The sequence below is a fragment of the Heterocephalus glaber genome, unplaced genomic scaffold (genome assembly GCF_053883595.1).
Source record: "Heterocephalus glaber isolate CG9 unplaced genomic scaffold, H.glaber_assembly_v1.0 deba00000281, whole genome shotgun sequence".
NCBI classification, from domain to species: domain Eukaryota; kingdom Metazoa; phylum Chordata; class Mammalia; order Rodentia; family Bathyergidae; genus Heterocephalus; species Heterocephalus glaber.
In genome coordinates this window covers 32,622,418-32,694,506 of record NW_028258139.1, presented here as the reverse complement: position 1 = coordinate 32,694,506, position 72,089 = coordinate 32,622,418, and the positions used below count along the sequence as shown (strand labels likewise).

Sequence of the window (72,089 nt, the reverse complement as noted above, 5' to 3'; positions counted from 1 at the left end):
CCAGGATGGGCTAAAATTTTCAACCCTCTAGACTCAGTCTCCCAGAGTAAATTTTCTTTTTTATACAAAATTTTTATTCAGTTCTTCAATAACTTTTTAAAAAAGTTAACCTTTTCTGTCAATGAAAGCACTTTAGATTATAGACCTTTTTCCAAAGAAAGCTCATCATTTGTATTCTTAAATCAGGAAGAAAAGGGGAAAATGAGAAGAGATATCCATAGAAATGTGTGTGTATGTTTGTTTCTTTGTTTGTTTGTTTTTTTCTTTTCAGCATTATCAGGACAGAGTACCATATAGGGCCACAGTTAAAACACTGAAGTTCCTATAGATTTGGGCCTACTTCTTGGCTTTCCAGAGACCCTGAGGTCCAAGAATGATGTCCCCTCCCTCTGCACAGGAACTCTGAACATGCCCTGCTCTCCTCTGCTGTGCCACCTGCATGAGTCTGTTCTTCCAGGCAGGCAGGCTCCTGGGAGGTGATCAAGTCCTACTGACCCTTGCTCTGGGAGTATGCCCTGCCTGCCGGTCAGACCAGGGCAAGTGCTCTCCTCTGCATCCACCATGACAGCCTGCCCTGTGAGCTCCGCACTCACTTGAGAGGGAAAGAGGGACACAGTCCACATGCCTGAGATGCAGTTTCACCCTGACAGTCTGGTCCTTGCCAGGGCAACACCCCAGAAATGCTCACTGGATCTCTAATAGCCCCACAGAGCTCCTGACATGTGAGCCACATTCAGTGCCTTACTGACTCTTCTGAGTGTTATCGGTTGAATCATTTTTAATCTGGTAATGTCCTGCATGTTGTCATAAGTAAGGGAGGAGTTAGTGAAATCTATGAGGCAAGAGTCAGTCAGTCACCTGAGAACTGAGCTGAATCTGGGATGTTATTGAACCACTTTACATTTCTCCTCTGTTCAAAGAGCAGAATGGTCCTTCCATCATAAAGCTCACTTTGGGAGAGCATGCAAATGAATATGTGATATACCCATGAAATGTATTCTATATTAAAGCCACGTACTATACATTACAGAAACCTTGCATTGTTTACTCTTTACTCGCAAACTCATTATGACCACTAAGTGCCACCATTATTTTCTCCCTTCTATTGGAATTCATGTCTACCACAGTAATGGGTCAGTGAAAGACTATGTGGGATGCTTGGAAAGCCATGATATGTGCTGTACGTGCTGAATGTTCCCCTGTGTGGAGCCCCATTCTCAGCATGCTCACTTTCATGCGCTAGCAATATGAATCCATCTGCACCAATCTCCACCCTTTCGCATATGCTCCAGCCCTTTAAAGGACCTCTCTCTGTTCCTGGGACAAAGCCCCAGACTTCAACTTTCCTACAAGCCTTTGGACTATCTGGCCAGAGACCTGTTTGTCACCTGTACCTTGCTCCTCCTTTTCCCGAATTGCTCTTTTGGGGCAAATTCCCTTCACCCCTGCCATGTGGCGTTGCACAGGAGTGATCCTCTGCCTGGATTATAGGTGTCTGCTATCTATCTATCCCTCAAGTTCTCTCCTTGTTCTCTCATACAAAGCTGGCCCTAAACTGACAACACAATTCAAGCTTCCTGTTAGTGCACTCCCCTAAGCAACTTCATAACCCTAAACACTTCTGGACTTTAATTTCTGGGGCTTCCAGTAGCACAGAGAAAAATTAGACTAGCACTACCTACCACGCATGTCCAGCACAAAGCAGTGTCTCCTGGGGGTCATCCCACACAGGGCAGGGCATCACTCACTGGTGTATTCTCAAAGTATGTTTTTGTGAAGAGCAAATCCCTTCCTTCACTGGGCTGTTTTGTCACCAACTCTTAATTATTGAGATCCAAAATGCATTTCTCTTTTCTTCATATTTAACAAATTATATATTTACTCCTTCTATATTTAATTGCCGCTTTTGTATCACTTTCAGACATTTTTATGAGAGTCTCTGAGTGGAATTCATTGAAAAGTAAGTTTTTAAATAAAATCTAGTAAGTTTTTGAAGGAAGATGTGTTAGTATCCCAGTTCTCACATTGACTTTGTAGAAAACACTCAATACATTTTCCCTTCCGTAGCTCCATTAACCTCAAATTCATGGGACTGTGGCAGCAATCAGATACAGGAATGCACAGGGAAGAGCTGGGGTGGTATTTGCCTGTAGTGGATGTCCAAACCATGTGTGTCCCTCTTCCACCAGGAAGTTTCTCACCTAGTGCTGTGAAAAGACTCCTTTCACTCTTTTCTCTTACTGGGAGCCAGAGCAGCACTATAGAGCAAAGCATTTCCATAACTGGCCCATTCTAGCCTGGATCCTTGAGATTTGCAAAGCAGTTATTCTGTCACTTCTCAGAGTGGTCTAAATAGAATCATGTTTGTTACTGTTCAATTGGACACACATAGAAAGCAGTTTTGTGCCCTCTGGTGATGTTCAGGCAATATGGGGCAGAAGGCCACATGCCAGCTGCAGAGATGACCCCTGTCTGTTTCAGGTGAAGGCCCCTTGCCTTTGTTTCCGAGAGACTTCAAGGGAAGGGCTAGGGCAGTATTTATTTGGTTTGTGGTAACTGCTCAGATGTACTGCATCTGCTCCGCAGCGGAGGGCGTGGGACTTCCTTCTGGTGACTTGCATGCTGCCTTCGCAGACAACAGGCGCACTTGTGTTCCTTGGCTTTGATCTTTTCGCCTGGTGTTGAAGGGAAGCCTCTTGTGCCTTCAAATCTGTGACTGGTTCAGTGTCCAATTGCAAAACAGCTCTGCTCCTTCCACCACCATACTCCCCTAGCCTCAGTCCCACAATAACCGGGCAGCAGAGATCCATGCTGCAGTGTGAAAAAGTAGCATGCCACGTGCAAGGGAGGGCACTGTGCTTCCTGAGGTAGTGTATTTCCAAACTACAGTTGGGAGCTGAGGCTGGGAGTAAATGAGGGGTGAGAAGATCCTAGGAAAAATCAGCATTTTTTAAGCAATTCCTAGCACTATGGCTGAGAATATGCACGCTGGATTCAGACACAGTTGGCTGTGAACTAATAATTGGCTGTGGTAAATTCAGCAAGTCGTGAGCCTCAACATTCCTGTCTATAGAAGGTGAGGCTGGTGCTTATCTCCGAATTGTGACCACTAAATGAGAAAATACAAAGGAGTACTTAGAACACTGCTGGACATGTAACAGTGATTCAGTGAGTACTGTTTTTGGTTATTCACAGTAGTGCTGTGCATTTTCACTAATACTTAATGTCTCAATGAAATGATTTTTCCTATTCCCTGCCCAGGAAAATGATATTCATTCCCAGTGACCAAGTTCAGATGTCTACTTGTGCATTTCTCAGTAGCCTTGTCATCTAGCTAGTGTTCAAGCTATGGACTGGGAGTAGACAAATAGAACAAACTGTGCTTTCAGTGGCTGGTGTATTTTCTGTCTTTCTAAAGTTTGTGATTTATAATTTGAGTATAGGACAAATTATGGTCTGAAGTAGTTATCTGATTAGTTGCCTCCTGTATGAGACCATGAGCTCCCTGCAGTCAGGGATCTGGTAGAACCCACTGCATATGCCAGCTTCTGCTAGGGCTGTCTGCTCACCAAGAATGGTACAGTGCCCATGAGCCTGAGTCCACCATGAGTTAGCTGTGCAACCGCAAAACATGTTACAAATCTTCTGTCCCTCAGCTGTGAAATATGAATACACAGCATGATCATGAAGTAGGGTGAATGTTCAAATTAAAATTATTACAGTAAAAGATGCATTGCCTTTGATTTTCCTCAACATAATACCAACCCCCCACTTTGAATGCATTTGTTCTGTTGTCCTTGTCACTCTGAAGCAGTTCTGGAAGTCTGCTTTGAGGAGTACTTTGTGTCACATTGTCCGACCTATCTTAGTGTCCTGAAACAATTCAAAACATTTCCTTTTCAGCATCATTTTGACTTTACAGAAGAGCCAGAAGTTGCACAGTGCCAGATCCACTGAACAAAGCAGACAAAGACAATGGTAATGTTTCCACCAGTTCGCTTTTCCACTGGACCGCACTTAGCATTCACCGTATTTTTTATCATAGTTTGTAAAGGCACTCAAGAGAGAGGACTTCCTGAACTGCTCCAGAGAGTGGTAAGGATGATGGGATAAGTGAGTTCAAAGAAAGGGGAGTATTTGAAGAGGACTAATTGCAATCTGTCTTTTACTGTAATAGCATTTTTTATTTAGGCATTTCACTGTATATTTTGATCACACCTCATAATTAAACTTGATGCTTAAGTCAGCTGAAACTGAAAGTGTAAATAAGGATGAAAATGATTAAAATGAATAGTTGATAATTTGAAATAGGAAAATGTCCAAAGGTGTAGGGGTGGCGGGAAGAGAAGGGGAAAGGGAAGAAAGGAAAGGAAAAATTATGAGAAAGAAAAAAAAGGAAACAAAGTCTATGTAAATAGGGAAGGGTGGAAGGGGGTGAAGGGCGCACAGGTAGTGGGGAGAAAATAAGAACCAAGGTACATCATGTACAGGTACAAGCACCCAATGAGAAATGTAAATGTATTGTATACCTAAAATGTGCCAATTAATATATAAATTAAAATAAATAAATTTTAAAAAAGAATAAAAAAAGATAGTGTGTAAAGTACCTGAAACACATAAATGGCTCCATGGTAACCGTGGTGTTATAGTAACCCAGAAAAAGGACATGGTTTGGTCCCGGGCTTGGGAAGGGATGTGTCCTTTCTTTACTACTTCAGGTTTATGTTCTGTTTCCTTATTTTGCTCTGTATTTTACTTATAAATTTTATTATACTACTTAGAGGGACACAGTGCTATAAAATCATAAATAAATACATAATTTACTATATAAATAATGAAGAGACAGGAATTTTTGGATGTGTGTCTTTGAAACCAGAATATATTCATGTTGTCAGAATATCAGCAAGTTTTCTTTGATTTACTTTACATGACAAACAGAACTTCTTAGAAGGTTTTACTGCTTTTATAGTTCTATAAAAGTATTCTTCTTTTCTAAACTTCTGAAAATATATGGTGCTCTTTCAGAACTTGCTTAGAAATTAAAGCACAGAAAAAAGAGAAAATATCTTAATCTTACCTCTTCTCTTTTATCTATCCTAAAAAATTGGCCATATAAGGGATTCTCCTTTAAGAATATATGGTGGGGAATTCCTCCTCCTCCAAATGTCTTATAGCTTTATCTCATTAACCCCTCAGTTATAGCATTCACCACATGTCATATGTACAAATATATTATCTTGAATTGTCTCTAATTACTTTAAAAATACAGCTCATAAAATTTGGATTTTCTGTACTAGATTTTTTTTTTTTGGTACCAGGGATCAAACTCAGGTCCTTGCACTTGCACAGCAGGCAGCAAAACCACTGAGCTAAATCCCCAGCCCTCTGTACTAGATTTTAAAATAAATAACAACTTGTTTATATTTTGTAAATATTTTATATTTTTAAAAATCCAGTACCAAGAATTAAAGTACAATATGTGTAGACTACAGAGTTATATTTATAAAGTAATTAGAGAAAATTTGAGATAATATATATTGATACATATGTTGATTTGCATTTATATACTTATTAAATGAAGACAGTAGTATCTGAGAAAGAATAAAAAGTTATTATATAATATTAGATAATGGAAAGATTTTAGAGGGCTGGGGATTTAGCTCAGTGGTTCTGGCGCCTGCCTCGCAAGCACAAGGACCCGAGTTCAATCTCCGGTACCAAAAAAGAAAAAGAAAAAGAAAGATTTTAGAAAGAAAGAAATTAAAATGACTCATGATATCTACGGCAAAATATTAGGTCACATTTTCTATATTTTCTTAATAATTATGCGAAGATAATTTAAATTATATGTCAGTGGTTCTCAAAATTTTTGTTCAGAATTTTTTTTAAATTGATGAAACCAAAAATCTTTAATTCATGTGGATTGTGTCTACTGATATTTACTATATTCCAAATATCTTAAACTGATATTTTTAACATTTATTTATTTACTTAAAATAGCAAATCTATATATGTGAACAGAAATAACATATATTTATCAATAGTTAATGTATTTTTCCAAACAAAACAAAAAACGCTTAGTGAAAAGACTGACACTGCTTTATAGTTTTGCAAATCTCTTTAATTCTTGGTTTAATGGAAGACAGCTGGATGCTCTCATATCTGCTTCTGTATTCAATCTGTCCCGATGTGTTGGCTTTTTTAAAGTACCAGTATATGGAAAATATTTGGCCCAACACTGATATATAGTCTGAAAAGGGAATACTATTTTAATAGCCCATTCAGATAATTCTATATGATTTTCTTTGATGCCATATCAAGACTCTACAGATAGTATTTTCTTTAAAGTTAATTGCAATATGCAATTTGAAACCAGATTAATTTTTTACAATAATTATAATCACAAGGAAAGGAGAATGGAAAGGTAAATCCTGGCTTGCTAATATCATAAAAATAGTTTCATCTTTGTAGATCTTATAAAACTGTCCCAGGGATCCTTATAGATGGATGCCCAGACCACACCTCAAATACCAAAGCCACATACTGGCATGAAGTCTTAAAATTCTACCTTGGGACAGGAATAATGAATGTTACTTAGAAAACAATGCAAGGATCCACTGGCTAACTTGCTTAACCTTTGCCCAGCTAAACCAGGAAAGAAGCAAAATTTGAATACCTTCTCTTTTAATCTATCTTACAGGATATATTCCTTTAAAAATGTGGAAATGGGGAAAGAGGCACACAGTGTGATTTTCCTCTTTTAGCCCATAATTATTCAGAGTTAAATTTAGTTGTATAGCTACTAAATATCAAATTCTGGAAATAACACATTTGGGTTTTTGGTGTTTTTATGAAATCTAATTTTGGGTAAGATCATCTAGTTCAGTGGAAAACAAATTCCAGGGTAAACTTTCAGAAAAAGCAAAGAGATTGACATGAGCATCTGAAGGAAGAGTTCAAGAACTGTCAAAGAATAGATAATATCATCAATGAGCACCAGTGGCCTTGTTCTCCTCAACAGAAAAATTGGGTGTATAGAGAATGTCGAAGAAATCTTAGACTTTTACCATTAAACAACTGACAACTCTATTTTTTTTCCAAAGTTGCAAAATACCTCTAATGCTATGTACTTCAACATTTTACATATCATAGCCTAAATTTTGAGCATTTGTTTCTTTTCAGAATTGTATGGAAGGTGAAACAGTTCACAAGACAAATATAGGTAGGTTTCTACCTTTTATGTTATTAAAGAACATAGCTATGTTGTTGTGTTAGGAATAAAATTATAAGCCCAAAAAAGGACTTAATATTTAATTTTATTTACAAAATTAAATTTGGTTAAAATTAAATTTTCCTAAACCAAATGTAAACAGAAAAATTTCAATAGGTATATTTAAAACATTTTAATTCAAGGCCTTCATATGTTGGAGGATAGGAGAAAACTAAGTTTGACTTTTCTGAAATTTGAAGGGTTTTGCAATACCTTTTTACAATAACTAGCATACAATTTTCTTTTATTATATTTGTTAGCAATCCTTGGTAATGACTTTTATAAAGTTGTTTAAAAGTTTTTAAAGTAGCCAGATAAATCTGCAGATAAATCTGTTGATGAAATACACCAGTTAGTTGATAGAGACCACCCTGAGCAAGCTGCAGATTCATAAACTGGCTTTTCAGAGTAAAAGTCGGAATCTGCCTTATTAGCTCATGATTGCCTGAAGAGCCAGCAGTTGGAGTGTAGAACAGGAAAAACTCCCCACATCACTGGTCACAGCGGAGTACTCAATGATCCATGACGCTGTGGATGGCAGGACAATAGTCCAGCTAAGGGCAGCATGGCTCGTATAGAAAACTCCACCTCACTGTTCCCTGCACTGCCCACTACCCTTTCTAGAAGCTACATGATCAATAAATAGTGGCGAGCTCCAGGAGATGGTCCCTTGGCCATATAAGAGCTCTGACCATGCAGGGTCCCCATTTATGCATCAAGATCTTGTCTTTTATGGGAACCAAGAGAGATTATGTAAAGGTGCAAATTTCCAATGATGAATGTCATTATATTGTATACCTAAAATGCACCAATGATTAGAATGAATAATCGATAATGCAAAATAGGAAGAAAAGTTCCAAAAGGGTAGGGGTAGTGTGAGGGACAGGGGAAAGGAAAGAAGGAAAAGGAAAAATGATGAGAAATGGAAAAAATGGAAATAAAGTCTTTGTAAATAGGGAAGGGAGGGCTAGGAATGGGGAAAAAATAAGAACCAAGATGCATTGTGTAAAGGTACAAGTTCCCAATGAGAAATGTAATTGTGTTGTATACCTAAAATGTACGAATAAAAGAATTTAAGAAAAAAAAGATCTTGTCTTTTTTTCCTTAAGGATTTTTTCTATTAATTATATTAAGACATTTAATGTATACAATATAAAGACATTCTTCACTGGAAATTTGCACCTTTACATAATTCATCTTGGGTCCTATTTTTTCCCCATTCCTCTTCCCTCCTTTCAACCCCTCCATCCCTTTCTATCTACAAAGATTTTGTTTTCATTTTTTCTTTTTCTCATATTAATTCCATTCCCTTCTTTCTTTTCCCCTGCACCTACCATTTCTCCTTCCCCTTTGCACCTTTTCTTCCTATGTCATACTATCTATTGTATGTTTTAGTCCTTATTTACACTTTCAGTTTTTCACACCAGAGAAACTATTTGGTATTTACACGTGTGTCCTATTTATTCCACTTAAGACTGTCTCCTCAATGTGCATCCATTTAGCTATAAATGTGTCTAGTTTCTCATTCTTTATGGCTGAGTAGTACTCCATTTTATTTAGAAGCCACATTTTCTTTATCCAGTCTCCAGTTGAAGGGCAATCAGGTTGCTTCCAAGTTTTAGCTATCATGAATAGTGCTGCTGTGAACATGGGTGCACATATATCACTGTGGTATGATTCTTTTAATTCTTTGGGGAAGACACCCAGCAGGGGCATAGCTGGGTCAAATAGGACTTCTAGTCCTAGTTCTTTGAGGTATCTCCATACTGACTTCCACAGTGCTTGCACCAGTCTACACTCCCACCAGTAGTGGAGCATTGTTCCTCTTTCCCCACAGCCCCAGCAGGATTTGTTATTGGTTGATTTCATGATAGAAGCCATTCTTTCTGGGATGAGGTGGAATCTCAGCATTGCTTTCATTTGCATCTCTCGAATGACCAGTGATGTTGAATATTTTTTCATATGTTTATTTGTTATTTCTACTTCTTTGTGAGAAATGTCTGCTCATTTCAGATGCCCATTTTTGGATTGGGTCTTTAAATTTGGGAGGTCTGATTTGTTTAAGTTCTTTATAGATTCTAGATAGTAGACCTTTGTCTGAGGAAAAGCAGGTGAAAATTTTTTCCCACATTGTGGGTTGTCTCTTCACACTGCTGGTGGTTTCTCTTGCCGTGCAGAAGCTTTTTAATAAGAGAAGATTCCACTTGTTGATTGTTTGTGCTAGTTCATGGGCAACTAACGGTGCCAGCCGTCACTAGTAGAACAGTACCTGAGAGGAGGGGAGAGGATGAAAGAAAAACAAAACCTCTGAGGAAAAGAAAAAGGAGAGAGGCGGAGGAGAGACCCCTCTTCCCACTTTATTGCCCTTTATATACCTTTTCCACAACCCCCAACCCCTCCTCCGCACATAATTCGGCGACTAATTATTTTCCAGGGAAAAGGTCAAATGTATCTTTACAACTCCGGGAATAACGTTCCCTTGCACTGCAGACATTTGAACTCTTTCTATTTAACCACTCTCGTTACAAGTAACCATCCTTGTTTTTGTGCCAGCTGCATATCCAGGATTCATTATGTTCTCAAGAGACTCAGAGGTCTCTCAAGGTTATTTCAACCTTTCGCTCTCCACAGGCAACTGAGGTTTTGTTCATAAAATCTTTTCCTACACCAATGTCTTCAAGAGTTCTTCCTAACCTCTCTTACAGCCAGTTTAGTATTTCTGTTTTAATATTTGTCTTGTCTTTTTTAATCCGTCTGTTGTGCCCTTGGTCAGGTGATTGATTAGACTCCAACAGGTGGTAAGTTTCCCATCAACTAAAATCACACCACCAAGTGTTTTATTCAACGCTCTTACACTGTCTCAGGAAATAGCAGTTGCTTAATCTTTGTTAAATATTTGCAAGGAATAGATGTGTGAAAATGTAATATCTTAATTACTCATTTTAAGAACTTTAGAAATTCTGACCATATTTGAGCCTACCTCTAAGACATTTCTTATTGCGTTGTTGCCATTTATTTAACTAGATGGGGAATGTACAGGGTTAGGGAGCCAGTAGTGGTACTGCCCAGGAGGTCACTGGTAAAATCACAGAGCTGAGGAAAAAGGAAAGAGAAGAAAGTCCTGAGTTATGTTTTGGAAATGATTTGTTCTCTATAGGAACATGTGTTGGAAAATTAGTCCCTAGGGTGGTGATGCTGGGAGGTGTGGCCTTATGGAAGGTGATTTGAAAGGGATGAATGTAGTTCTCACAGGAACAGGCTGGGTCCTGAGAGTGGACTGTTGCAAAGGAGCATGTGGCACCCTCGCTGCTTTCTGGCTTCCTTGCCCATACCTGATTCCCTCCTGCATGTGGCTGGGTTTCTCCCTGTTTCTCTGCTGTATGACACAACCAGACTGTGGCACCATGTGTTTGGACTTTTCAGGCACCAGAAACAGGAACCAAATGAAACATGTTTTCTTTATATATTGCTCAGTGTCAAGTATTCTGCTGTAGCAACACAAAACAGATGAAGAGGCCCTGAGAAGATCACTGAGTTTGGAAGGAGAGGGGCCAAGAGAAAATGAAGAATTACCATGAGTTTTAGAAAGAGTCTGAGATCAGAGGGGTAGGGGGAGTAATGAATTGAGAAGTAAGAAGGATGCAAGTCCATATACCGTATGGGAGACTCGCCAGTACTGAAAACACCTTACTTACTCATTTAAACATAAACTTTTTTCTTTAATTTTAAGCTTACCAACCTAGACTCTCCTCCATATAGAATCCTTTTAATATTATTTCCATTTAAATGTTGCTCACTTATCTTTTCTCTGTTCCAAAATCTGTTAGATCTGAACTTGAAAAACATGTAATACCTTCTTCACACGCACACACACAAAAACTTATGACATACAAATTAATGATTTTCAAAGTTAGGGCAAAAAGAATTACTGATAGCTTGAGGAATCTCAATACCTATACCCTTTGCTTATACACATGAAGCCACATTGTAGTTTCAAAAGTGATTATAATGACATGAGTAAGGAGAATTAAGAATAAAAAGTGGCAAGCTATAATATAACTTGCCAGGGAAAACTGTGAAGACTGGGCACCTAAATTTGAAGACTTGCTTTGCCACTTAGAAGTGGAACTTGGTAAATGGAGGTGAACCTTAGTAGGTTTAGGAGAAGATTAAATATTTTGGAGCAATTGTTGGTACATGATATTTGTTAATATGTTAAACATTGTGAGGGATAGTAGAATATAACACTTCCCTGTTTTCTAGTAAAATATAAGGTATTTGGAAAAGTTAGGCATTTACTCTCAGTCAGAGAGACATTAAGTATCTGCCTGAAGGAATTGAGATATAAATAAACCCATTTCTGCTCAGTGTTTCTGTTTAGGGTCTACCTTATTTTGTTTTGTTTTGTTTGGTATTGGGGATTAAATCCAGGACTTTCACACTGAGCTGTATCCTCTGCCATTTTTATTTTATTTTATATTATCTTGTCTGAGACAGGATTTCACAGAGTCCCTAATTTACCTTGGCAGGGCTTGAACGTGAGAGCCTCCTGCCTCAGCTTTCTCAGGTGCTGTAATGACAGGCCTGTGCCACCAGGACTGGCTAGGGTCCACTTCTTTGTTCTAACACTATATTTTTTATTTTTATTGGCTCTTTAACTTATTTTGAAATTCTGAGCTTTAACAATTACCAAGTCCCCTACCACATATCATGTGTGCACACCACCTCAGGGCATACATGCTATTCCATCATGACCTGATCTCATGCAAAACAATCTGCTTGCCTTATTTTAAGTATGTTGTAATCAGAATGTACCCAGAAAACTGGCCAGATCTAACTTGACTATCACTTACATGATACATCTAGGAAAAGAAGTGACTGCCTCCCTTAGTCAATGCTTTTAATAAACACAAGCCACTGAGTTGAAGTTTAAAAAAAGTGTAGTTGCAGAAACCTGTAAGAAATAGACCACTGTATCCCTCAGCTGTGCCGGAAACTGTCAGTCCTCTCCAGGGCCTAATTTGAGGCTGGGATGCAGGGAGACTTCTGCCAAGGGGCAGAATGCCCAGCCAGTCTTGGCTTCTCTTGGGTAGGAACTAGATAATCTTTCTTCTCCATCAGAAAGCTTGTCAGTCTATCAGAACATCAGGAAATGTGCTTTTTGTTGCGTCTGAATCATCAGCTTGGAATTAGAGGACTGTGGGTTTCAAAACACACACAGCCCCCCACACACGTCGCTCATATGGGCTTTAGGTTAAAACATTTAACCTGTCAAGTCATGCATGTCTCTTTCCATTTCTATTATCTCTCAAACCTCCTCCTGTTTGGCCTTTTTTTTTTTTTAACAGGACTTACATTTCAAACCACTGAACAGTCCTGATCTTTTGCACTTGCAATGTGACTTTCCATTTAGGGAGAAAATTGGTAGGAGTAAAATGTCTCAGCAGAACCCATACAAAACAGCAAGTGCCCAGTGATTAAAGGGGCTGGCCCTGGGTGATCTCTCACATTAAGCCCTGAATGCCGTGACCTATATGTCAAAGTGAGAGGACGCTTGCAGACGTTTCTCATCTTTGAAAGTAATGTTCCTAGGACAAAGAGGTTCTTTTACTGGGCAGTAATGATGGCCACGAGGTGGGAGCCATAAACCAGGCCAGCCTGGCCAGTTGCATGCTGACATTTTTCATTCCTAATATCCCACAAGTATTTCAGCTTCAACAGAGCCTCTGTGCAAATGAAAAGGAACTTTTTTGTTTCTTGATTTTGTTATATTATGTTTGAAAATTCCTACCAGCCTTCCAATTACCTGCTTGAAGATCAACCGGCAGAATTCTTTTTTACCACTTTTGTATCCTCCATTTTACAAGCAAAAAGAAACATTAATATTGATGTTGTTTCCGCTAGGAAAATTAAATCCATGCCTCTTCCTTCCCCAGACTCATTGCCTGTGGATTTAGAAGTCCCACGAGTTATTGTTCAGCCTGACCTTTCCACAGCCCAGCTCCAGTGATGTCCAAGTAAGTAGATAAGATCCCAGACACTAAAATTTTGAAAAATTTACGAAGCATGGCTAACCTTTGCAAACGTCAATGACCTATTATGAAAGAAAAGAACAATCATTTTGCACAAAGGAAGATTGAGATGTATGGGGGAGAAAAACTGCCAAATTCAGCAGGGAAATCCTGTAAATGATTTTGAGAAGCAACTGTAGTGCGTGCTCTTTTTTTGAATGAGAGAGAAGAGTAGGGTTGTTTCATACTTTTTAAATGCTCGCTACTTGGCTGATTTTGCTTCCATCTACAGATAGTAAGACTTGTTTCCTGTCCTCTTCAATCCCCAGCCCCATCCCCAAGCAGTCTCTCCATGTTCTTATGGTGGGAAATTCCATTCAGAGACTTTCTTTCCTCCCTTTCCTCTTTTCTTCCCTCCTCCTTTCTTTCCTTGTTCCCATCCTCCTTCTCTCCCTCTGGTCCTTCCTTTCTTCTTCCCCTCTCCAAACATTTTAGAATGCCTGCTATGTGACGGCACTGGGCTGAGGAACAAAGCCATAAGCAGAGGCAATCTTCTCCCTCATAGCTCATAGGTTGGTTGAGAAGGGATACGAAACAGATAATTACACATAAGTCCACCAATAAGCCACAGAGATACACCAATAACAACTGCTAAGAACACAATGTCTAGGGCAGTGGTGGTAAAACTATGCCATGTTTTATTGTGTTTTTCTTTTAAAGCAAAGGATGTTAATGTATGGGTTGTTTTTCTAAACTAAAACCTCAGTATTCAGGTTTAATTGCAGTGTTGGCACTTTGCAATAAATAAGTGGGTTTGGGGATGCAGTTTGGGCCCTTGGTCTCTACAAGGTTTCCCATCACTGGTCTAGGGAATTGTAGGAGCATATGCTGAAGACTTAACATCAACATAAAGGTTCAGGATTTTCCCCTGAATAATGGCATTTAAGCTGATACCTTAAGGGGAAGAAAATACAAAAAAGAATTAAAGAATTCATGATAGAAATCTGAGTATAAGGAAGGAGTCTGAGGCAGTGAGTAAATTCTACCTGGAATAAAAAGAGAGAGGTTTCTAAAGAGACTATATTTGAGCTGAATTTTGAAATATTGAAAGTACTTGAAATAAAAGCATATTTAATTCACCAGAACCTAATATTGACTTCCATTCAACAAATTAACCACATTTTAATGTAACATTGTCTTCACTTCACTGCCTAGTCCTGTAGATTTTTCTTGACTTTCACCACATAGTAGCTCTATTTATTTTTGAACTTACATCTTGAAAGCATCACAACTAAAGATTGTCTGTTTTCAATTGAAAGTAATCTCCACTGTGTTTTAAAAATCAGAATAAAGGGCCGGGGATTTACCTCAGTGGTTTCGCCGCCTGCTGCGCAAGCGCAAGGACCCGAGTTCAATCTCCGGTACCAAAAAAAAAAAAAAAAAAAAAAAAAATCAGAATAAAATAGACTGAAAATGGTCATCACTAAGAATAGGATTACTTGTCTCTTTTATTTCTTTCATAAATATATGAAAAATATAAGAATAAAGGATTATTATTTTCTTTGCATATACATTCTTCTTTTTAAACCAGAAGTTTATATATGTCCATTTTAATTTTTAGATATTTATAAACAGTGTTATTATCTAGGCTTTTACTATGTTGATCTTGATTGGGTACAGCTCATCAGAAACTTAACTAATCTAAACCAAAAGTGTTAGAAACAAATTTAAAACACTTGGGACTTCACTTACCACTTATTTGAACCTTGTCCTCTTCTGTTTAATCAAATTCCTAACATCCTAAGTTTCCCACTCCCAAGGCATCTTCAGCCTCTGCCCTGGAGTAATCAATCAGTTGATAAAATTAGTTTTAATTAATACATAATTATGAGTGTGGTTATAATGTAATTGCCAATTGATTATTAATTAATAGCATTAATTAGTTGATAGCATCATCCATGTGATAATGTTATGCTGAAGGCTTTTCTCTCAGGCTATAGTCTATACGTTATTGTACAGGTGTTCACTTTTACCTGTGGTTGCATAATTTGTATCTTTTAAAAAACAATCAGTTTTATTTAAACTGTAAAGTTGAGTACTTTCACTTAAAATTAAATGCATTCTATCAAGAGAATCTGTTGCATTTTTACTTATGTAACTGATCACAGAAAGTGGTTTGTCATCTTACGTTTCTTCTGACAGTTAAATTGAATCATTATTTCACCTCATTTGTGAAATACAATAGCCAGGACCACCATTTTCTCAATGTTTCTTAAGGATAGAATACATACAGGGTTTATCGTGATACTATTGGGTGATGCACAGTTTCTTAGTGGATGCCTCCTGGACTTAAAAAAGGAAAGCACACCACTGATTGCATAGTTCCCCGCTCTCAGGTACTCCAGTAGTGGGGAATCTATGGCCCACATGTGCCGCGGTGGGCTGTTTGTTGTCACTGGAAGCTCTAAAATCTCCACCATCACTGCAGCCTATGGCAATATTTCATAACTTGGTGATTCTTTAAATATCAATGTATCATGTAGCTATTACCCGAATTAAGAAAGTTTTTACATGACCTTTGTGATCAAAACTCATGCAAATATAGCCCTTTAAGGAATTGTATCACAAGTGAAGTCGCTGAATTGCTAGGTGTGGGAGCACTCAGCCCCAGGGGTACTGATGTAGATAGAGGTATCCAGAATAGTTGTACCAACTTACCAGCACTATTTGAGAATTCCATGTTTCAGGTCCTGGAAAAAAATGTATATTTCAAGTTTGAAATTACTTTTTTTCAATACTAGGGATTAAATCTAGGGCCTTCACATTGAGCTACATCTCCAGCCTTTTATTTATTTCTTTTTAAATTTTGAGACAAGGTCTTAATAAGACTTCAAATTACACAGGCTGACATTGAATTTTCGACCCTCCTTTTTTAAAGTTAATTTTATTGGTACATTGTAGGTATACAGTATAGTGACATTCATTACTGGAAAGTTGCACCTTTACATACTCTCTCTTGGTTCTTATTTTTTCTCCCTTCCCCTGCCCTTCCTTCAACCCTCTGCCCCTTCCTATTTACAAAGACTTTGTTTCCATTTTTTCATTTTCTCATATTAATTCCATTCCCTTCTTATCTTTCCCTAATCCCTCCCACTTCCCCCTTCCCCTTTAGATCTTTTCTTCCTATTTCACAATATCTATTATACCTTTTAGCCCTTATTTACACTATCAGTTTCTCACACTAGGGAAACTATTCAGTATTTACACATGTGTATCCTATTTATTTCACTGAAGACTATCACCTCAATCTGCATCCATTTAGCTTTAAATGTCTCTAATTTCTCATTCTTTATGGCTGAGTAGTACTCCATTTTATTTAAGAAAAAAACACATCTTTTTTATCCAGTTTCCAGTTGATGGACAGTTGGGCTGTTTCCAAGTTTTAGCTATTACAAATGTGCCACTATGAACATGGGTGCACATATATCGCTGTGGTATGATTCTTTTAATTCTTTTGGGAAGATACCCATCAAGGTAATAGCTGGGCCAAATAGAACTTCCAAGCCTAGTTCTTTGAGGCATTGCACTTTCTTAAAATGTTAGAATAATTATGTCAATTTTAAAAAATAAAGTTACTTGGATTTTAATTGTTTATAATTAATGTAGAAATAATTTTGAGAAAATCGACATCATCATGATAAGCCTTGCATTATGTGGACATGATTTTTCTCATCGGCTTTTAGGTATTTTTAAATTTATACTAGTTGCATTTTACATTTTTAATGTAGAAATTGTGCATATAGTTGCCTATTCACTGCATAAGTATTTAAATTTTCTTCACAAAATAGTAAAATTTATCATCTTAAATTTGTTTTATTTTCTAACTGCTCATTGTTTCTATATTGCTGTTATACAGAAATGTAACTAACAACATTCACTAATTCTAATGGTTCACCTAGTGAGTTTTTCACTTTACATTTGCATAATCATATTCTCTGGGAATAATGACAGTTAGGTTATCTTCTTTTTAATTTGCATGCTTTTATTTTGTTTGTTTGTGGTATACTGCCTATGCCCTACCATACAATGTTGCCAGCAAGCAGTGCTAACAGTTATGTTATTTATAAGCTCAGTGAGATCATTCCAATTATACTGTAAAAATGTAATATTTCCTGCTTTTCTAAATTTTCCAGACCCTCACTTAACTGAATAATAATGTTATTCTCTGTCCTGAATTTTCTAAGAGTAATTTTGAAAACAATAATAAAATGGTTGTTTTTTCAACTCTTTATTTGTTGAGATGATTGTGATTTTTATCCTTAATTTTGTGATGAAATGGGTCATCTTGATTTATTTTCAGATATTAAATCATTATTTCCATGTAATGACTCTGTGTTGAGATGATATCTTATATAATTTGTATATCACTGGATTTTATTTACTAATATTTCCTTTAGGGTTTTGCACCTTTGCTCATGAGAGAAAGATTAGCTTGCGTTTTTCATCTCTTATACGTTCTTTCAAGATCCACTGTGAAATTCTCCTCCTTTTTAAAAAGAATATCTGAAACAGATATGTGAGATTAAGTATTTGGAGAAATTCATCACTTAAACCATCTGAAACTGTGGATGGGTACACTGAGCCCTAGAGTATAAAATCATTAGCCCAAAGTCACTGAGCAAGGTAATGGAAGCATTAATTTCTAGGTTTTCAGCTTAGTGCTATACCCACTCATATTCTAGTTTCAGTGATGTTTTACTGACCAATCTATATCAATCAGGATTTGTTCTGATTCTGAGCATCTTAAATAAAATATTGTCTAATATATAATATTACACTTACATATTTGTTAGTAGGCTGAAGCAATAATGGTTTGAAAGACGACCTTCAGTACTGACTCCCTATAAGGAATGGATATAAGTAATAATAAATGTATACAAATTGAAAAATAAAAGAATTCTGGAAGTTCTGGGATAGTTTACAAGTTACTGCCAATGGTCTCCAAAACCTATAATGAAAAAAAACCTATAAAGTAGATTCTCAGCAGAAGTCACAAAGCCATGGAAGAAGCCTCATATTCAAGGCCTGCTGTGTCCTAAATGACTGTTTATAGCCTGTGCCATCAGATGAGGGCTTCCTTCCCTTCTTCCATGCAGGCCTTCCACGTGCACCTCCTGTTGGCCAACCTAATAGCAGTGTGCTGGCAAAGGAGTATGGGAAATTCCATTTCCAGTCATCATGCCCCAGTACAAGGAAGAGCTTAGTAGGTTGGTGATATTTCTGAGTAACCACAAACATCTGGCATAGTATCAGAGTTTCAAGTAAATACTACACACAATTATTCTTAATGTACTTTGCTTATACGCTTGAACAATAAGAGTAAATAACCTTGGTGTGCTGGTAGTTGTTTAATAAAAATAAAATTTTTCTCTTAAACCCTTTGTTTTTTTGTTCTTTTTACTCTTTTTAAAAGTTGCACTTTCAATGTTTTCTTGGCTACAAAAGGTCAGGAAGATGGTGGCAGTATCAAATACTTTTCTGCATACTCACATACAGATGTATATGATTGAGTGCTATGATCATATCCTTAAATGTAAGTACTTGCAAAATACAGCTTAAGTTTATCTTATATCAGAAGTTATCCAAAGGAGACAACTGAATCTTTGTATGACTATTCAAAGAAAACTGGAAATTTAGGCACATAGAAAAATTTCTGTGAAATGATTTCCTTTGTGTAGGACAAACATAGTATCATGTAACTCATGTCAAAGTAAGTAATATGGACAGGTATACAAGTAACAGATATTTAAAATTTAGGAGAAAAGAATTGAAAGAATTTATGAATCTCTGGATTATAACTTTTTGATTAGAACTTTTAAGAAGTTATACCAATAACTTTAACTCCATTACCTTGTCATTGTGATCCTATTACTTTTTATATAGATGAGACAGTCAAATTTAGAAACAGTTAGAGATATTTAAATTTCACAAAATAATTTATGAATCATCTGATTATAGCTTTCAAGAAGTTACACCAATACCTCTTTACCTCTGTTGTCACGGTGGGTGATCCTACTACTTTGTATAGATGACGGCAGTAAATTTTAACACATCTCAACAGTGTTTGATTGAAGCTCTTTTTCCAGCACTCTCAGTCCAGATTCCATGTTCTTCTCCTTGTGTGCAATAACCCCACAGAAAAAGACAGTGACAAGAGTTGAACTAAACTTCAGTGGAAAAAACATATTTGGAACATAATATTTGGAGTATTTTTAAAAATTTTAATTCATAAATTTTAAATTTAAAATGTGCATGTTTTGATATGTGTGCACACTATGGAATGACTAAGTGAAGCTAGTTAATAGAGATATTACACAACATAAATAGTTATTTGGGGGGAAGAGAATATTTAAAATCTGCTACCATCAATTTTCAAGTATCTACTACAATCACCATGTTCTGCCATAGATTTCCTGAATTAATCCCTCTGTCTCACAGAAATTCTGCATGCTTTGACCAAAATCCCCCCAATCCTCCCATTCTGCCCCAGCCCAGGCCCTAGTAACCACCACTCTGCTTTCTGCTTCCATGAGTTTGACAATTTTATGTTCCACATATAGGTGAAATCGTATAGTATTTGCTTTTCTATGCTTGGATTTTTTTCACATTGCATAACATCCTCTAGATTCATGTATATTATTTCAAATGACAAGATTTCTTTCCTTTCTTCAGGCCAAACAGTACTCTATTGTGTGTATATACCATGTGTTCTTCATCAGTTTTGCTGGGGAAGGACACTTAGGTTGTTCCATATCTTGGCTCTTGTGCCTAAGGCTCCAATGAACACAGGACAGCAAATATTTCCTTAACTTCTTGACTTAATTTTCTTTGTATGTAAAATGAGTTGGGGAATTGCTGTATCATATTGTGGCTGTATTCTAAAATTTTGAGAGAACTTTATACTGTTTTGCCTAACAGTTGTACTAATATGCACTTTCACAAAAATGTGAAAATATTCCCTTAGCTTCACCGACATTTGTTAGCAGTTATCCTTTTGATAACAGTCATGCTAACAGATTGATTAGTGATATTATACATTAATGTGGTTTACTTTAAATTATGTGTACCTTGAACTCAGTCATTTATTCTTTCTTAACTTCAGTCAAGGAAAATTATTTAGGAACTAGAGAAGTCAACATGCCCAATGTCAATTTGAAAACTCAGAATTTAAACAATTTTCTCCTCCAGCAACTTTTCCAAACATTCTTGTGGGAGGTGACATTGAAGGCAGAAGACTGTTTATATGGTCTGCTGTGATGTATACTACAATAGCAGCTTTCAAAAAAGTATTCCATAAACCACAATTTTCTTGAAATATATTTTTTCAAGAAACTGAATTATAGAAAATTCAATGTATATATTATTTAACTTTTTTATTATCTTACTGTCTATTCAAATATCAAATTAATCTCTGAGGGTTCTATAATCAAGAAATAGCTTTAACATTTTTAACCCAGGAGGTTTTTTTGGTCAACTTATTTGACGAAGATCCACACTTAATTTATTTTTAAATACCACCTAACATTTTACCTGTTTCCCTAGTTCTCGAATAGATATTTTGGTAAGTGATACTTTACATACTTTATTTGTACTATGTCTACTTTAGAATTATTAAAATGGCAATTTATTTTTAACATATAAAACTACAGGAATGTGCCTTATAAATATTTTAAGGGCTAAGTAGGGAAATTCATTATGAATAGTGTGTCCTCAGGAAAGACATTCCCTATTATTGCTGATTCCGAGTGATTTATAAGTAGTGCTTCTCTGGCTCAAAGAAAAGAATAAGGCTGAGCTTGTGTTTGTATTCACAGATGTATTTTTAGTGACAGATTCCAATATTGAATCACAGAAAGATGATTTTGTTTGGTTTCTGACTAAGCCCCTTGGCTTCTCATGATATTTCCTAGGAAGTAAGAATTTTACTCTGAGATAGCTTTAATCCCCTGTAAATCTTAAATATATATCTCTCTGCATGTATCTATTTCTGAATGTTGTGTCACTAGCACAGATATTTTATACTTTCCAATCCTTGTCCTACTATTCTGGCTTAGCTGTGGTTTCCTTTTTGGTTTTTTTAGCTTTTAAAAAATTTTGTCACTCGTTGTAATTGGGATGTTTAGAATTTCTATATCTTCTTCACTTAACTTTTGCAATTTGTATGTGTCTAGGAATCTGTTCATTTCTCCTGTGTTTTCCATTTTATTAGAGTACAGGTTCTCGAAGTAGGTACTGATGATGCTCTGGATTTCTGCTGAGTCTGTTGAGATGTCAAATTTTTCATTCTTAATTGCATGGATTTGAGCAGTGCCTTTCCTTTTTTTGATAAGGTTGGCTAAGGGTTTATTGATTTTATTTATTCTTTCAAAAAACCAACTCTGATTCATTGATTTTTTGTATCATTCTCTTAGTCTCCATTGCATTGATTTCTGTTCTGATCTTTATAATTTCCACTCTTGTATGAGTTTTGTGTTTGTTATGCTCTTCATTTTCTAGGAGGTTGAGGTTCTGCATTAGGTTATTTATCTGAGTTCTCTCTGTTTTCATAATATAGGCATTCACTGCTATGAATTTCCCATGTAGAACTGCTTTCATTGTGTCCCATAGATTCCTGTATTTTGTACTGGCATTATCATTTACTTGTAGAAACTGTCTAATTTCTTCTTTAATTTCCTCTGTGACCCATTGGTTGTTCAAGAGGGTGTTGTTTAATTTCCATGTGTTTGTGGGAGTTTTTTCAGTTTCATATGTCATTGATCTCTAATTTTATTGCACTATGGTCTGATAATATACAGGGGGTAACTTCAATTCTTTCACATTTACTTAAACATGTCCTATGAGTTAACATGTGGTCTATTTTGTTGAATGACCAGTGTGCAGCTGAAAAGAATGTGTATTCTGATTTCGTGGGGTGGAACACTCTGTAAACATCTATTAAGTCCATTTGTTCAAAAGCTTGATTCAGTTCTAGAATTTTATTGTTAATTTTTTTGTCTAGATGACCTATTTGTGATAATGGGGTATTGAGGTCCCCGACTACAACTGTATTGGTTCTTACTTAGTTTTTCATGTCCATTAATATTTGTTTTGTATAGTTGGGAGCATTCGTATTTTGTGCATGTATATTTAGGATTGTCATCTCTTCCTCTTGGACTGTTCCCTTCACAACGATTTAGTGACCATCTTTGTCTCTCTTAATTAGTTTTGGCTTGAAATCTACTTTGTTTGCAAATAAAATTGCTACCCCTGCTTTTCTCTGGGTTCCTGTGGTGTGGAGATCTGTTTTCCATCCTTTTACTTTCAGTCTATGTATTTCCTTTTGAGTTAGGTGTGTTTCTTATATACAGCATATTGTTGGATTTTGCTTCTTAATCCATTCTGTCAGTCTATTTCTTTTGATTGGTGACTTGAGACCATTAACATTGATAGTTATAATTGATAGATATTGACTCATCTTTGTCATGATGTTTTACTATTTTTGGCTCTTTTATTTCTTATTTTTGCCCCTTTCCCTTTAGTTTATAGCCTTGCCTGGTGGCTTCACTCTGTTGGGGCTCATGGAGTTGTGACCTTCATTCTCTTATCCTAGGATATTGCTTAGAATTGTTTGGAGTGCTGATTTGGAGTTCATGAAATTTCTCAGGTGTTCTTTGTCATGGAAGTATCTAATTTCCCCATTGATTTTGAAAGATAATTTTGCAGAATGTAACAGTCTAGGTTAGAAGTTATTTTCTTTTAGGACTTGAAATACTTCACTCCTGGCTCTCCTTGATTTGAGGGTTTGTGTTGAAAAATCTGCCATGATTCTGATGGACTTTCCTTTGTAGGTGATTTGTTTCTTTTCTCTAACTGCTTGTAGGATTTTGTTCTTCTGTTGGGTTTCTGGGATCTTGACTATTATATGTCTAGGAGTAGATTTTTTTGAGTTGGAGTTTTATATGCCTCACTTATCTGTATGTCCAATTCTCCTCCTCTGTCTGGGAAGTTTTCTACTATTACTTCTGTGAACAATTTTTTTATGTCAATTGTACTTTCTCTTGTTTTTCATGGACTCCCATCAGTCTTATGTTATTCTTCTTTGCATCGTCTAGCATCTGATGGTTTGATTTCTCATGATCCCTTACTATTTTTAAGAAATCTCCATTTTCATGGTCCTTAACTGCAATCCTGTCTTCTATATCTGATATTCTGTCTCCAGATTCCCTTAATCTGATATGCATGCTTTCAATGGAGATTTTAATCTCCTGAATATCTGTTTGAATCTTTTTCATGGTTTTCATTTCTTTCTTATGTTGGGCATTCATGGCTTTGAGCATGTTTCTGAGCTCATCTATATTTTTTTTATCAGTTTCTGTTCTAGAGTCTCTAATCATGTCTTTCACTCTGCTCACCATCTCTGTAGTTATCTCGGAGATTATTTCTGTTTTGAATTTTTCTAGAGCCTCATTCATCTGTTTTGTTACTTCCTGTGCTATCAGTTCAGGGTGTCCAGGTGGTGATTATCAGACTTTTCCACCTCGTTTCCCATAGAATTGGCCTTTTGTAGAGTGGAAGTCTGAGTTTGTGACTTGCTTAAATGTCTTCTCATTTTTGTTTTTGGTACTGTCCTTGGTTTAACTCCTGGGCTGATACTTTGAAGTTGCTTTTTGAAAGTATCTTTGTTGATGTATTTAGAACACTTATGGAATGATTTCTTCTCAGAGGTGTCTTCTGGGTATAGCTGGCCTTTAGGTTTTGAGTCTCTATGGCTCTGAGGCTGTCTCATTTTCATTATACCAGGAAGGACAACTGATTAGATCAATCACAACACCTTAGCCCAAGGATACAATCAGCAACATGATAGCATCAAGTACCTTTTAGAAAATGATAATTTGTGGTGGTCATTAACCTATCACCTTTAACTATGTGAATTAAATCAAGATCAAGGACAAATCCAACATATGTCTATAGTTAATAAACTCTTCAATATAGCAAACTTACCCTTTGGAATAGGGAGATAGAAGGAGTTGGGGAGGGAGGAATATGTAGGTAGAGGGATAGAGGAAGGTTAGCAGTGAGGCCAGAGGGCATAGGAGGGAGGAGAGAGAAGAAAAGAAGAATAAAGAAGAAATGCAAATTATGGCCAAAACAGGAATATAAAGGGTGATGAGGAACATTTTGGGACAGCAACAGAGTGAGCAAGAGAGAAAGAGAGAAAGAAAAGACAAAAAGAGAAAAGTAAAAATTTTAAAAGAGTAGAAAAAGAAGAAAAAAATAAAAAATAAGAGCAAAAAAAGTGGTAATTTTGAAAAAATAAATAAATAAAAAGTAAAAATGAAGGGCCTCCTTCAGAGTATGTCTCTGCTGTCACAATAAACATGGGCAGCAGTATGCAGTTATAAGACAATGAGTCTCAGTAAGCCAGTCACAGACCCATGAGATTCAGGCAGATTTCTGGCTGCAAGTCCCAAGTTGAGCTCCCTGTCCTAGTGCAGGGTTGAACTGTACAAGGTTCTGTTTCAGGTTCCAGCTGTTTTTCCCCTGAATACAGTCCAGGTTCTGATGGGAGGTGATGATCACTCAAACTTACCAAGTACAGTGGTCTGGTGTGCCTTTATTGCAGATTCTCTTCACTTTTCCAGTGGGATTCAGTTTTCATCAGAGAGCCTGAGAATTTCCCAACAAAGAAAAGCCCAACAAATTTACCATCAAATTAACCAACATAGAAAAGCCCAGATCCTGATGGCTTCACTGCTGAATTGTACAAGACATTTAAAGAAGAGCTATCACCATTACTCTTTAAACTCATCAAAGAAATTGAAAGGGAAACACGGCTTCCAAATTCATTCCTGGAAGCAAGTGTTACTTTGATTCCAAAACCAGGGAAAGACACAACCCAAAAAGAGCTACAGGCCTATCTCCCTAATGAACATAGAGGCAAAAATCCTCAACAAGGTATTGGCAAACCATACAAAGGGTCATCAAGAAGATCACACACCCTGACCAAGTCAGATTTATCCCAGGGATGCAAGGATGGTTCAACATTCATAAATCAATAAATGCAACACACCGTATTAACAGAGTCAAGGACTAAAACCATATGATCATCTCAGTAGATGCAGAAAAGGCATTCGACAAAATCCAACACCCATTCATGATAAAAACCCTACAGAAAATTGGAATAGAAGGTCTTTATTTCAACTTATTTAAGGCTACCTATGAAAAACCAATGGCCAACATCATACTAAATGGTCGAAAGCTGAAAACTTTCATGCTAAAATCAGGAATAAGACAAGGATGCCCACTATCACCACTCCTATTCAATATTGTTCTGGAAACATTAGCCACAACAATTAGATGAGAAAGAAATTAAAGGAATCAAGATAGAAAAGGAAGAAGTTAAACTGTCATTATTTGCTGATGATATGATACTCTACATAGAAGACCCAAAAAAACTCTACCAAAAGACTTCTAGACTTAATTGACAGTTTCAGTAGACTAGCTGGACATAAGGTCAACACTCAAAAAACAATAGCTTTCTTATACACAAATAGCAGACCCATTGAGAGAGAAATTTGAGAAATAATTCCATTTACAATAGCATCCAAAAAAATGAAATATCTAGGAATCAATCTAACAAAGGAAGCAAAAGACCTCTACACTGAAAACTACAGCACTCTGAAAAAGGAGATCGAGGAAGATATAAGAAAATGGAAAGACATGCCTTGTTCCTGGGCAGGAAAAACCCATATAGTGGAAATGGCCACACTTCCAAAACTACTATATAGATTTAATGCAATGCAAATTGAAATTCCAACAATATATTTCACAAAACTAGAGAAAACAATCCAAAAGTTCATTTGGAACCAGAAGAGACCTAGAATAGCTAAAGCAATTTTAGACAACAGAGACGTGGCTGGGGGTATTGCAATCGCCAACTTGAAACTATACTACAAAGCTACTGTGATAAAATTAGCATGGTACTGGCAAAGAAACAGACCTGAGGATGAGTGGAATAGATTAGAAGATGCAGAAACAACTACAGATATACTCAGCCACCTCATCTTTGACAAAGGAGCCAACCATCCTCATTGGAGGAAAGATAGCCTATTTAATAAATGGTGTTGGAAAAACTGGATTTCAACCTGCCAGAGATTAAAACTAGACCCAAAGCTATCACCATGCCCTAACCTAAGATTGAAGTGGATTAAAGATCTAAATATTATGCCAGAAGCACTAAAATTGCTGGAAGATAAGTTGGGTAGAGCTCTTGAAGACGTTGGCATAGGAAAAATCTTTATGAACAAAACCTCAGTAGCATGGGAACTAGCACAAAGAATCAACAACTGGGATCTCATCTTATTAAAAAGCTTCTGCACTGCAAGAGAAATCACCAACAAAGCTAACAGACAACCTACAATGTGGGAAAAAAATTTCAACAGCTGTACCTCAGACAAAGGACTACTATCTAGAATATATAAAGAATTGAAAAAATCTGACCCCCCCCCAAATTGAAAGACCCAATTCAAAAATGGGCATCTGAAATGAACAGACATTTCTCAGAGAAAGAAGTAAAAGCAGCAAATAAATATATGAAAAAATGTTCAACATCACTGGTTGTTCAAGGGATACAGATGAAAACAACACTGAGACTCAGCCTCACCCCAGAAAGCATGGCTGCTATCAAGAAATCAACCAATAACAAATGCTGGTGGGGGTGTGGGGAGAAAGGAACCCTTCTCCATTGTTGGTGGGAGTGTAGACTGGTGCAACCACTGTGGAAATCAGTATGGAGATACCTCGAAGAACTAGGGTTATAGGTCCCATTTGACCCAGCTAGTCCCATGCTAGGTGTCTTCCCCAAAGAATTAAAAGAATCATACCACAGTGATATATGTGCACCCATGTTTATAGTGGCACAGTTTGTAATAGCTAAAGCTTGGAAACAGCCCAAGGGCACAACAACTGGAGACTGGATAAAGAAGATGTGGTTTTTTTAATAAAATGGAGTACTACTCAGCCATAAAGAAGGAGAAACTAGAGACATTTATAGCCAAATGGATGCATATTGAGGCCATCCTCTTAAGTGAAATAAATAGGACACACGTGTAAATACTGAATAGTTTCTCTGGTGTGAGTAACTGAAAGTGTAATTAAGGATTAAAATGAATAATGGATAATTTTAAATAGAAAAAAAAGGTTCAAAGGTGTAGGGGTGGCAGGAGGGCAAGAGGAGAGATCAGAGTTACAGTCTGGAATCTTTAAAGAATCTATATAGAGATTGTGTTTAAAACTATAGGAAGAGATGTAGATAGAGACTAGGCTGGAGCTCATCAGTGGGTTGGGAAGGAAGAGTCACTGAGATCAAAGGAGAGAAGGGTGTTTCCAGAAGAAACACATACAGTTATGTACAGTACACAGTACTTGATAGTGTGATAAATGATTGTTACTGTTTTAGGTTTTTATCATAACATGCTGTGCTTTTCATCCTTTAGAGCATAATCCTACTTCTATAAAAGAGTTTACTGTAAAACAATGTGCTGCTATTCCAGTGGTAGCCTCATGTATCTTGTGTTTAACTGCATATTTGGATAACATCAAGGGGCCATCACAGATGATTGACGTATACCTTTTCAGTTTGCACTTAGAAGTTGGCACTCTGTGTGGTACTTTGGGATACACATGGATGAAACTGCCTAACAATATATTTCTCAGATTATATTTCCATCACATGTCACATGACTGTATTGAAATTTAAATTTTAAAAAATTTGGGCTATGTGGAGTCTACTAGCTAATCAGAAATTTTTTCCCAGACCACTATTTGTTCAATATTAGTTTTGAAAATCTTTATAAAACAAATCACTTCTTCTGATGTCTTGTTAATGCTTGAGATTTTAAAAAAATTATATGGAAAAATGTTTAAGTACTATTCAGTTTTGCTTTGGTTGGGTTTTATTATATTTGAATATTATTGTAGTTTTATCCCCTTGCATTGCTTTTCTTTGAATAATTTTAATTTTTGTATATGTGTGTGTTTAGTGAATGATAATAAAGTTATACATTTTAAAAATTAAAAAATTTTATTTTGTTAGTATAGGTTTGCCAGACATGATGTTTACATGCTTCTGAGGGAGTGGGTACATGTACTTAACATATCTTGAATCTTATTTCTCTCCCCACCTCCCTCCTTCCATCTCTAGATCTCCATTCTCCATTTACATTATTGTTGTTATTTTCTCTTAATCCATGTTTGTAACATATAATGATTATGTTCATTTTGGGTAATTGGTACATTTACAGATGCATCTTAAGTCCTTTTATGTCCCCTTTCCTTCTCCCCCTCCCTACCCTGTTCTCTTGGTCCACCTCCCATTTGTAAAAGACGTCTCCTTGTTTCCTTTTACACATCACATTTTCTTTATTTTTTCCTCTGTTGGTGTATATGTACAGCTATAATGATGCCTTTAGTTCTTATGGGAAGATACCTAGAAGGGGAATAGTTGGGTGAAATGGAATTTCTATTATAGATGCTTTTGAGAAATTTTCATACTGATATTCACAGTGGTTGCACTAGTTTACATTCCCACTAACAATGTAGAAGGGTTCCTTTTCCACTGCAGTCACACCAGCATTTCTTACTTGATTTCATCATGATTGCCATTCTTTGTGGTGTAAGTGGAAATAATATTATTTTAATTTGCATTTCTCTAATGGCCAGAGATGTTGAACACTTTTTTACATGCTTATTGGGCATTTGTACTTTTTCTTTTGAGAAGTATCTATTTATTTCACTTGCTTATTTTTAGGGTTGACTTTTTTTGAGTACTATTTGCATTTGAGACATTCTAAGAAATAGTTGATTTTTTCATTCTGTAAGTTGCCTTTTCACTCCATTGATTGTTTCTTTTGCTATGCAGATGCTTTTTAATTTGGTATAATCTCATTTATTTATTCTTGCTATTTCTCATACAATTGGATTTTGTTCAGAAAGTACTTGCCTCCAAATCATTTCAGGAGTATTACCTATTTTCTCTTCTAGCACATTAAGTATTTCTGTCTTAATATTTTGATCTTTGGTTAATTTTTATTTTCATTTTGTATATGGTGAAAGATCTGGATACAGATTCAATCTTCTGCATAAGGATAGCCAGTTCTCCCACCACTACATTCTAACAAAGCTATCTTTCTTCCAATGTATGTTTTTGACCCTTTTATCAAAGATCAAATAGTTAGATGTGCCTGGGTTGTTTCTGTATCCCCTATTCTGTTTCAATGATCCATAAGTCTGTTTTTGTACCAATACCATGCCATTTTTATCATGGTAACTTTGTATTATAACTTGAAGTCAGGTATTGTAATGCCTCCTAATTTGCTCTTACTACCCAAGGGTGTTTTTGCTACTATGAGCAAAAATATTAAAAAATGACTTCTTTTCAGTCTTCTTATAGTAATTGGTATAAGAAATCTATGTAAAACTTCAAGTATATTATATCTATATTATATACCCTACTATATGGAGATATATATATATATATATATATATATATATATGTGTGTGTGTATATGTGTTATGTGTACATATGAGTTATATGTTGCAAATAGAATCCTGTCTTTCAAATACCTCTAGAAACAAAAATTAGAAGACAACTACAGCAAGAAAATTGTCCTACTGCAGTACTGGGAAAGGCTTTTTTAATATAAGAATCTGTACATTGGTTTTCACTGAGAAGAATTTGTTCTTTCCCTGTCCTAGCCAGGTCAGCTAATTGAATACTCCAAGACAGTGTCCAGTTCTGAAACTGACAGAGGACAATCCACGAATCTCCACTCTTTGGATTGATTGATTGGTTTTGTTTTCATTTTTGAAGACATATGGTAGAAAGGATGGAGAGGCTTTTCCTGAACCTGAATCCTGTTAGTCACTAGAGCAGTTGCTAAAGTGAAAGTCAACAGTAATGAATGGAAAGTGACACATTCACACCGGTGAATGTGTGTGTCTTTAAATGAACTTCTGCATGTATGTGTATTGCGTTATGCAGGCCCCCCACAGCACAGAGCCCAAGGCAAGGGTCCTCTTGCCCTGATCTGAGTTACTATGGTCAGATCAGTCTCTTCCTTCCCTTTCACACGGTTATTGATTTCTCTTTCTTCTACTCAACATTCTATTATATCATTCATTCTATTATATCTTCTTTTTTAATTCTGTAAAATTTTATTAGTACATGTCTGCAGTACATGCAGTTTACAATCATCTTGGGGAGTGGATACATGTATATGCTACAACTTGTTTCTTTTTAAAATCCCCTTCCCCTTCTATCCCTTCTCCCTCCCTCCCCTTCTAATTCCCCTATCCTAATTTTCATTCTTGTTGATATTATTAATCTTAGTTCATGTTATGGAATGTAATCTTTCATTCACTGAGGTTATTAGGTTCCTGCACATGGTATATTTTTATTCTACTTATTTCCCCTTTCATTTCCTTCTCACTCCTCACCCTTGGACCACTTCCCACTTACAAGAGATCCATCCCTTTGTCTCCTATCTATCCTTTATTATTCTCTTTGTACTTTGCCTCACTCAAATGAGAGATACCATATGTTATTTAAGCTTGTGTCTCTCTTTTTTTTCCCACTTAACATTATATTTTTCAGGTGCATACATTTTTCTACAAATGTTTCCAATGTGTCATTCTCTGTAGTCCAGTAGTATTCCATTATATATAGATACCACATTTTCTTTATCTTATCATCAGTTGATGGGTACACAGGTTGCTTCCAGGATTTAGTTGGTGTGAATTATGCTAATATAAACATTGGTATGGATCACTGTAGTATGATATCTTAATCTCTTTGGGGAAGATACCTAGAAGGAGGATAGCTGAGTCATATGGGATTTCTAATTTCAGTTCTTTGAGAAATAACCATACTGATTTCCATGATGGTTGTACCAGTTTACCACCAATAATGCAGGAATGTTTGCTTTTCACTACAGCCTCACCAGCATTTGTTATTCTTTGATTTTTTAATGATTGCCATTCTTTCTAGCATAAGATGGAATCTTAGTGTTGTTTTAATTTGCACTTCTTTAATGGCCAGATATATTGAATACTTTTTCATTGAACATTTGCATTTCTTTCTCTGTGAAGTGTCTGTTCATTTCTCTTGCCCGTTTCTTGACTGGGTCTTTATTTTTAGTTGGTTTAATTTTTTTGAGTTCTTTAAATATTCTAGATACTAGTCCTCTGTCTGAGGACTAGCTGGCAAAAATTTTTCCCATTCAGTAGGTTGTCTCTTCACGCTACAAATCGATTCTTGTGCTGTACAGAAGATTTTTAGTCCAGTATAATCCCATTTGTTGATTCTTGCTATTATTTCTTGTGCACTTGAGGTTCTATTTCTGTTTTAGAAAATCCTTTCCTACCATCTATGTCTTCAAGTAATTTACCTATTTTATCTTCCAGAAGGTTTAATGTTTCTGTTTCAATATTTAGATCTCTGATTCATTTTGACTGTAATTTAGGACATGGTGAGAGATCAAGGTCCAGTTTCAATATTCTGCAAAGAGATATTTTTTCCCAGCACCACTTGTAGAATAGACTATCTCTTCTCCAACATATGCCTTTGGCCCCTTTGCCAAAGATCAAATAACTGAATGTGTCTGGGATGTTTCTGTATCCTCTCTTCTGTCCCATTGATTCATGCACCTGCTTTTGTTCCAGTACCATGCCATTTTTATCATTAAGTTTATTGTTATAATTTAGATATATATAATTATCACACTTATCATATGGAATTTATACCTACACATGATATATCTTGATTCATATTTTTTCCCATTCTCTTCCACTCCATTCTAGCTTTCTACCCCTTCTTATTTAAAAGAGCCATGTTTCCATTTTATCTTTCTTTTCTGATTTTTCTTTTCCTTTGCTTCCTTTTGATCTCAAACCTCTCATGTTTCCCTTCCCATTTGTATATTTTACTATTTCACAATATCTATTATATATCTTGGTCCTTATTTACACTTTCAGTTTCTCACACCAGAGAAACAATGTGATATTTGGGGGGTTTTTTGCTTAAATTATTTTATTGGTACATTTTAGGTATACAATACATTTGCATTTACCATTGGTGCTTGTACCAGAACATGATGTATCTTGGTTCTTACTTTTTCCCCATTACCTGTGCACCCTTCACCCCCTCCACCCTCCCCTATTTACATAGACTTTGTTTCCATTATTTATCTTTTCTCATAATTTTTCCTTTCCCTCCTTTCCTTTCCAAATCTCCTCCAATCATGCCAGCCCCTTGGGACCTTTTCCTATTTCAAAGTATCAATTATTAGTTATTAATCCTTTTAATCCTTATTTATACTCTCAGTTTCTCACACTACAGAAACTATTCTGTATTTACACGTGTGACCTATTTACTTCACTTAAGAGTATGGCCTTAACATGCATCCATTTAGCTATAAATGACTCGTTTCTCATTTTTTATGGCTGAGTAGTACTCCATTTTATAAAAAAACCCCACATCTTCTCTATCCAGTTTCCAGTTGATGGGCACTTGGGCTGTTTCCAAGCATTAGCTATTACAAACTGTGCCACTATAAACATGGGTGTGCATATATCGCTGTGGTATGATTCTTTTAATTCTTTGGGGAAGATACCCAGTAGGGGAATAGCTGGGTCAAATGGGACCTCTAGCCCTAGTTCTTTGAGGTATCTCCATACTGATTTCCATGGTGGTCGCACCAGTCTGCACTCCGACCAACAATGGAGAAGAGTTCCTCTCTCTCCACACCCCCGACAACATTTGTTATTGGTTGATTTCTTGATAGTAGCCACTCTTTCTGGGGTTAGGTGGAATCTCAGTGTTGTTTTCATCTGCATCTCTCGAATGACCAGTGTTGTTGAACATTTTTTCATATGTTTATTTGCTGCTTTTATTATTTTGTCTGAGAAATAACTGTTCATTTGAGATGCCCATTTTTGAATTGGGTCTTTGAATTTGGGGGGGGTCTGATTTTTTTCAGTTCTTTATACATTCTAGATAGTAGTCCTTTGAGTTACAGCTGGTAAAATTTTTTTCCCATATTGTAGGTTGTCTGTTAGCTCTGTTGGTGGTTTCTCTTGCAGTGCAGAAGCTTTTTAATAAGATGAGATCCCAGTTGTTGATTCTTTGTGCTAGTTCCCATGCTACTGAGGTTTTGTTCATAAAGTCTTTTCCAATGCTAATATCTTCAAGAGTTCTACCTAACTTATCTTCAAGCAAGTTTAGTGTTTCTGTCTTAATATTTAGAACTTTAATCCACTTCAGTCTTAGTTTAGTGCATGGTGATAGATATGGGTCTAGCTTTAATCTCTGGCAGGTTGAAATCCAGTTTTTCCAACACCATTTATTAAATAGGCTATCTTTCCTCCAATGAGGATGGTTGGCTCCTTTGTCAAAGATGAGGTGGCTGAGTATATCTGTAGTTGTTTCTGCATCTTCTAATCTATTCCACTCATCCTCAGGTCTGTTTCTTTGCCAGTACCATGCTAATTTTATCACAGTAGCTTTGTAGTATAGTTTCAAGTTGGCGATTGCAATACCCCCAGCCACGTCTCTGTTGTCTAAAATTGCTTTAGCTATTCTAGGTCTCTTCTGGTTCCAAATGAACTTTTGGATTGTTTTCTCTAGTTTTGTGAAATATATTGTTGGAATTTCAATTTGCATTGCATTAAATCTATATAGTAGTTTTGGAAGTGTGGCCATTTCCACTATATGGGTTTTTCCTGCCCAGGAACAAGGCATGTCTTTCCATTTTCTTATATCTTCCTCGATCTCCTTTTTCAGAGTGCTGTAGTTTTCAGTGTAGAGGTCTTTTGCTTCCTTTGTTAGATTGATTCCTAGATATTTCATTTTTTTGGATGCTATTGTAAAAGGAATTATTTCCCAAATTTCTTTCTCAGTGAGTCTGCTATTTGTGTATAAGAAAGCTATTGTTTTTTGAGTGTTGACCTTATATCCAGCTACTCTACTGAATCTATCAATTAAGTCTAGAAATTTTTTGGTAGAGTTTTTTTGGGTCTTCTATGTAGAGTACCATATCATCAGCAAATAATGACAGTTTAACTTCTTCCTTCCCTATCTTGATTCCTTTTGTTTCTTTCTCTTGTCTAATTGCTGTGGCTAATGTTTCCAGAACTATATTGAACAGGAGTGGTGATAGTGGGAATCCTTGTCTTATTCCTGATTTTAGTGTGGAAGTTTTCAGTTTTTGACCATTTAGTGTGATGTTGGCTATTGGTTTTTCATAGGTAGCCTTAATTAAGTTGGACTAAAGACCTTCTATTCCAATTTCCTGTAGCATTTTCATCTTGAATGGTTGTTGGATTTTGTCAAATGCCTTTTCTGAATCTACTGAGATGATCATATGGTTTTTGTCCTTGACTCTATCAATATAGTGTATTACATTTATTGATTTACGAATGTTGAACTATCCTTGCATCCCTGGGATAAATCTGACTTGGTCAAGGTGTGTGATCTTCTTGATGACCCTCTGTATTTTGTTTGCCAGTATCTTGTTGAGGATTTTTGCCTCTATGTTCATTAGGGAGATTGGACTGTAGTTCTCTTTCTGGGTTGTGTCTTTCCCTGGTTTTGGAATCAAAGTAACACTTGCTTTCAGGAATGAATTTGGAAGCTTTACCTCTCTTTCAATTTCCTTGATGAGTTTAAAGAGTAATGGCATTAGTTCTTCTTTAAATGTCTTGTAGAATTCAACAATGAAGCCATCAGGTCCTGGCCTTTAATTTGTTAGTAAATATTTTATGACAGTTTCAATTTCACTCATTGTAATTGGGGTGTTTAGAATTTCTATATCTTCTTCATTTAGCTTTGGCAATTCATATATATCTGGGAATATGTCCATTATTTCTTTGTTTTCCATTTTATTAGAGTACTGGTTCTCAAAGTAGGTATTGATGATCCCCTGGATTTTTTGCTGAGTCTGTTGTGACTTCCTCTTTTTCATTCTTAATTGCATGGATTTGAGCCTTTTCTTTCCCTTTTTTTGGATAAGGTTGGCTAAAGTTTTATGGATTTTATTTATTTTTTGAAAAAAACCAACTCTTTGATTCATTATTTTTTCTGTCATTCTCTTAGTCTCCATTGAACAATGTGATATTTGAATACGTTTGTCTGATTTATTTCATTTAAGAGTGTGGCACCTAGGTGCATCCACTTAGCTATAAATTCCTGAAATGTATCCTTCTTTATGGCTGAGCAGTACTTTATAATATAAAAGAAACCCCACATCTTTATCCATTCATTGATTGATGAACGTTTGGGCTGTTTCAAAGATTTAGCTATTATAGACTGTGCTGGTATGAACATGGGTGTGGCTATATCACTGTAGTATGATGCTTTAATTTTGGCGAGATGATACCAAGAAGGGAGACAGCTGGGTCAGATGGAACCTCTAATCTTAGTTTTTCAAGGAATCCCCACAGTGATTTCCACAGTGGTTGCACCAGTCTACACTCCCACCAACAGTGAAGAAATGTTCCCCTTTCCCCACAGCCCTTCCAAGATTTGTTATCAGTTGATTTCTTGACAATAACCATTCTTTCTGGTTCACATCTGGAAAAACAGAACAAGCTCAAATAAACAACCTAATGTTGAACCTCAAACTTCTAGAAAAAGAAAAACAAGTCAATCCCAAACCTTGTATGAGGGAGGAAATTATAAAGATTAGAGCAGCAATTAATGCAATTGAGACTAAGAAAACAATACAAAAAAATCAAAGAGTTGATTCATTGAAAGATTAAATAAAATTGGTAAACCCTTAGTGAACCTTATCAAAAGAAGAAAAGACTCAAATCCATGAAATTAGGAATGAAAAGGGTAAAATTACAATGGATTCTGTAGAAATTCAGAAGATGATCAACACCTATTTTGAGAATCTTTATTCTAATAAAATGGAAAACACAGGAGAAATGGACAGATTCCTAGATACATATGAATTACCAAAGCTGAATTAAAAAGATATAAAAATTCTAAATAACTCAGTATCAGTCAATGAAATTGAAGAGATAACTAAAAATCTACCAAAAAAGAAAAGCCCAGGTCTTGATAGATTCACTGCTGAATTCTATAAGCAATTTAGAGAAGATCTAATGCCACTACTCAAACTCTTTTAAAAAATTTACATGAAGCGATACTTTCAAAATCATTCTTGGGAGAAAATATTACACTGATACCAAAACCAGAGAAGGATCCATCGATAAAAGAGAACTAGAGGCTGGTCTCTCTAATGAACATAGAGGCAAAAGTCTTCAGTAAGATACTGGCAAACAGAATGCAGCAAATCATCAATGTTATACACCATGATGAAATAGAATTCATCCCAGGCATGCAGGGTTCAACATACACAAATCTATGAGTGTAATACACCAGATTAAAAGAGCCAAGGACAGAGTCATCTCAATAGATGCAGAAAAAGCATTTGACAAAGTCCAACTCCGATTCATGATAAAAATCCTACAGAAAATTGGAATAGATGGTCTTTATCTCAACCTGATAAAAACCATCTATGACAAACCAACAGCCAACATCATACTAAATGGACAAAAACTTAAAGCTTTCATTTCAAAGTCATGAACAAGACAAGGATGTCCAGTTACCACTCTTGTTCAATATAGTTCTGGAAACACTAGCCAGAGCAATTAGACAAGAGAAAGAAATAAAAGGAATAAAGATAGGAAAGAAAGAAGTTAAATAACCATTATTTATGGATGACATGATACTCTGCATACAAGAAGTCAAAAGCTCCACCAACACACCTTTAGATTTGATAACCAAATTCAGTGGTGTAGCTGGATACAAAATCAACTCTCAAAAATCAATAGCATTCCTGTACATAACAAACTTACTGAGAGAGACATTAGAGAAACCACACCTTTCACAATAGCATTGAAAAAAATGAAATAATTGGAAATCTACCCAACAAAGTAAATCTTTACATTGAAAACTGCAGTACTCTGAAAAAAGGAGATTGAAGAGCATATCAGAAAATGGAAAGACATCCCTTGCTCTTGAGTAGGAAGAACCAACATAGTAAAAATAGACATACTCCCAAAATTTCTATACCAATTTAATGCAATCCTGATCAAAATACCAATAGCATACTTCACAGAAGTAGAGAAAACATTCCTAAAATTCACTTGGAACCAGAAGAAGCCTACAATAGCAAACACAATTCTGGTAACAAAGGCAGGGCAGGGAGCATGACTGAAATTATACTATAGAGCTACTGTGATAAAAATAGCATGGCACCGGCAAATGAAAAACCAAAACAAACAAACAAAACCACAAAATGGACCCAAAGATCAATGGAACAGAATAGAAGACACACAAACAACTCCAAACACCTGCAGCCTCATTATCTTTGTCAAAGGGGCCAAACACCCTTGCTGGAAGAAAGACAGCTTCTTTAATAAATGGTGCTGGGAAAATTGGCTTTCCATATGGCAGTGATTAAACCTAGACCCATATCTTTCACCATGCACTAAACTAAAATAAAGATGAATCAAAGATCCAAATATTAAAACAGAAACACTAAATGTGCTGGAAGAGCGAGTAGTTAGAACTCTTGAAGACCTAAGAGTAGGCAAAGACTTTATGAACAAAACCTGTATCACACGGGAAATATTAGAAAGAACCAACAACTGAGATCTCATCTTATTAAAAAGCTTTTGAAAAAACAAAGGGTTTTGCACAGCAAAAGAAATAACCAACAGAGTAAAGAGACAACCAAGAGAATGGTAAAATATTCTTGCCAGCTGTTCCTCAGACAAAAGACTGGTATCTAGAATATATAAAGAACTGATCCCCCCCAAATTTAAAGACCCAGTCCAAAAATGGGCATCTAAACTGAATACATAGTTCCCAGATGAAGAAGTAGAAAAGGCAGATAAATATATGAAAAAATGTTCAACATCACTGGTCATTTGAGAGATGCAAAATACCATGCCATTTTTATCTCTGTTTTGTAGCATAGTTTGAAATCAAGTATTGCAACCTTTTCATTATCTGAAATTGCTTAGAATATCTCATTTCTACAGTCTGACTTCTTTTAATGAAATATCACTCCTCTGAGAGAAAGAGGAAAATTTTCCTTGTTCACAAAGTAACTTCACTGCTAAAACAGAGCTCATCACATGGCCAACTGTCAATATTAATGGACTGAAGAAACGAGTTATATTTATGTCTATTTGTTGTGCCTATGACAGACCTACATCTCTAAAATGAATAAGGTTTTTCTCATGGATATGTTCTTCCCTTTTTGCCAGTTTTGAAATGTCATTTTCCACAAATACAACCTTTTATTCTTCTGAAATGCATATTAAAATGAAATATGAAATGAGTTACTGTTCCTAGAAGTAAGGGGATAAGGCATTGTTAGAACATGCAAAGGAGGGTATTGTGTAAACTTTCTCTTCCTAGTATATATTTCATCACAGAATTCCTGCATTAAAAATGAATTGAAATTGTTTATAAGTTCAATAAGCTCAAATGAGTTCAAATGAGTATAGGAATTTAAAGTTTCTTAAGCTTCTTGTTTTCTTAAAATTATTCAAAAGTAAAATATTGATTTCTTGCCCTCAACTATCAAAAATCTCCTAACACAATTCAATAAATTTAATGAGACCACAGATTCCAATTTTGTGATCATCTGAATAACAACAGGTCAAATTTTACCTTTGTATTTATGGAAAAAGAATTTGCTAAGAATGTAATCCTGTCAAGCTTATTTCCAACAGAAGATTTTGAAAAATAACTGATTTTACACATTTAATAGTGATTTTCACAGCAACAAACTTTCAGGATCCTTGTTCATTTTCAGTGCATATCTGGCCAGGAACATCAAGAAAAGTTTGTCTCTAGTCGCAATAATCTTGTTTAAGTAAGAAAGGCCTGCCACACAGTCTAAATTTATTCAATTAAAAATATTATTCAATCTAAATAAATTCAGCTTTGCTGCTCACACACACACCTTCTCCTACTGTGGCTCTTCATCCCCTCAAATATTTTCATATATGAGATAAAATACATTATTTTCAGAAGCAATGGAAGTTCAGCTTTTGGGAGATTTTCTCTCAGCTTTTCAAATTAGATAAGTAGGAAAAACAAATAGAAGAGCTCTAGTGTTTTAAAAACATAATGCAAATACATACATAAGCATACCAAACATATGAAATTTCATTTTCATCAAAGTATTTAATAATTTTCATAAAAGTTATGATTTTTTCTCAAGAGCAGAGTCCATATCTAAATCCAAAAATTTAAAAATGAGACCCTGCTGCCTAGTACCTGATTTAAAGAGCAATGTAAATTGATACATGCATATGCTACAAATTTTAAATTTCTGAAAGCTGATTGTAGCTTACTGAAAGCTAGATTTGAGGGGTTAATAAACTCTCTTATTTTTAATAATGTTGATGAAATGATAACACATTACTCCTTTTCCTTAGCTGTATACTCACTACCCTATGCATATATAAACCTATGCTTTCAAAGGAAATTCAAGCACATACATTATTAAAAGCTTGTATTTCCTTTTGCTGCCATAAAGTGTAAAAATGGGGCTGAGTTTGTTTTTATTTTTCTGTACTGCTCATAGACCTGTTCAAACTTTCCTTATTTATGGAGAACATTATGTGACAAAAATAATCCTAAATCTAACAAAACAAAATTGACATCTTTGCTGATTTTTAAAGTTCACATTTTAATGGTCAAAGTATAAATATAAATAATAAATATTTAGTACAGCAAATGATGTATTAAAGTAGATATGATAGAAAGTGGCTTTGACATATTACCAGATCAGTTCACAAAACTGAGTCATTTCAATACCATCTTTCTGCTTGGGGGGATATGAACATTGAATTCTTCACTACTTTTTCCATAAAGTCATCCACCATTTTCTTGTTTATTTGAAAGGAACACCAGTATATTAGATCATCTGCCGCAAAGGAGAGTTGAGCAGTGAGTGGGGCAATGCAGCTTTGGCTCAATGCTGTTGCCTGCCAAGCTGGGTGGGAGTTCAGCTCTCTCTGGGGCCAGAGATTCTGCTAATATCTGAGAAACGCTAGAGACTCTTGTCACCAAGCTGAGACCTCTTTGTGACTTGACAGGACGTTTCAGAGGAATAGAAAAGGGAATTGTCTTCTCACTATGTAATTGGATATTATTTTTATTTTCAACTGTTCTTAGTTTTTCTGTTTTCATTTTCCTGTCTTTTCTCTGCTTGAGCATTTTCTAAAACTTCATTTTAATTTATTTATTGTATTTTGGTGCATCTTTTACACTTATAATACTGTAATTTAAGTGGGTGACCTGGGTATTACATTGTGTACACAATTATATCACCCTCTATTATGTTCTCATTTTTCCAGTACCTGTGAAGTATAGAAACCTTACCTGTCTTTGCTTCCCTGTAGTTTTCCCTACTTACAAAATGTATATGTTAAATAATTCCTCTTCAAACATTTAGAAGCGTAATTTATAATTTTTGTTTTATCTGGCATAACTTAGGAATGAAAATATAGAAAATTCAAACAGAAAAAGAAAGTCAATTATACAGAATTTACACATATTTTTGCTTTCTATGTGTGTTATTCCTCCCTTCCAAGGTTTCTCCTTAGTTGTTTTTGTTTGGACCCCTTCCTCTACTCACTCTGACAGTTGTGTCTGCTGGTGATAACTTCCCTTACTTTTCATCAGCAAATTATTTCTTTCTTTTCTCCTGGTCTCCCCTTCAAATATTCCTGGGGTACAGGATTTCTCACTACTTAAAAAGAATATGATTCCACTACTTTCTGACTCTCTGTATTCTGAAGAGAATTTCACTCCACTGTTGCTCTAGTTGTATTTTTCCTACAGGAAAGGGGTCGTTTTTCTCTTGCTGCTTTCAAGTCTTTAACTATCAGAGGTTCAATTTTGATGTGACTGCACATGGGTTTCTCTGGGTCTATTCTATTCAGTGTTTGTCTCTTGAGTCTGCAAATTCATGTCCCTTGGCCAGTTTGGGAAGCTTCTTTGAATACTTTAACCATCCCCTTCTTTTTCCCTCCTTTTGAAATTTCAGAGTTGCAAATAAATATTTTATTTCTTTCACACAGGCCATGGAGATTCTACCCACCCTCATATTTCTTTTCTCTCTATTGTTCAAGATGATCAGTTTCTATTGTTTTATCTTAAAGATCATTAATTCTTTTCCTCTGACCCATTATTCTGGTGTTGGTCCTACCCACAGGTTTTTGTTGCTGTTGTTACTAAATAGTTCAGTCATAGTGTTTCTCTTGGGTTCTTATTTATCTACTGTTTCTATGCTGAGGATTTGAAATTTTTTGTCTTAGCTTGTTTAAAGTGTCTCATTGAACCATTTTTATGTAGCTGTTTTAAAATCTTTGTCAGATAATTTCAGAGGCCTACTGAATTGTTTTAATTTCAGTTTTCATCTGTCCCTGTTGCAACTTCCAGGTTTCCAAGTTAAAAATCTGAGACATATGATGCGAAAAGAAAACCCAAGGAACTCCCCATGTAAGTCCAAACTGCTAGTCATGCTTTTTCTCTTCACTTTTCTGATTCATCTTATATTTGTTTTTTATGATTTTCAGGGTTTTATGGTATATTTAGTGAGATGAATCTGGAAAGGTTCATCTATTCTATCTTCTCAAAAACAGAATTCCAATTTAATACTATTGAATATCCTGATAATCACAACCCAAAATTATTTCATGCACCATTACTGCATGGGTTCCAGTTTTAAGTCTATATGCCTAAATTCTCTAATGTTACAGTATCTACTCTCATCCACAATGTCTTAATATAACTTGTCATTTGGGGTTACTTTTAATAAATTATTTTCTAGGCCTATAAGATAGCATTTTGAAAAATATACTGAATTCAGAGCCAAAGATTCTGCATTTCTGTTCAGTTTATCATTTGCTACCTGAATGGTCTGAAGAATTCATTTCACTACCCTTTGAATCTACCCCTCCCCACAGATTGCAAATTTGTTGTGAGGTTACAGGACAACAACATGCATGAAAACGTAATGTCCTTGGCATATAATAGATGTTTAATTTTAAAACTTGTTTGTGGAATCTGATGTCTTCAGAGCTCACTGTTTAACTGGCACTTTCCTTTTAAATATTTTAAGATTACTCGAACTACAGGTATTGAAAAAAGACAAGAGGGTCTACATTAAAGTGGAAGTGGACTAGGAGGCAGATCTAAGTAAATGACAATTTCCATGGGTAATTGAAAAAGAATAAAATGAGGATAAACTTCTTGATCAGCTGTATCAATTATATCAAGTTTATATGTAGTAAAAGCTCAGACTCAATGGCTTAGAATGAGAAAGGTTTATTTCTCACTTATGTTCTACTGTGTACCTGGAAAACTTTCTAAGGAAGCTGTATTTCATGTAATGACTCAGATTTTTTTCTCTATTTCAACACCAGCTATTAGATATTAGCAACCAAGTCTGAGAATACCAGGAATGAATAATTAAATGTTCTTTACTCAGAAACAGCACAGCATATATATGAAATTTTATCTATTGAAAAAGTGACATGATCTGACCTCAAAAGGCATGAAATTACAATTTTTTTGTGCAGTTAAATGGAGGAGAACTTCACATATTGTGAACATCATTAATATCTACCATACCAGCCTCCTTCTCAGACCCTTGTGAGGGGTGAAGATGAATAATGCATGCATGGCAGACGTGGCTGCTTACTCCTTGTATACTTGTTAGGAGATGCCAAACTTCTTCAGGTTTATACTTTAGGGGAGTCCAAAATCCTTTTCTCCTTCTGAGAGTGAATCTTGAATCTTCCACTGATGGAAATTAATTTCTCTGGCCAGAGTCCTGAGCAATTTCTTCTGCACATGTCTAGAAAATACCATTGCCTTTAAACAGGAATTCACACACAGGATAGCCCCTGTTCTTCTTTCCATTCATTCTGAAGCGTTTATGTGCTGGCCCAAGGCTGGGAGTTACAGCTTTCACTTGGTTCCGATGAGTGGATGGGCAAGAAACCAAGTTCATCCTGCTAAGCAAGAACAAGGAAAGAGTCATGAGAGCTCCAGGGCTTTGGTAATGCTGCCATTCTGCTGGCCACACTGCTACAGAGATCACGTTTTCTTCAATATGCAGAAACTTTTAACTAGGTCTGTTGTGCATTGGACAGAGATTGGGACTGTCTCATAAATAATTATGCATATCTAAAAAGTAGTCATTATAGAATCTATTGAATATGTGTGCTTGGTATCACAGGTTTTTAAAGTAACACATGAAAATATATTATTTTCTCAATCTAGCCTTAAATAATTAAAAGAAAACTGCAGCATAACCTCACCTCTCATTTCTAAAACTATGATAATTTCCTGTCTCCAGGGCTAAACAGGTTGATGGAACAGATGTGCTTTACTACAGGGAAATCCACCAATGTTTCTGTTGTCTTAGACTGCGCAAATCTAGAGAAGAAACTACCAGAGACCAGTTGTGGACTGATTAACTAGTGTTAACATCACTGTGTGAAGAAAGGGATGAGTTGTCAGATGCAGATCCCCAGGGCCTGAATCTTCTGGCACTGCCAACTGCTGGTTCTCCTCCCTCAAACATGAGCTTCAAACTTTGGAAGGTTGATACTCCCAGCGGGTGAGCACTGACGTGCAGCTGGAACCATGTGTGAAGTCAGTCATACACTTTTCATCATTTCGGAATTCAGTTTCAAAGCTAAAGCCTCAATTGGAGGAATTAAAGGGAACTTAAACGTAACCTAAGTCTTATTTCACTACACTCCCCTAATTTAAGCAGATCCATTCTTATGTCAGCCTCTTTAAAAATTCACTTAGAGAAGCGCTGATGAATTTAGATGTTGAGTGATCATTTATTTGGCAGAATGCCAGGTCTTTTAAACAAGGCAGGATCTTGAGACCTGGTTCATCGGGGAGGTTACAAACAGCCCATCAAAGAACGTAGAGAATAATACAAGAGAAATGATCAGGGTTTGGGGACAGGAACAAAGAAGTTCCCTTCTTTGAGAAGCTTTCACTTATGAGACCGATGTGCCTGGGAAAATCAGGAGTCTTGCGCAGAAGGTGGCCTTGAAATAGATTGTGAAGAAATGACTGAATTTGAACCTAAGCAGTCACAGATACAGAGAATCTTAGCAATAGAATATAATTAAAAGCAAAAGATTTCTGTTGCAACACACAGGTTTGCAACCCATATTTGCTCTTTAGGAAATGAGGATTTTCCTTTAGTTCAAAGTGAGTGAGATAATGCTTTATAAACTTCATTAAAAGAATTATTTATAATGACTTATATAGAGATCCTACCATCTAAACTTGGTTTTATTTAAATGTACAATCTTTTTATTTAATCTTAATTTAAAAATGACGATATTTTACTAGAACAAAGACTGTAACATTTAATCATTTCACAAAGTTTTTCAGTGAAAGCTTTGAGATAAAGAAACTACCATTTCAAAGTAACCAGGGAAATTCTGTGACTTAGTATTTACCAGAACAATCACACATGTGCAGAGTTGTCCTCTCCAATAGAGGTAAAACACAGAAAACATGAGAAACTTAACAAACAACCACAAAAGGGAATAAAACTAGTAGGAAACAGCACAAGGAAGGAAACTTTGAAAAAATGAACTACCCATTTAATCTAAAATGTATTAACAATTATTATTTGCTTCAATTTTTCCTGGAGGGGACACATGTGCAGTGGGTTCTTGAAGGAATTAAAAAGATGGAAATGAGTTCGAAGGGCACTACAGAGGACTGGGCCATGAGCTGAAGGCCTGAGAATGCAGTGCTAGGTTCAGGAAGGCGTCTTTCTGTTGGGGATACAAGAGGAGTGATAAATTGCAGGTGTGACTCAGAAAGGGGTATGGGAATACAAAAATTACTGCCAAGGTGCAAGAATATATAGTTTTGGACAGCTTGTTCTATTAGCAACCTAGAACCATAGCTGACACCATGAAAAAGTATTTGCTAATCTGTACAGTCTATCAGGGAGAAAACATCTGCAGCTACTCAGCACCACTGGACAATCTTTCTATGGTTTAATATTCTAGAGATTTCCAAGATAGAAAAAAATTCAGAGATCTATGAACACAGTCTTTTTAAGGATGGATTTGTGGGCATCTGTAGGTGCTAAACATTGTACTAAACGTATAATGACAGATATATTCTCAGGCCTCTTTCTCTACTTACCATTGGCTACATTGCTCAAATACACTGATTTTTGAGTCACTGATTTTTTTCATGAGGGTTAAAGCTTGCTAAACTTCACTTTAGATCAGTAGTCTTCTCTACACAGCATGCCAGGCAGCCAGTAGCAATTAGCTGGAGTTGAAACCTAGTTGTGTCCCTGTTTTAGTTTCTTTATTCAGACCTGGAACATACTGAGAAGTGGAAGAAATAAAACTTTGCAGCTGTAAAACTGAACACAAGGCAGAGAAATGTGGCAGAATTAGACAGCAGGAAAGATGAGCCAGAGGAAAGTTCAGAAGGAATGGGTAATTGACCTGATTTACAATGGCTGGCTAGAGAGGGTGGTACGAGGTCAAGTGACAAAAAGCAAGGTGGCCTCTCAAGGTAAGAGAAGTTTCCAGCAGAAAATCAGCAGGGAAAAGGGTCCTTCAGTCCCACAACTTCATGAAACCTTACTCTGCTGCCAATCTGGTGGGTCTGCAAGTGGATTTGCCTCAGGGTTTCCAGAAGGAAGCATGGCCCTCCTGTTACTTTGGTATCAGCCTTAGAGACTCAAAGCAAAGAACCAGCTCAACCATGGTAAGTCCAACTTTCGACCTACAGAAACTGAGTAGTACATTTGCATTGTGGTAAGCCTCTAAGTTTGTGGTAACTTGTTACAGCAGCGAAAGAAAACAAATATACAATATAGTTGAAACTGTGGGAAGTTTATCTTGACTAGCAAGTGCCATGAAAAATTACTCAATCCCACTTAACTTCACACCACCGGTAAGAGAGTACTCATGATTACCCAGACAGGCAGAAAACTGGGACTACCTCCAGTTAAAAATAAGGATTAATACACAGGAAAGTTGGATTACCAATCTCACAGAGCTGGTGAAGTTTCCTTTGTAACTGGGCATCATGGCATGTGAATACAGCTACAACACCCTGGTAAAAATTCTCAGTGTCCATTCTGAAAGAATGGGAAACAGGATACAAAAGAAGTAGAAAACCTAATTCGTAAGATTAATCATGATAAAAACTCACAACTAGTTTTCTGCTCTGTACAGCTGTAGATAATAAGGATATAATGCCTGAAACTACAGAGAAATCTCAACATGTATGAGGGTTGTTATGTAACAAGTGTTTCCCAGCCCGGGATACAATTGCGTGGAGACTGGGTGGGATGAGAAGCGGTATGAATGAATACTTCTCTGGCTCATTTCCACAGCCTCGATTACTAGATTGTGAGGACTCCAGCTGACTTCTTCTTTCCACTCACTTATGCTTCTAGCACTTTCTGCCAAGTTACTGAGCAACAGAGACCAATTTACTTCATTTTGATGCTGAGTCAACATGAGTATTATCATGCACATGCTGTCTACCTGTGTGATGCTAATATGTCTTCTTTTATCCTTCCTCTACTTTTTCCACCCCTTCTTTCTCCTGTCTCTTCTTAGGCATCTTCACACATACTGGGCACTTATTACATGTACATACTCTGTGTATATTATTTCCTTTAATGTTCACAGCCTCACCCTATAGTGAGGTGCGGTGTTGTCATCTCCCTTTACAGACGAAGAAGCAGAGGTTTAGGAAGGTTAACTTGCTTACCTAAACCCTCAAACTGGGAAGTGATGACTGACCGATAGAAGTCTGGCTGTATGGTTCATATTCTTTGTCCTCAGTGAGCTGTCTCTTTGTGAGGGTGTCCTGCATCCATGCAAAAGGCCTGTTAGGGCTGCTCTGCTTTTGACCTGCACCTGGGGATGGACCTTGAGCTTGCCAGGCAGGTGCAGCACCACTGAGCTACATCCCGGGCCCTCAGTCCTCTATTAATGGACATTTTAATTGCTTGTTGGTTTTTACTATGATTATTTTGGTGCCCATTTATACATATATAATGTCTCTAAACAGTCTTTCAATTCCTTTTTTCTCTATTTTATTCATCTTGTAAATTTATGTAATTATATTTTATTTCTTGGTTTCCTTATTTATGCTTTGGTTTCCTCACTAAACTGCAACCTCCTTAAGGGCAAAAGCTTTATTTTTCTCTTGTTCACTGCCATACTATAGTAGTGGAGCCTAGAATAGGGCCAGGGACATGATTTTTTTGAGTAAATGAGTCATGGAAGAAAGATGTTTTCTTTTTTTGTTTTAGGCATTTTCTCACAATATTGGAGTTATCCTGTGTGATGAAGTCTGAGAAGCGGAGAGGTGAACTTAAAACACTTGTTCGTGTTTCTGAGGGTCCCTTCAGAGTGGAGAGAGGCAGCCCAAGATCAGTCCTCCAAGAACTCTGGACTGGGCTTGTCCAGATTCTGGACCCACCTTCTCCAGCCTTGGTCTCTGCCAACACTATGGTGAGTTCTAGGTGAAGAAGGGTAGAATCAGAACCCTTTTCCCGCCCGCAGTTAGTTTCGTGCCTGTAGGATGAGGTGGGTGCCTGGATGTCACAGATTTCCCTCCAGCTGTCTATTTGGAGCATTCCCTGCAGACGGATGTCCTGTAGCCTCTCAGGGGCACTCAACACTAGCAACACGGTCACTGTCTGCATCTGCTGCAGACTCCGGGAGATGGCTCACCGATGCCCATAACATAATCTAAGTGGGTGAGGCTATATGCTTCAGTGAAATAAATAGGACACACACGTGTAAATACCGAATAGTTTCTCTGGTGTGAGAAAGTGAAAGTGTAAATAAGGGTTAAAACGATTAAAATTAATAATTGATAATTTGAAATAGGAAGAAAAGGTGTAAAGGAGTAGGGGAAGTGGGAGGGGAAGGGGAAAGGAAAAAATATGAGAAAAGGAAAAAATGGAAACAAAGTCTTTGTAAATAGGGAAGGGTGGAGGGGTGAAGGGCACACATGGAATGGGGAAAAAATAAGAACCAAGGTACATCGTGTACAGGTACAAGCACCCAATGATAAATGTAAACGTGTTGCATATTTAAATGTACCAATAAAAGAATTTAAGCAAAAAAAAAAAAAAAGAGGTGTCTGTGTTTCCTAGGGGGGCACATCTTCCTGGAAGTATTAGTGACATAGGGTTGCCACATGATTTAGACTAATTTCAATACGGATAATATTGGAAAATACTGCTGATTTAGATTTTTTCACCAGAGTAGGGCATTTTTTATACATAGAATTTCTTTTTAAATAAATAATTTAAGACCAAGTTTTCCTTTTATAGCTCCTAAAAAGAAGATAGAAATGTGCACAAAATTGAAAGCACTGGAAAAAATGAAGGAAATTATTTAATTTACTGTGAGCATTACCTTTTAATGCATGTGAGTTTAGGAAAAGAAAACTGAGTGCACTACATCATAGGTATTTAACATATGTAAGTTCTAGCCCCACAAGATTCAAAACGAAAATATAAAATACTATATATTCCTTTCAAGTGAGAGGCTATATTCCTGCCAAAATTTTGTAGCAAAACAAATTTCTGTTAAAAATTATGTGACTTTAATGTGAAATTGAGTAGTAAAAACATAAATGCTATAAAGCCCCAATTTATTTATGTATCAAAATAAAATCAATATTCTCCCTAAAAAATTGTCAGTGGCATTTTGTACAATAGGAAACTGTCCAATAAAATTTCCAAAGATTTTTTTTTTAATTTTTCTTTTCTGCACTTTAATGAGATGGTTATACATTTGCTATTCTTAGTGGGAAACTATATATCCCAAGACACTATTTGTGAAACTATCTATGAAGAGTCAATCTGTCCTTAATCCTTTTCTATAAATAGATATTATCTTATAAAGGAATGAATCACTAAAAATATAAAATTATTTTAAATGCACACAAAACAAAAAATAAGTAGGCATAAATTACATCTATAATATTCATAATCATGAGAAAGAAACATAAAATTATGTTAAATCTGTCATAAAAGTGTTTTCAGAGCTTACTTTCAATGTCTGCTTTTCTCCAGCAGATAGACAGCAAACCCTTAGAGAGCGGAGCACAGTAGAGTATGGCTCCTGCGAAACACACCTTTATTTCCTAAGGTTTAATAGCTGGTCCATACATTCATTTCCTCCTGAGGCTTCCCTTGAAGTTTCAATTTTTATCTTCGAAATCCTACTTAAACGGTGTCTTCATTCCGCCTACAAATTCGAAGTAACTTGCACTGAAGAAAGCTTTGGAAGAGACTGATTTAGTCTGACAGCCAGAACCCTCTGCCCAGCATGTGACGCCGGGGCCAGCACAGGTCAGAATGTGGCAAGCCCAGAAGGGTTCCCGCCCACACGCGCTGCACTCGCCACCCCCCTGGGCATTGCTCAGGCTCCGGGTTGTTTCTGTTTGCATTCCCTTATTCCTTCCTAAGTGTTACAGTAAAGCCATTCCTCCTGTTCTCCCTTTTCTTTCCCTCCATTCTTATTTCCACATCATTTCATTTCTTTTTTTGCCAGTTCTTTTCAAGAAAAGTGATGTAAAAATTAGTATATGATGAGCACAAAACTATTCTAGTTGAGGAAGATATAAACCAAAAACTACACTCAGGCCTAGAGCGTCAAGTAAAGGAGAAACTTATGGGTAACAAGTTTTATTTAAAAATTAACTAAATTAATTTCAGGCGCTGTTCTAGAAGATAGATCTTTAATGGACTGTCATAAAACCCTCAGGCCTGAAGAACTTTCCTGAAACTTTTGGTGTAAGTATCAAGTAAGTTTGGTGCATCTGTAATGACTCAGAGGGCCTAGAGTGTGATGAGGTTTGTCAAGCACATCTTAAAATACAGTATTTAAAAGTTGAATTTTGGGCTGGGGATTTAGCTCAGTGGTTTCACTGCTTGCTGCACAAGCACAAGGACCTGAGTTCAATCCCCCATACCAAAAAAAAAAAAAAAAAGTTGAATTTTAAGCCTTTACAACTACATGCCAGTGGCATACTCTCCTTTGAAGAGATTCAATAGGAAGCACTGTTGGGGGATGAAAACATTGCTTCTCCAGGTCCAGGTTGGGTGCTAACACTGTGTGTGAAAGTTCGCATGTCTCTAATTTGAGGCCTCTGACTTGCCATTTGTTAGGATAATAAAACCTTTCAGGAAGGAGTGCAATCAAATTAAACTCACTGCTGAGCCGTTAAATGCAAAATCACCTCCCTGCAATGAACCAGTCAATAGTGACTAATGATTTAGGGAGAATGTAATCTGGGTTTTTCCTCGAGGACATGCTGGCTGCTAGGGTTTGTTGAAAATGCTTTCCCCTCATTTACTCCTGTGATTTTCAGGACCACATTATTTCTACTGTTGCATTTAGTCATTTGTGTAGAGACATACACCTGGGAAGTTGGGGTGCTAGGACTTGAGCTAAGGACAGTCTTGAGTTGACATTTTGGGCACTTGGCTATTCCTAGCCCTGAAGCTTCATATGCCTAATTAAGGCAGGCACAAAGATGTTCTTATTAAGTTTAGTCAGCAAGCTCTACTACCACTTTTCTCTCTTGGATGTTTTTAAAATCTATTCTTGGGCCTGAACTTATTCCGATTGCTTTCACTGAGGTTATTCAATCCTACATTAATAAATAATTGCTCATTAACCTGTCATTGCCAGGCATTTGCTAAATGCTGGGAATATCACAGTGAATAAATTCACATTAACTGCCATAATGGTTATTATTTCACAAGAAAGACAACATTGGACGCACATATCCTAAAAAGGGAATGATTATTTATCACTGTGCACAGTGCTACAGAGACAAATGCAGCATCACCTTGCATGTGGACTTTTAGAATCACCTCCTACTGCTCCACTTGCTTCCACTTTGTTCCATGGATCAAAAGATACAGTCTGATCCTTCAATAATCAAATCTGATCATTCAGTTGTCTTGATTAAAAGTGTTTTGCATCTTTTGGCAATCACGTATAGAGTTACTCTGAAGCTTCCTACTTCTCTTCTCAGTTACTGCTCATATTCTTTGCCTCTAGATTTTATGTCAGCTATAATTGTCATTAACCTCTACGGGCAAATCATGTTTCTTAATTTTACGCCTTTGTTCAGGTCACCCTTTCTACTTCAACCTCTCTCCCTTCCACCCTTAATCTCCTGGTTAATGTTTACCTTTCGATAAACACTTCCTCTAGGAAAGTATCCCCAGACTTAAGATGGATAAAAGTAAGCTACACTGACATTATCATATGTTGCTCAAGTACAGTCTTTCCTCTCGTGGAGTAGCCATGCCAAGGGCAGGACCTAATGTATAGCTGATACTCAGCACATATTTGCAGACATGAGCTAAAGAAGTTGACATGTTTGATCATCTCTCTAACTATGGTCCTTATTTTTTTTACTTCCCATTTGCTCCCCAAAGAGGATATCTATGAGATGTGATCACAAATTACTATAAATGTTTAAATTAAAAACAAATTACAGCAAAAGACACACTGCCATTAACCCCCCCTACACACACATGCACATAAATACTTCTTAGTTCAGTCACACTTATCCCATCATTCTTGCCACTTCTGAAGTAGTTCTGGAAGTCTTCTTTCATGAGTGTCTTTAAAAGGTGCTATCAAAATTATACTGAATGCTCCTGGTGCCATCCAATAGAAATTCAGGCTACTAAAAACATGATGATATGTTCTCATCTACATGATTCACCAGATCTGGCACTGTGTGACTTCTTACCCTTCCCCAAAGTCAAAGTCACCATGAAAGATTAAAGTTTTGAGTTCATTTGGGCCATTCAGGCAGCCATTACAGCACAACTGAAAAAACAATTCTGGAACTGCTTCAGAAAATGGCAAGAACAATAGGATAAGTGTGATACCCCAGATCTAATTAGCCCCATCCCAATTGTCAATTGTGTTTCCCAAGAAGACTATCTGCATTTCTAAACTATAATTTACGTTTTCAAGGTTACATTTCTTGAAATTGTCAAGAAAATGCTCTATCAGGGTGGGGATTTAGCTCAGTCGTTTCGCCACCTGCTTCGCAAGCGCAAGGACCCAAGTTTGATCCCCAGTACCAAAAAAAAAAAAAAGAAAGTGCTCTATCTGCAATAAAAATTAACATGCTAAATGTTTATGTTCACGAATGCAATTTCAATATTTAGAGATTATGAGGAAGAAATATTATTGTGTATTTCAATCAGTCTGTGGAAAGAGAAATTGAGAGCATTTTCTATAATTATTAGAAATGAGTGATAGAGACCCATAAAAATCAAAGAATTGACTTATATAAAGTACCTTTTAATATGTTTTAAGTTTTATTTTTATTACTACTGGTATATCATGTTTACCTTCATGGTGGAAAGTTGGTACATGTTCATAACACATTCTATGAATTTATAGTATCCTTAAAGGTAAAATTGTGAGCTGTGTTTTAATATAGAAGCAATGCTCAGCCTTCAAACTTCAAACACTGCGGAGAGATTCTTTCCCTCAGAAATTGATTGGCTCAAAATTCTTCTGTATTCTGCTATAAAATGTGGCACAAGTAATTGAGAATTTATTTACTGTTGCATAAAATTTTGGTGGAACAAGCAACAAGAGAAAGTCTGCTTTCGATTTCAGCCATCTGGAAATATTATAACTCAGAGCTAAGATTTTTCCAATTTTCTTGCAGAATAAGTAGCGTCTTGTCCTTAGTTCTGCACCCTGTGGGCCAGGGAGATATCACAGTGAAGATGGTCACTGTTAAGCCTCCACGGAAGTGCATCCTTCCTCAAACACTTTCCTTTATTCTGCTCTTGAAGTTATTCATATTTTGAGTTTCTCATGAGAGATAACAGGGAACAGGGAGACAGATCTTTTGCAAATGGGAAGAGGACCAAGAGATGGGAGAAGTGGGAGTGAGAGGAGGGAAGGGAATCGAGAGTAAAAAGAATCGAGTAAAAAGAATCAAGATGTGTCTCACGCATGCACCGACTCCCTAAGAGGAGGACAGCCATCAGCTACTGCAAATTATAGCATATATGGTAATGAAAGTTTTTAAAAGTTAAAAGAACTCTTCAAAAGCTTGAAGAAAATATTAATAATGGCCATTTAGAGTGTGAAATCCCACACACTTTCCATTAGATAAATCATTCACAAAGTCATCATTGCTCTCTTTTGTACTTCCTTTTAAATATAGACAATAACTCCTTTATACCTTTTTATCCTGAATAAGTTTTTTCTTAAGAAGAAATAAAATAACTATTTATGAAGAATATCTGGAGAAGGACATTAACTCAGAGTTTTGGCATCAGTGCTCTGATTTTGCAAGTCACATAACCCCTGGAGCTTCTGTCTCTCTTCCTGTAAAATAGTACTGACCACCCACTGAATTCAGGGGCTGGAGGCAACAGAGGACTGCAGGACTGAGGTGGCCTCTGGAGGAAAGTGTCATATAAATTCCGAGGAGGAGGTGTGGTCTGGTGTTGAAAGGGCTCAGTTAACCCCCAGGAAACCCAAGTCTTCTGTTTCTTCTTGAATGGAGAATGAGCAACCTCCCCTTCCTGAGGCTGTCCCTCTCCAGGCAGCAGCTGTCCTTCCCAGGTCTCCACACTGTGCTGTGATTTGGCCTACTATTGTTTTCTGTCTTTTCTTATCCTATACTCTTAATGGCTCCTTCTATTCATTTTCTCTTCCTAATATATGTGAATTTTTGCTAGAAAATATGAAAATCATTATAAAATCTTCATGCTCTTCTTGGAAAAAGTCATTTGAAATAATAAACAGAAATAAAATTAAGAACTTGGTAAGTTCCCCAGAGCTATGAACTCATTTTGCTATTTCCAAGCAAGAGATCAACATAAAACTAAGTTTCTTAATTTCTTTCTCCATGTTTCCTTGGTCTTTTCTGACCCTGCAGGAAAGTCATTATGTTTAATCTGCCATGCCATTTCAATCATAAATTAAGACAAACCAAATTTGGCATTGAGAATTGAGAAATGAATTTTACTTGAGAGGTAATGAGCAGAGCTTATTAAATAAAATTGAAAAGTAAACAGCAGTAAAGACAGTCATAAAATCACATCTCAGTATGGTTAATTCAGAGAGGATCCTCATATACTTTTGTCTTTAGCTGTGACTGTGTGCAATATTATTTAAAATAAGACGACTTTTGGACAGTACTTAACAATCCTATATATTATTTGATGAATTGAGGTTTTCATGATGTTTGCTGTTCAGGGATATGATGTTAAAAAAAAAAAAGCAAAAAGCTATATATCCCTCTTCCTATGCCAAAATAAGTAGAATATAGGCTCCACAAAAAGAGACTGCATTTTCAGGGTATTTCTGCTGGGAGCACTTCTCTGGTTTCTTACGGTGTTGATTACCTTCAGTCCTTGACCCTATCTTAGACTTTCAGAACTATACAAGCACAGAGAAGAGGCTCTGATCCAAAACACAGGTGTGCATCAAAGTGCATGAGTGACATCAGCAAAAGTGGTCAGCCGTTGATTAATGAGTGCTGCAGAGGGGGTGTGCACACTTAGACTGAGGTCTGCTTTCTTGAACAGCATTTTTCCATCAAGAGATGAAAAATCCAAAAAGACACTGAAAACATAGGATGTTCCTAATAGCCATCAAGAAGTACACATTTGAAATAGAACTGTCTGTAATATTAAGAAACAAATAAACATAGAAAATAAAAAAGAATATTGTAAAGAAACAGAATTAAAAGAGTACTTTGTAAAGAATCACAATACATAATTCAGGAGTATGTAAATTAAGCACTTAGATACAGAGAATTTATTTCTTCTGGTTTGCAGATTCATTCTAATTTACCAATGGACACAAAACAGAAGTCACAAATAAGGATATCCACTATCACAACTCCTATCTAGTATAATTCTAGAAACATTACCCAGAGCAATTAAACAAGAGAAAGAAATAAAAGGAATAAAGGCAGGAAAGGAAGAAGTTAAATTGTCATTATTTGTGGGATACATGATACTCTACATAGAAGTCTTCAAAAACTCCACCAAAAGACTTCTAGATTTAATAACCAAATTCAATCCCATAGCTGGATACAAAGTCAACACTTCAAAATAAACAGCATTCCTTTACACAAATAACAAATTCACGGAGAGATATTAGTGAAACCACACCTTTCACAATAGCATTGAAAAAAATGAAATACTTAGGATTCAATCTAGTGAAGAAAGTAAAAGACCTCTACACTGAAAACTGTAGTACTCTGAAAAAGGATATCAAAGAGGATATCAAAATGGAAAGGTATCCCTTGATTTTTGTTAGGAAAACCAATACAATAAAAATGGACATACTTCCAAAATTGTTATACAGATTTAATGCAATCCCAATTAAAATACTAGTGGCATACCTCACAGAATTTGAGAAAACAATCTTAGAGTTCATTTGGAACCAGAAGAGACCTAAAATAGCAAAAGCAATTCTGGGCAACAAAGGCTAGGCAGGCAACACCACGATCCCTGGCCTGAAATTGTTCCACAAAGCTACTGTGATTAAAAACAGTATCACAAACAAAACAAAAAAACAAACAAACAAAAACCAGAGAATCAATGGAACACATTAGAAAATGTAGAAACAACTCCAAACACCTGCAGCCTCATTATCTTTGTCAAAGGGGCCAAACACCCTCACTAGAGGAAAGACAGCCTCTTTAATAAATGGTGCTGGGAAAACTGGCTTTACTCTGGCGAAAGTGTAGACCCATATCACTCACCATGCACTAAACTAAAATAAAAATGAATCAAAGATCTAAATATTAAAAGAGAAACACTGAACCTGGTAGAAGAGAGAACAGTTAGAACCTTTGAAGACATAGGGCTAGGCAAAGATTTTATGAGCAAAACCCTGATCACACAGGAAATACTACAAAGATTCAACAACTGGGATCTAATCTTTTTAAAAAGCTTATGCACTGCAAAAGAAATCAGCAACAGAGTGAGGAGACAATCAACTCAGTGGCAAATTTTTTTATCAGGTGTTCTCAAACAACAGACTATTATCTAGAATATATAAAGAACTAAAAACAATCAAACCCCCAAATTTAGAGACCTAATCAAAAATGGTCATCTGAATTGAACATACACTTCTCAGAGGAGGAAGTACAAATGACAAATAAATATATGAAAAAATGTTCGACATCACTGGTCATTCAAGAGATAAAAACAAAACAACACTGAGATTCCTTCTCATTCCTGAGAGAATGGCTGTTATCAAGAAATTAACCAGTAACAAATGATGGTGGGGCTTTCGGGAAAATGGAACCCTTCTCCACTGTTGGTGGGAGTGTAGACTGGTGCGACCATTGTGGAAATCATTGTGGTGATTCCTCCAAAAACTAAAACTGGAAGTTCCATTTGACCCAGCTGTGCCACTTCTTGGTATCTTCCCGAGAGAATTAAAAGCATTATTCCACAGTGATATATGCACACCCATGTTAGAAGCACAGTTTTTAATAGCTAAATCTTGGAAACAGCCCAAATACCCATCAACTGATGAATGGATAAAAAATTATGTGGGTCTTTTTTTTAACACAATGGAATACTACTCTGCCATAAAGAAGGATAAACTTTAGGTAAATGGATACACCTTGAGACCACACTCTTAAATGAAATAAATTGAACCCACATGTTCAAAAATTGCATTGTTTCTCTGGTGTGAGAAACTGAAAGTGTAAATAAGGGCCAAAATGTATAATAGATATTGTTAAATACGAAGAAAATATTCAAATGGGAAGGGGGACAAGGGAGGGGGGAGGGGGGAAGAAGAAAAAAAGAGAGTAGAGGAAAAACTGGAAAGAAAGCTTTTGTGAATAAGGAGGGAAGAGAGGTTGAAGGGAGGGGAGGGGATGGGAAAAAAAAAAGCATCAAGATACATCATGTACAGGTACAGATTCCCTGTGATGAATGTGACCTTATGTATACGTAAAACATACCCATTACATTAATTAATTTTTAAAAAGCTATAAACATAGATGGCAAAGAAAGAGTAGCTAAGAAAACAAGAATGGACCTAGTGTAGTGTGAGCAGAGAAGCATAAAAAGAGAGAGGTATCTATGTCCTTCAAATAAGGAATGGACCAGAGAGGCTTAAACAATATTCCACATGCCCTGAGAAGGGAGGGCCTGCAAGAGAACACAGGACAGGAGATGGGGAAAAACAAGTGGCCTGTGCTCCTCTCAGTCCAAGTCCAGGAGGAAAGCCTCAACATCCCACCTACAAGCAGCACGTACTACCCGGCCTTGGATGGAGCCACCTCAGACCTCCTGGCTCAACAGAAGCAGCTGCCTCTGACCACACAAAGCTCGGGGCTCCAGTGAGACCAGGAACCGCCCTGCAGCTCACAGGTGTAGGGAAACCTAAATGGTTGTTGTTCAAAGCACAGGTTTTCTTCTGAAATCTGTGTTCCCCAAAAAAGAAGAGGCAAAATATTCATTCAAACCATATTATTCTGGGTATAATAACAGCAATATTTTAGTTATTTTATTGTATACGTGTAGTCTGTAGTTCTAGCAAAAATATTCACAAACTCCAAATAACATAATTTTCATGGAAGTCGTGAATTCTGCATTCCTCTTGAAAGTGAAACTAGTTGATTACTGAAAATGTGTTAAGCTTCTTTTACAACATTTATTTAAGCTATAGAAAGTCCAGTGATTCATATTCAGTAAGGAAAGTTGGAACTAACCCACAAAGGAATGTGTTTTTGATGAAACCTGGAGAGAATTCGAAACTCCCTAATGAGACAGTCCCTGGGTCATTAAAGGAAGGAGTGATATGAGTTAGAGAACAAGTTCAGAGGTGGACAGAAGCATGTTACGACACAGACCACTGATTCGTGACACCTGCCCAAACCTTCTTAGACCAATACGTAGACCAATCCTGTATTCTTCAAGTACAGCATATATTCTACACATGAAATATGACTTCTTTGCTGTACTTTTAAACTGTTAAGCTCTTTAAGTCAGCCTGAAGACTCATTATTTTCTTTGTGAAATGGAAATTATGGTTCTCATATTACACAAGACTTTTGCCATGACAACATAATAGTTATAGAAAGAAACAAATCTGTTCTTAAGCTACCATGCAATATTTAACCTCTGGCTGCACAACCCTCATAGTTATAATGGGCATCTGCAGCTGAAGTAATGGTGGTGGAGGGAGGATTTGCAAGCCCAGACCGAGAAGAGTAGACTGGTCCCCAAAACACGAATCAACGGTGTTCACAGAACGATCGCAGATGAGCACTTACTTATTCTGGCTCAAATATGAAACATATTGTCATTCTCCCTTCTTCCTCCCTGCTTTCTCACTTTTAATGCCTTTGCATCTTTTCCAGCAGCCCTGTCTGTACAACCAATAGAATCCCTTTCTTTCTTTGTTTGCTGGTAGCTGTAACACTGGCTCTTATTCACCCTGCTCTGAATAAGTAGGTCTTAAACAAAGGAACAAAAACCCCTATGTTTATTAATTTTTCGAAATTACTCTGGACAAACTCTACCTGAAACATTGCAACAAATATTTTCAACTCAAACTAAAAAGAGAAAAAGCACTCATGATGGTCAATCTATTTGAATGTTGCCCTTTTTGTGTAATATTGGACTGACCATGTAGCTTGGCACCAGTAGTGGGAGTCATATATCTGACTTTCGTTACAGTTGGCCATACACTCTTCTCTCACTGTTTCTGTCATCTAGGATTTGTCTTAGTATTTGAGGGCTCAAGCCAGGAAAAGCATTTGTCACTGCCAGAGAAAGTACATCTCTCCAGTGCTGGAATAAACTGGGGCTATCTAAGTGAGCTTTGGGATTTGCACTCAGCTTAAATGTGATCTTTTCCTTGATCTTCTCAATGCATTTTCTCAAACGTACTAAAAGCTGAATGTCTCCGAAAAAATGCTTCTACAAACAATGCCAAGAGCACTAAAATGTCAAGCCCATGTAAACAGGTTCCACTCCTTGCTCTGAGCCCGTGGCTCACTAGCAGCTAGTAAGCTAACTGGGGACTACACAGCGCTGCAGTTCCTTGGAATGATAATTCTGCCATAGAGAGCTAACGATGGCTAAAATGGCAGGAAATCACATAGCTATGATTCGAAAGACAGAGAGTTAGAACTCATCCCAACACCATGCACCACTCGCTCTGCCACACCATCCCACATTCAGAGACAAGATGTGAGCATATTGATTAGATAATAATAAGATACTGGAATAGTCACAGGCAGGAAACAGATCTTTAACATCAAAGCTACCCTGAATTATGCAAGGGAGAAGAGAACACCTGGGAGATAGTCTAGAGGAGAAATCAGCACACCTTAGAGATCCACTTAAGACAGGAGAACAGCAGGGGAAGGAACCCTTCTCAGATCTTCGAGCCTCATTGGGTGTGAAGCCATTGAAGAGCAGCGTCTGGGAGAGAAAAAGCTCTGCCTGCAGCCCTGGAGCACTCTGCCTGGCGTCTCTTCACTGACAGCGAGGCTGTCTCTCTTTTCTACTTTGTTCCTAGGAGCCCAGCACGAAAGCCCTTTCAAACCCCAGCAATGTGCAGGAAGCTCTCAGGACAGGCACAGCCCTGTGCAGGTCTGGTCTGTCAGCCTGAGGTAGGAGGAGCAGTTTGGTGAAGTGCACAGGAGCAGGGAACCAGGGGGCAGAACTTCCAGACCTCTGCCCTACCTTCACATGGCTTCCTCACAGCTGTGGTATGAGAGGAAATCAGTCAACTCAACAAGTATTTTAGCACCTACTATTCCAGGTACTGAGCTAGACACTGGGGGTGGGCAACCGAATGAGCAATTCTTCCACCAAGGAGCACACAATTGAAGTAAAGAGCAAATGAGCAATCACAATGCCCTCAGCTGACTCTAAGGTAGATGAGAAGTGTGAGAGAGAGACAGAGAATTGGAAAGACTGCACTGAAAATTCTAACTGTAGAAAACATTTAGTATGCCGTCAGAGGTAATAAGCCAAACAGGCTAATTCCCAACTGACATCCCCAGGGGAGGGCAAAGAGAAGCACTGGGGCCAGACTGAAGAGCACCTCAATATGCCCACAGGGCTTGCAAAAACCATGCTTGGGAAACCATGCTGTTACCAGCAGTGGAAATTCTTGCAGTACTCTCCACACATTTCCCATTGCTTGTTTTAATGCCTTCCCTGCATTTTGAGGTGATGGCTACTGAGGCAGAGATTGGATTCCAAAGGCTGGAAAGGCGCACATTCATTGGTTTCAGAGCTCATTCGTGGTCAGGGAAGGTGAGCACGTGCACAAGTGGAGGGTAACAGAGGCTCCCGGGGGCCAGCGACCTCTGAGACTCGACCCCCATGCAGGCGTCACAGAAGCAGGGCCTGAGGCTTGCTGCGAGCCCAGCATGCACGGCTGCTAACTTACCATTGTGCTTTGCAACTAATAAGGAAAGTCTCGTTTCCTGCTTGGCAGTCAGTCTCCCAGTTCAGGGACTTCCGATTTATAAACAGGCTTCTGGGCCATCCTGTCACCCTTTTGCATGCAAAGTCCCTTTGTGATGAATTATTTTATCTGTGTATTTATTTCTTCACTCTCTTAGACAACCTCAAGAATTTCAGATACAAATTAAGTAAATAATATGTTGCTCAAAGTCCTCAAACTGCTTTCTCAAAATTTTAAAATGGAAGGCTACACACTCAGGGATCGTTTCTGTAAGTGGATGCACATTGAGGCCATACACTCTTAAGGACGCATATGTGTAAGTATCGAATCATTTCTCCGGGGTGAGAAACTGAAAGTGTAAATGAGGACCAAAATGTATAATAGATACTGTGGAATAGGAAGAAAAGGTCCAAAGGGGAACTGGGGAAGGTAGGTGGGGGAAAAGAAAGGAGGGAAAGGAAAAAAATAGAAAAAAATGGGAACAAAGTTTTTTTAAATAGGGAGGAGTTAGAGAGGTGAAAGGGGAAAAACAAGAACAAAGGTACATCATGTACAGGTAAAAACGCCCAATGATGAATGCGATCATAATATATACCTAAAATGTACCAACGTGATGAATAAAAAAAATTAAATGGAAACACAACCATTTGCACAGAGAGCACACATAGAAAGAAAGAACACTTTGTATCCAAATTTTTGAGAATTTTTATTTATTTTTGTTTTAGTTTGGTTAAAAATTATGCCTAGTAGTGTACCTTTCTAATAAGCAAAGGGCAGAAAATTCAAATGTATTTTGCAATACTTATTATTTTGGATGTATAAGTGAAACTTAATTGAACTTAGCTGATTGAAAATGTTATCAAACAGCTATGCATTTGGTTATTATGTAGAACTGTTAAAGAAAGCCTTTTGCTAAGTGTTTGAATTGTGTTTATTCTCTGAACTTGCAGTAATGGATATGATAAGGCACAGTGTTATTAAACTGGCTTTTTCTTCACCATGTAATTGATATGGGGAAGGCTCTTTCAGGCCAAGGTGCTAAGGACAGCTCTGCTTCCTCCAAGCAGTGAATAAGCATTTGTCAATACCGTTCAGGTTCCACAATGAACCATGTGTACCTCTCTGACATAGCTATTGGGTTTAGAATTAAGTTCAGGATTAAATTCAGTGAATATGATTGCTCAGGACCTTATGGGGTAGACTTATTTGTGTAACTTCACCTTTGTCTTCATCAGCTATTTTACCCTTTTATCCCATTTGGTTCTAGGTTTTTAAAGCATGATATCTACCACTGTCTTGGGCTCAATTGTGACTCCCCCAAATTCGTACATTGGAGTGTCAGTGTCCCCATGCGTCTGTCTTTGGAGATGTAACTAAAATTCATTAAGGTCAGAAGATGGGGCCCTGACCATGGGAGAGCACAGCAAGAAGCCAGCCCTAGGGGACCAGGAAGAAAGGCCCGATGGAAAACTCAGCCTGCTAGCACCTTCTGCTTGGACTTCCAGCCTCCAAAGCCAAGGGATAATAAGTCTGTGCGTTTAAACTGCTTGGTCTGTGGTGCCTGTTATGTCTGCCTGAGCAGATCAGTGCACCACCAGGACTTTTGTCAGCAGCCAGACTCTCAAAGCAGGAGTGAGGTTGCTGCATCAGCTGTCTTGCCACCTCTTCTTTCCGTGTCCCCCAAGAAAGTGTTGCCATCCCATCCACACCTCTGCCCAGAGAGATCTGTGTGGGGAGACGAATTCCAGGAGATCTACCTCGCTGCTCTATTAAGTGAGACAGAGGACAAAGCCCTGGCTCTGCTTCTTTCTGTCATGGTTGGAGGAGGGGCCACTCGCTTTCCTTCACTCACTCTTGGCCCCTGAAGAGGGGCTGGGACAGGTGTCTCTGTGTCCTCCTGCCAACCCTCAGGTTTCTCCATGCCCACTGTGTGGGGCACTCTGCCAGGAAGCACAGCACAGACATCAGCTGTGGTGCCCTGTAAGAGGCCACCTCTCTCTGAGAAACACCAGGGAAACTGCCCCTGTGTGACATCCAGGCAGGAATTCACATCCCCCAACCCCAGTGAGCTGTAATCAACACAGCTGGACTTCCTGAAGATTCCCCAGTTTGGATCCCTCTATTTTTCTTGGAGTTGTGGGAGCTGTCAACCAAAGAGCTCACATCTCTGATATTCCACTAAACTGTGACCATAGCTGCTGTGATTATCCTGGGCTCCCCACAACCAGTCCAGGAGGTGTCTACCCTTGCTACAGTGTGCTTGAATTTGAACTAATTTAGTAGAATGGAATTCAGACCAATCCAAAGGCTTGAGTTTACACCAGTTTGGACCAAGTGATGGGCTGGAATTTGAACCAATTACAGGCCTGAAGCTAGTATACAAGCAAAACTCCTCTCACCTCTCAGGTTGGTCTAGGAGGGCTCTCCCTGGTATGTGCATCCCTCTTGCTGCATCACAGGCCCTGTTCAAGTACCACTTTGCTTGTTGGTCCTGGACATCTACTTGTGATTTGCTTCTTGTGCACTGTGTGTCAGAAGTTCCTGTAAGTCTACTTGGGACGCTTTTCCTGAGTAGTGTGAGCACAATTGTCACTTTAAAAGAGCCATAAACACATGGGGTGTAGTCTTGAAGCCTTCACAGGCCAGCAGCCGAAGATCAGTAACAGAGATCAGTGCCCACAGAGATGACAGATAGCATCTGGCATTGCTGGTACTGAGGGGTGGCGTGGGGGCCAGAGTTGGAAAACCAGCCTGGGCCCATTGGCACCAAAGCCCAGGGCTGCAGCCACAGCTCCCTTTGCTGATCATGACCCAAGCAAAAGGTCCTTCACTTGGCTAGCAAAATGATATTCCTTTCTCCCTCTCTTTGTCCTTATGTAGCTTCCTCTTTTACCTGCTGTGGTAAAGAGGGAGCTGTGAAAAATTGCTCCCCCTTTTCATATGAGTAATAAATGTCAGCCCACAATAACACACTTTTATACCCTTGCAAATGTCACAGCTTTAGATGCCAGTGATTTTCTTGATTTTCTCTTCCCAGTGAACAATCACTGACCCATAAGAGTTGGTCTCTGACCTCAGAGGTTTCAGAACCTTGCTCCCTTATTGGGGAACAGGGTGAACTAAGGGGAAATGCACTGGGGCCACATCTGGTATTTTACAGAGTGCCTACATCAAAGGCATCTTGTCACTTCCTTCTGGAACAGCCTATGTCTTCCCTAGTAACGCACAGACATAAAAACTCATATACACTCTACTGTGAAGACTCTCTTCCTAATTCTTAGGAATGAATAAGCATGACCTTATTATGAGAAGATATTATGTGTCCTTTTCTTACCCGGAGCTACATTATATATTACAATGATTCCTATATTTACTACTAATAAATGACACTGAAATGTCATCTCTTCAATTGATAGAGAGCTCACTGAAAAGAGAAGGAGAGATTTTCAGTTCACTGTGAAACAATTATAGATGTGGATTGAGCTATTTATAAGAAGTAACAATGACAGCTGTACAATCAATTTCATGACACTGTATTGTGGTGTCTACCTAAGATATCTGGTACATAAACTTTAGACCAATTAGTTTGCTGTGTCAAGAGTGTCTGGTTGCTTGATTACCACTTCTCTTTGCCAGTTCCAGTTACTATAGTAACTATAATGTAGACTGTGTGGATTAAAGAGCAAGCACGCATTTTTCCATTTCTGGAGGTTGGGCAGTCCAAGGTCAACACACCACCAATTTGGTCCAAAATGAGCTCTCTCTTCCTGGTGTACAGGTAGCTGTCTTCTTGTGTCCTCAGATGGTGGATAGCAAGACATCTGTCTTATGTGTTGTTCCGTAAGAACATTAGTCCCAGTTCATGAGGGCTCTACCCTTATCACCTAATTACTTCAGAAATATCCTCACTCCAGATACCATTACACTGAGGATTAGAGTTCCCACACACAAATTTTGAGGAAACACAGAAGTTTAGTTCTTAGCATTACTATTTTGAGAAATAAAGTAGAAAAAGCACTATTTTTGGCGGATTTCTTTGAAGTTGAGAGGGAGCCATTTGTTACTTAAACCCTTCCCTCTAGCTTTAGTTATATTGCAGTGTTGGCCTAGCATTTTCAAAAGTATATTTGAAGCTCCCACAAAGTGACCTGGAAAGCCAAGCCATAGACCAGACGATAGGAGAAGAGATTCTAGCAGTTCTGGTCAAGAGTAGGCTCCAAAGATCTGGTCATGAGGCCCCAGGGAGTTTCCAGCTGCCAACAGTTTAAATATGTCAAAGGCTTCTCTTCCAAAGGCTTTTAATCCACTTTTAACAGTCACCATCTTCTCCAAATTAATTTATTTTGAGGTGAACCCCCAAGCAGACATTCTCTATGAGCTTTCTAGCTATTCTTGAAATTTGCTTAGGTGTTAAGAGTTTGAAAAATAACTGTCTTTGGCTTTAGTACATGGAAAAGACAGAAAATTTGTGTCAATTCATTGAAACAAACGTGGTGATTTAAGTCAAGAAAATGAGATTCAAGATTCTTATGTTTTTCTTGCACCTAATATTCATTCAAATTTCACTTCAGGTTACTTTCAGTGTGAGTTATCAAAGAGGCTCTAGGTTGAAAAACAAGTTTCTCTGATTCCACAAAACAAACATCAAGCCTATGTATCTGTGTATGTCAAGTGCACACAAGTGCTCATAGGTGTGTATGTCCACATATGTAGATAAATACATATACATCTTTTCCAGATGAAAGTTTAGGTATGTATATATATAAGTTTCTTCTTTGTGACATTTAATTGTATTTCCCAGAAACAATGCTGGTTTTGAGGATGCTATTTTCAGCTTTGCAGAGTAACAAGTTTCATGTCTTGGTACTAACACTCTCTACTTCCCTGGGTCACAGTTGAGTATGGTGCCCTATATCAACTAAAGACTAGAATTATGTGGAAGTAGGATGTGCCTAAAATTCATTTCTTATTCTTTAGAATGTAGATATATGATTTTGTCTTGTGAGAATATGTCCAAGTGTATTCTATTAGTATTTAAGTAGCTGGTGGTGAAAATTTGTCAACCAAGCATATAGTAATTTAATTATCTCTAAATGTTTTTGATTCTTTCATCAAGAAAAAGTATCTTGGGGTGGGGATGTAGCTCAGTGGCACTGTGCCTGCCTTGCAAGCAGAAGGTCCTGGGTTCAATCCCCCATACTAAAAAATATTTCAAAAGAATAAGAAAAAGTATATTATCCAACTCAAACATACATATATTGGTAATATTTGGGAAAATATCATCACTAATACAAGACTTGGAAAACTAGAAGATTTAAAATTGTGACACAAAGATTAAACAAGTACTATTCCATACATAATTTTATTATGTTTAATGGCATAACATATTTTGGTTCCATTCAAACATTAACAATTTCATTAGTCTGTGTAGAACTGCCACTCTTTCAGTTATGGTTAATCAAATTATCAAAATAATTTCTATTTCTTGCTTACATTAGGGTCTGAAGTGGTTGTGTTTCATGAGTTGTTTTCTTTCGTACAATCCCAGGATGAATCCATCGGGTAATGTTGCCACATGTGGCCTCCAGAGTCACTTAGAAAAAGAGAAGTAAAATCTAAAAGATTGCACAAGAAGTTTTAAGAGCTAAACCCCAAAGTGATCCAAAACTCTTCCACTTGCATTTCATTTGCCAGAATGCAGTCAAATGACCCAGATTTGACTGCAAATGAGGCCAGTGGAAGAAGGCAGAAGGAAAAAGAAAAGGTGGAGAAACTCCTGGCTAGCACTGTTTTTCCATGAAAATACTCTTATTATATTATTCCTGCATTTTTATTAGCTAGTAGGCTTAACCTTTTATAAAAATTTGGTTTAACATACTATATTTCAGAAAGTCAAAGATCCAGTTTTAAATTTATTTCAAAACTGGCTTTAAAGATTTTGCTTGCTGAAAAAGTTACTTCACAAAGACAGGTACTATAAATTCAAATGAGAGATGAGAATTTGAAAGTATTATTTTGGTTCTTGAGAGGAGTATATTTTAGCTTCTGATCATGTTACTGTTCATTCTTCACTGCAGGCATTTTTCTGCAGCAAATTGTTTTTCTAAGTATTTTAGTCTTTTGTTATTAAGGAATCTTAAAATTGGCATTTATTTAACCTTGAGGGAAAATTTTGAGATTTATTTTCTCACTAACTGTCTTAACTTTGTTAGAGAAAATACCCATTTTTTTAGGAAACTTCTTTTTTTTTTGTACCGGGGATCGAACTCGGGACCTTGCTCTTGCAAGGCAGGCGGTAGCACTAATGAGCTGAATCCCCCGCCCCTACTTTTTTAGTCGTGATGGCATTGTGTTATTAGTCAGTTTTAATTTTTTTTAATTTTTATTTTTTATTGTACCTTAGAATGAACGAACTCAGGGCCTTTACACTGAGCTACATCCCCAGCCCAATTTTTATTTTTTATTTTGAGACAGGGTCTTGATTACTTTTTATGTTGCCCAGGGTTCAAACAAGATCTTCCTGGTTCATCCTCCCAAAATGCTGGTATGACAGGCATGTGCCACCATGTCTGGTTTCATTTCTCAACAATCAAGGCACAATATGACCCAGGAGGAGGTTCCTACTTAATTAAGTGGTTAACAATTCATATTTAGAATAGTCTGTGAAATAATTTTAAGTATTTTCAGGTTATTATCTTACTTTGGTTGATGGTTGATAAAAAATTTATTCCAGTCAAATAGCTATTCATCTCCATGTTCTGTTCAGTTGCCCTTACATTGTGAATATTGCTGTCAGGTAAAAGGGCTGAAGACCAAGACCAGACCAGGCCACAACAAGCCTTTATTAGAGGAATAGATCTGCCGGGCTGTCTCTGAACAAAGGACAGACAAAAGCAATATGGCCGGGGCAGGGAGAGTCTTTTATAGAGACTGGGGTGGGGTTTGTAGGGGCAGAGGTGGGGTTGAGTGAGGTAGTGACTAGGGAATGGAGGAGCCCATGATGTCACTAGGTGGTAGGAGATGAGCGAGTATTAGGTTACTTTCTAGGCGGGAACAGGGGCATACTGGGAAGAAGGGTTTGTTCTTTGGTGGGAGCAACCATCTTGGCATGATGTCATGCAGGGGAGGGGGCAAGGCACCATAGGAAGAGGGCAGCTACTATACATAATAGCTGCTGAGGTGGTGGGAGACCTATTGATTACCTTGAGTTTGAAATTTCCTAATTGGAATATTGTAAGCTGCTGACTCATCAGAATAAGTTTTTTTAAAAGTAAATAATATGATTAATGTATATATTTGTGCAAATAAAAACAAGTAAAATCTATTCCAATATATTAAAAGAGAGAAACTAGTGAAAGTTCCAGAGCTAATCCTTCTGTATTTTGGACATCTTCCTTTCCCACCAGACACTGAGTGAGTGACATGTTGCCATTTGATATGTGGTCTGAGTGATCCTCACTTGTCTATGTTTTAAAATTTGAAAAAAATGGCTTATATTTACAAATAAATATAAATAGAAGTTCTAACATTTTTCCTTCAATTCAATGGATTACTTACTAGGTATAATAAAAATATTGTGATTGCTAAAACCTTTAAAAATTTACTGTAATAAATAATGCATCATTAATCTCCCTCAAAATCTTCCCCTTCATTTTGAGCACACTTATCATTCTTGCCACATCATTAAGCAGTTCTAGAAGTCTTCTTTCCTGTGTGTCTTTAGTTCCACTGCCATGGCTGCCTCAGTGTCCTGAATTGATTCAAAATATTTACCTTTCATTTTTGACCTTGAGAAAGAGCCAGAAGCTGCATAGTGCCAGATGATTCTGTGAATGAGATTGATGAGGACATACTGTAATGTTTTTACAAGTCTGCCTTTCTGTTGGATGGTACTTAGCAGCAGAATTTGTAGTATTTTTGATCACACCCCATGAAGACACTCAGGGCAGATTTCCAGAGCTGCTTCAGAAAGTGGTAGTGACAATGGGATAAGTGTGTTCAAGGCAGGGGAGTATTTTGAGGGGGTTAATGGTACTGTGTCTTTTAAAGTAATAAATGTTTTTATTTAAACACTGGCCCCACATTTTGATCAACCAGCCTTTGTATCTTAAGCACTTCCTGTGTGCATACACTCCACATTTGAGGGCTCAAATTTAGGAACCAGCAGAGAGGCATTTATTCCAGATGACAAAAATTGTTACAATGGATTAATTCCAAAAATTTTCAGTAGAAAAACTTGAAAACAGTTTGGGTTTTTTTTGCCTATATGTAAACTTTAGTTTACAAATTGTCTGTGACAGTTCAGTGTCACAGTAGTCCACTCTCACTCCACAGCTTCCATTACCCACGGACAAATGCAGTCTGAAAATATTAAAAGGAACAGTCCATAAATAAAAAATTCAAAAGTTGTAAACTGCAGGCTACTCCATTCTCTGTGCCTTTCATGTGAACTGTCCCTTTGTCCAGTGTACCCAAGTGGTATAATGTGGTCATCCACTAGTCACTTAGGAACCATCTCAGTTGTCAGATGGACTGCTGTGATACAGCAGTGTTTACATTCAAGTAACCCTTACACAAGGGCCCGACACCATGCCACAGTGCCTGTGTAATTGACCGTATGTCACCCTGTCACACACATGTTGTATCACCTGCATCATGACAAGAAGTGTGAGAAAGAGCAACAAGAAATTCTGGAAACCAGAAGGAAAGAGATGACATTAACACAACTTTCATTACAGTGCATTGTTATAATTGTTCTACTAATTATCATAATCACTTACTGTGACTAATTGATATATTAAAATTTATTGTAGGGATGTATGTTTTACAAGATAGAGTATATGTGAGATTTGATAGCATCTGCAGTTTTATGCATCCACTGCTGTCTTGGAATGCAAAGAGGGGATTATTATATTTTTATCTTATTGTATATCAAAATCAGCCCTGGATATTAGGCTAGGTAATTTTTTTAATAAAAAGTTGAGGGTGAGTGTAGGAGAAGCCTGAGGCTGTGTTGCCCAGTAAATCTATTGATTTCATTCCTTGGCACACAAACTAAATTTTTTGTTTGCCATTATCTGGAAAATTTTTGTGAAATTCTGTTTTTGTTTCTGTTTGTGCTCAGAATGTAACCCAGGACCTCATACATGGTAGGTAAATCCTCTAACACTGAGCTAAATACCCTACGATATCCTATGTTTGAATATCCATCTAGTTTAATATACAATTAAAGAGTAACCCTAGTATTACTTGTGCATACAGCAAATTTCTTTAATTTGTGTCATAATTTTATATAACATGAGTAAATTGTTATTGTATTTATTAAATATATTATTATGACTAATAATGCTCTCTCTGAAGTTAGAATTTCTTGGTTTAGATACAGGTTCTCCAAACCTCCCATTTAATATGTACACATCACTGGGAAATTATTTAATGTCTTCCAGACTCAATTTTATAACTCATACATTTATTTTGAGAATTACATAATACAGAAGCCCAAGTATAATGTCTGACATACAATATATGCCCAATCCTTTTACTAGTAGTAATAATATAACTATGACTTGTAAGGCTGAATTTTCTTTAAATTTCAGTTCTTTCTCAGGACATTCATACTGAAGTCTTCTATTTAATCTAATTATAGCACTGATCTTCGTGTACTATATCAAGCTTAGAGTAAGAATATGTGTGTCAGAATGTGCATTCCAATGAAGTCTTTAGAAGGGTCTGTTAATAGCATAAGGGTTTCATTTTTGAAGTAACACCACTAATTTATGTATTTTTATTTACTTAATTATTTACCAACATTTTCTACTGTGAATTTTTCAGTGATCCATTGATTAGGCATTTGTGGGTTTTAATACAGAGTATAAGAAGAAAATATTAGAATAAAAAATTGTCTTACTTGCATCACACTCTGGCTTATGACCAACTTATGGTCAGGTTTAAACCAACACAAAAGAAAAAGAAAAAGAAGCAGAGGACTGAATTCACATTTGGACTGTTAACTTTCTAGGTGCTGTGAGCTTTGTGATCTTCTACATTAGATTACTCTGTCCTCGTATCCCTTGTTCCAGGTGTTTCTCAGGAAGAACTTCTGATAGAAATGGTTTCCATCCACATCAGCGGCAAATGTGTTCACAAGGAACAATTAAAATGAGCAAGCAGTAACTGAGCACTTCCCACGTGACTGTGTCTGCACTAATGGCCGGGACACAACACAAGGAGCCAAGCACTGGTTCTGCCTTTGGCAATTGCAAGCTGCAATAGGACAGGGTAAGGGGAGGAGGGAGGAGAAAGCAGGGCCCTAGGACCTCCACAAACACAGTAGACACTTATGTGACCAATTGCAGTGAAAGAGCAGGGGCCTGCTCTGCATAGCTCAGACATCTCACAATACAGGAGTCTTTTCTTGAACTTACCTATGGAATAATTTCTTACCCAATTCTGAAACCGTAAAGGTATATTGAGATTTGCTCTTATCTAAGAGCAAAGCTTCTTAGTTCATTGTGGCCAGGAAGCAGAGCAGGGGAACAAACAGCACCAGGGAAGAGGGTGAGCTGCCAGATACAGGCTGCAGCCCTATGACCCATCCAGACACACCCAGAGCATGCTTCACTCACACAGATGACTTTGTTAACTATGCTCATTTTATGCACTTTTGTTGGCTTCTGCTGTCTTTATAATTTTCTTTCTCCTACTTATTTGCGATCACTATGTTTTTCCCCTTTAGATTTATGAAGGTAGAAGAAGCCAGATCTTTCTATTTAATATAAGCATGTAAAAGCTGCACATTTCCTTGTAAATACCGTCTTAACTGCAACTCATATATTTTGATATATTTTATTATTGTTTAGTTAGAAATATTTTCTTATTTCTATTTTTAAATATTTCTTACTTTGGAATAATTTCTACTTAATAGAAAAATTGAGAAGACAGTGCAAAGAATTCTCATACAAGCAATGTATTTTTTCTATTAATCTATATGGTAACATTTGGTACTATTAATGACTATACATTATTATTAACTAAAGCCTCTATTTTATTCAGATTTTCTTAGTTTTTGGCTGTTGTTCTTTTTCTGTTCCCAAGAACACAGATTATTATGTCACAATTGGTAGTCATGTGTCCTTAGGCTCCTTTGGTTGTGAAATTTATCA

General features: G+C 37.0%; 1 long non-coding RNA gene across 1 annotated transcript; it reads right to left on the bottom strand.

Moving 5' to 3' along the window:
• Positions 1–42,876: 42,876 nt before the first annotated feature.
• Positions 42,877–49,787, bottom strand: LOC147830270 (uncharacterized). The gene is made up of 2 exons (XR_015440434.1): positions 49,510–49,787; positions 42,877–43,428 (listed from the first exon to the last, which is right to left on the bottom strand). It is a non-coding gene; the product is annotated as an uncharacterized LOC147830270 (long non-coding RNA).
• Between the last annotated feature and the right edge of the window lie 22,302 nt (positions 49,788–72,089).